This window comes from Dama dama, chromosome 30 (assembly GCF_033118175.1).
Source record: "Dama dama isolate Ldn47 chromosome 30, ASM3311817v1, whole genome shotgun sequence".
Lineage (NCBI taxonomy): Eukaryota > Metazoa > Chordata > Mammalia > Artiodactyla > Cervidae > Dama > Dama dama.
Window position 1 is genome coordinate 33,715,700 of NC_083710.1, and position 72,089 is coordinate 33,787,788.

The 72,089-nt window shown below is 42.6% G+C and overlaps 1 protein-coding gene, 1 long non-coding RNA gene and 1 other non-coding gene across 3 annotated transcripts; all 3 read left to right on the forward strand.

Moving 5' to 3' along the window:
* The first annotated feature begins 20,116 nt into the window (after nucleotides 1-20,116).
* Nucleotides 20,117-46,728, forward strand: LOC133049467 (uncharacterized). Its single transcript, XR_009691328.1, has 3 exons — nucleotides 20,117-20,198; nucleotides 44,062-44,119; nucleotides 46,550-46,728. It is a non-coding gene; the product is annotated as an uncharacterized LOC133049467 (long non-coding RNA).
* Nucleotides 24,067-24,139, forward strand: TRNAG-CCC (transfer RNA glycine (anticodon CCC)). The gene has a single exon. It is a non-coding gene; the product is annotated as a tRNA-Gly (tRNA).
* Nucleotides 46,729-47,111: 383 nt separating the features above from the next.
* HMGB1 (high mobility group box 1) lies at nucleotides 47,112-52,512 on the forward strand. Its single transcript, XM_061133871.1, has 5 exons — nucleotides 47,112-47,268; nucleotides 49,480-49,643; nucleotides 49,865-50,010; nucleotides 50,478-50,652; nucleotides 51,693-52,512. The coding sequence occupies exons 2-5, from the start codon at nucleotides 49,494-49,496 to the stop codon at nucleotides 51,858-51,860; spliced, it is 639 nt and encodes a 212-aa protein (XP_060989854.1). The 5' UTR covers nucleotides 47,112-47,268; nucleotides 49,480-49,493; the 3' UTR covers nucleotides 51,861-52,512.
* Nucleotides 52,513-72,089: the final 19,577 nt, after the last annotated feature.

Sequence of the window (72,089 nt, forward strand, 5' to 3'; positions counted from 1 at the left end):
GGATCTTAGTTACCTAATCAGGGATTGAACGCATGTTGCCTGCATTGGAAGTGCAGAGTCTTAACCACTGGACCACCAGGAAAGATCAGTTATCTCTATTTTATAGATGAGGAATCTGATACATGCAAATTGGATGTCCATAGGTAGAACTAGTATCACTGTTCTCTAATCCACCTTCTCTCAACCTTCGCTTCTTGCCAAAAGTCCCCCAAGCCATCACAGACTTTAGCAGGACCTGCTAAATGGGAATTTAATAGAGTGGGAGAAATAATGAATAATTCACATCAAATGTGTGGTGTACAGTGGGTGTTCAGTAACTGTAAATTTTTCTCCATGAGAATGACTCCTAATAAAATAATTAAAAAAAAAAAAAAGGGGAGCAAAAGGCATTATGTACAAGGATATAACCTGGAAGCCAACTTCATGTCCAACAATAGGAAAAGGTTTAGCACTTTATGACTGAATATCATACAGCAGATAAAACATTTATGAAAACAATATAAAGTAGAAAGTTTTATAAAGTTATATTAGATTAATAAAGAGATACAAAATAGTATATGCATGTTGATTAAAACAATATAAAAAACAGACTACATAAAGTAAAATAAAGGGTTTAGAAGAAAAATATAATAATTAAAAGTTGTTAGACATAGGCTATTTGGAGTTGTTATGTTGTTGTTCAGTCACTAAGTCAAGTCTGATTCTTTGCAGCCCCATGAACTGCAGAACACCAGGCTTCTCTGTCATTCACTATTTCTCGGAACTTGCTCAAACTCAAATCCATTGAATCGATGATGCCATCCAACCATCTCGTCCTCTGTCATCCCCTTCTCCTCCTACCTTCAGTCTTTCCCAGCATCAAGGTCTTTTCCAGTGAATCAGCTCTTCACATCAGGTGGCCAAAGGATTCGAACTTATGTACGGCCTTCCTATTGAAAAAACAACAGAAACAGAGGAGTGCCAGGAGCTACGAGTACCAGCCACCGTCAGCGTGGTCAGGATAACCTCGGTGATGTGCAAAGGACACCAGTCCTCTTTTTAAAAATTAATTAATTTTTGGCTTCATTGCCTCTCAGGCTTTCTCTTGTTGCAGCGAGTGGGGCCCACTCTTCACTGCCCTGTGTGGGCTTCTCGTTGCGGTGTGCAGACTTCAGTAGTTGCAGTGTGTGGGGTCAGTAGTTGTGGCACTTGGGCTTAGCTGTTCCAAAGCATGTGGTATCTTCCAAGACCAGGGTTCGAACCTGTGTCCCCTGCGTTGGCAGGCAGACTCTTAACCATGGACCACCAGGGAAGTTCTACACCAGTCCTTTTCAACACTCCAGCATCTGCAGAGTGGGCCCTGTCAATAGCATCATTTTGTTGTTGTTATACTAAAAATGTGACACATCTTTGGGAAGAATTGTGAAAAAAAAAACCTTGGCTTCAGTAGACACACCACATGCCAGTCAACCTGCTGCACAGTGTAACTCCAGTAATGTTTCGTGGTCCAGTGACTGGAAGTAGACTCCTAGTGAGGAAGGAAAGCTTCGTTTAAAGGCCTTTTCTCTTCAGTAACGTGCAGATTTTCTCTAACTGGAAAAGAGCGCTGTTGTAGCACTTAACCTCCAAGGAGATTATTTCATAAAATATTGATTTTTTTTTTACACATAAAGGAGATAGTTCATGAATAGAAAATGTAAGCATAAGCAAAAATTCTTCTAGTCTCTCAGTTTTATGAACACTAAAAATTATGTATCCACCTTACCAACCAAAGCTGCCATCTACTATACCTATTGGGAGGCAGACAAACCTAGAATATTATTCTTCCTTAGTGTTACAATTCCAAAAACAGATGTGCTGAGAAGCAACTAACCAGGACTGCACAGCCTTTTACTATAAGCAGTGAAGGCAAATCTATAGACTTCATTGCAAATTATAGACTATTTTTTTTTTTTTTTTTTGCCTCTGTACTTCCCAAGCTGCAACTGGGCCTTTTCCCAAAATCAGACTCATTTTACTGAGCTGTCTCAGGTCAATAAGTTTCCCTAGCTATTACTGTTTTATGAAAACCAGTAATGTCACATCACCAAAAAGGATATGGCAGTACTACATGCTATACCAGACTCCTCCCACCCTCTGTATTTTACCAGTAATCTACCATCATTCTTGACCTTACTCTGTAGCAGATAGCTATGTTGAAGTTAGACTAGCCTGGTGTGTAGAAGAGCCATGGTCCCAGAATCTAAAATAGAAGCATATTAGTTCACCTGCCTGTCCTCTGCATTGACAGTGGATTCTCAACCACTGGACCACCAGGGGGATCCTAGAATTCTGTACTAAATGAGTAAATACAATATGTAATTTTGTCTCAAGTTATTATGGGGGGAAAATAGGTGCAATGCAAAGGCTATTAGTAATAATACTACTATGTTTTCTACAAATGAAACCAAACCGAGCTAAACTCTAGCAAGGGCCAGCTCAGACCTTAGCTGACTTATTACCAACATCTACGAAATCAAGATGCTTCTTATAAAATGAAGGTTCTCACAGTCTGTTGGCCAGGCTACAGTTGTCATTGCATACTTATCCACGAACATCAAAAACACCAGTGTCCAGACTTGAAAAATGGGTGTCAGTTGCTGGCAATAAAATCCCCGAAGGAAGAGTGAAGCACTCTTTTAATCCCTCGGAACCAAATGTTTATGGGAAAGGGAGTGGGGGGAAATGATAAATCACCACGTGCTTGGCAGTATTCTTGAAGTAGAAATCAAAAATAGGCAAGCCAAGAGTCCAGCCCCAAGAGCTTTCAGTACTCTCAGATTCTGTTAAGAAATGCCACATTGCCAGTGTCCTTGATGGTACAAAGGATGACATTGAGTGAATAGGCAGTGACAGGACTCTGAGTCAAGCAAGCATTCAGAAGCCTGGGACGCTGAATGTGGCGATGACTTAGGAATGTTAGAAATCAGTTTGTTTGGCCAGTATTCTTCCTTTCTGTGTCTGCAAGAGAATGATAGATATTTTAAAAATCTAAGTCTAAGGACAGCTTCATAAAGTAGAAAATAAAAATTGTAAATGATAAGAAAGCATCATATCATAATAGTTTAGTTGGTAGCCTTTTTTTCTTTCTGAGTGCTGTATAATACAATGTTGCATCTTAGAATCAGAGGTCTTATACTTGGTACTATTTGGTACTTACTAAAGGCAGTTCTTGGGAATTCCCTAACAGGCCAACAGTCAGTGGTTTGTACTCTGCATGCTCACTGCTGAGGGCCCAGGTTCAGTCCCTGGTTGAGGAATTAAGAGCCCACAAGCTGTATGGCTCAGCCAAAACAAAAAAAAAAAGGTAGTTCCTGAGAGTGGCAGGAAGTTCTATGTAGAAAGTGACATATCTGTTTCAGTGAAAAATATTACGGTGATTCCAGCCATGTGGGACCAGGGCCCAGCCCTGCCGACCTTGTCATCCATCAGAAAAAGGAAAGGAGGGGAAAGGAGGAAGGAAGGAAAATATTCAATATAATTCTTGTTTCTCAAGATTGAAACTGATACGTGTTCTAGGACTCTCATAGGATTTTTGCTAGTAATAGGAGTTGTGTGCTCTCGCCCCCTTACTCTGTGCCAGGCACTGGCTAAGTGCTTATCATGCATTTTCCCATTGGCTTCTAATAACAATAATGTGAAAGATTTCCTGTTTTATAGAAAAAGAAACTAAGGTTAGGAAATCTTAAATAACTCTTCCAGAATCCTTCAGCAACTAACCGACAGAGCCTGGATTCCAGGACTGGAATCCAGCTGACTCTTGATCGCTCTACTGGAATACCTTTATCTAAATTGTCTTAAAATCACAGACAAACAAATGCAAAGCGAAATAGGAAAAGGAAGATGGATGTAGAGGTTACACGGTAGTTGCAGACTTCTAGGCGTTCTCTGATTACACTAATGGTCAGCTCGGTCAGCCCTACATTTTCCAGATTATGGGTAGGAGGTCAGAGCAAAGAGAAGTAAGAATTCATAGTTATGTGTTCTGACTTTCTCCTCCCGTAAATTCTGCCGATCAACTGTAAAACTAATGATGTCTCTGTCTTCCACCTTTACTCTCCAAGCATTCTGCCTTTACTTCTGTGTGCTGAAATACCCATGGAGAGACTACAGAGAATTTGAAGTGCAGAACCAGAATATGGATATCCTAAACCGAAATCCCCAGACACCAGGACTTCAGAGCTAAAAAGGATCTCTCAGATGAGCATACACCAAAACCACGCAGGAAGCTTTTTCCAGATCTTTTGAGTGGAATCTCAAGGGAGTGGGTACAAGAACTAGATTCTCAGTGGTTCTCAAAATAGGCCTCCTGGACCAGCAGCATCAGCATCACCTGCATCACTTGTTAGGCATGCAAATTCTTGGGCTCCCCCCTACACACCTCTGGACCAGGGACTCTGAGGATGGGCCCAGTGGTCTGTGCTGGACAGAGCCTTCTGTATGTAGTTCCTGAAGCCTGATAAAGTCTGAGAACCCCTGAACTAGAGCAAAAATGTGGGTAGAATGCTAAGCTTATTCCTCTTTTTTGGAGGTCCATCACAACTCTATTTCAAATTCAATAAAAAAAATATTTTCGTATTTTGTACTTGAAATCTCTTTTAGCATTTATAGTATTTCAAAGCGTGAGAATCCTAGCTCCAAAATCTGAACGTATGCCGGCGGGGAAGGATGAGGGGAAGGGCTAGTTAGGGAGTTTGAGATGGACATATATATTTATATGACATATACACAGCTATGTTTAAAATGGATAACTAACAAGGTCCTATTGTAGAACACAGGGAACTCTGCTCAATGTTATGTGGCAGCCTGGATGGGAGGGGAGTTTGAGGAAGAATGGATGCATGTATATGTATGGCTGAGTCCCTTGACTGTCCACCTGAAACTGTCACAGCATTGTTAATTGGCTGTGCTCCAATATAAAATAAAAAAGTCTTAAAAAAAAATCTGAACCTATTCTACTCTCCTCCTTAGCAATGAACATTGACTAAACATTGACTGAAAACAGCTTTTGTTAAGGTATTTGTCAGTAGCGTTGTCTGCATTAAATTGTAGGGTATTTGATGACAGAAACCACCTTGTTTCAATTACTTCTGGAATATATCCACTTTGGTAATGCACAAATAGATAAAGGATATCACTTAAACTATTCTAGAAAATTCACTGGCACATTTCTTTTGCTGAATAGGTATTTTGTTAATAGAGTTGTTAAGAGTCACTTTTCCAGTGTATTAACTCTAGGAAAAAAGTGACAAGTTGCTATAGCCAATAGGGAAAGAGGGAAGACACCTTTCTGGCTCCTGAATATCTTTTATAAATTCAATCTCTGAAACATTTCTTCCCCTATTAATATTTTGATATGATGTTTTGTCTGGGGAAGTGAAAATTTTGTTTAGGTCAGCATTTCCCAAATGGGGTTCCTGAAAAATGTCAGGTTATTTCTCAAAGCAAAGGTTCTGTGGTAAATACATCTGGAGGATGGTGTATTTTTTTTTTTTTTAGTTAGGAGAGCTTCCCTGGCAGTCCAGTGCTTAAGACTCCGTGTTTGCATTGCAGGGCATACAGGTTTGATTGATCCTCAGTTGGAGAACTAAGATCCCGCAAGTCGCAAGGAAAAAAAATTAAATAGGTAGATTCCCTTCATGACTTCTTTAAGTTTTTAGTATGGTAATACATACTGTGAATCTCCAGGGGGTATGCATTTGCCAGATTTTTTAATAAAAACTGGGGAGAAACAAATCCATAAAGCATTGTTTCCAAGGACCTTCCACATTGACATGGAAATATTTGTTATATAGAATTCTTTAAAATGGTAATTTATGCAGAGAAATTTTGCCTGTGCCTTCTTTCGATGATTACCTTAGTTTGCAAAATAATCCTACCAGCTGATTTTTGAGGTCCTCAAGCCACAGTGTAATCTATGGGTATATGCACTGTGTCTCTGGGTGCATCTCTGCTTTAAGTAATTCTTTTCAGGTTTTATAAAAACACTGCTTCTGGAATATAATGTGTTTTAAGCAATTTAATAAATATAAAATGAACATGACAAATATTCAAATTAAGATGTTTGTTAAAATTTTTTTTATGTTGATAAAAGAGAAATCCTGTTGACATTTTGACCTTGTAATAGTTATTTCAATTATTAATGTTTTCTCAATGAATATTTATTGAATATAATGTTAAATAATGTTTTGCTCAATAATTAAGGCATTTAAAAGAAGTATTCACTTTCTATTGCTGCATAATAAACATTCAAACACATTCAAACACACCCAGCTCATAGTTCTATAACAACACCCAACGTATCAACTCATAGTTCTATAGATCCAAAGTCTAGCTAGGCACAGCTGAGTTCTCTGCTCAGGGTTTCACAAAGCTGAAATCCAGGTATTGGCCAACGTGAGTGCTTGTCTGGAGGCTCTGAGATTTCACTTTCAGACTTATTCAGGTCATTGGCAGAATCCAGTTTCTTGAGGCTGGATGACAAAGGTCCTTTTTTCTTGCCGATTGTTAGTAGGGTGTTGCTCTGTGGACCCCAAGGCTGGTTCCAGGTCTACGTGGCCCCCTCCACCTTCAAGCCAGTAAGGACATGTCCAGTCCTTCCTTGTGCTTTGAATCTCTGCCTCTTCTGCCTCTAGCCAGAGAAAACTCTCTGCTTTTTGTGATTCGATAGGATTAAATCAGGCCCACCAGGTAAGCTTCCTTTGTTAAAGGCAGCAACTGTTATCTGACATAACTCATCATGGTGGTAACCCCACATTCATGGATTCCACCCACATCTGTAGGGGAGAGGGTCCCACAGAGATGAGAGTCACATGGAATCATCTTAGAATTCTACCTACACAAAGTATAAAGACATATTCCAGTTTTCCCCAAAGCTTAACAATTAGCCAGGAGCTAGATATACAAATATGAGCAGAATATAAACGTTAAAATGACTGCGCCAATTAATGTCACAGCAGTTTATAGAAGTGTGACATCAGGACTTCCCTGGCAGTCCAGCGATTAAGACTTCACTCTCCCAATGCAAGGAGCTCAGTTTCAATCCCTGATCGGGGAAGATCCTATATGCCTTGTGGTGAGATTTAAAAAAAAAAAAAAAAGACATCAGCGGAATCAACTGGTTAGAAAAGTCACTTTGAGGGCTTCTCCCATGGCTCAGTGGTGCAGAATCCTCCTGCCAGTACAAGAGACATGAGTTCAATCCCTTATCTGGGAAGATCCCACATGCCTTGGAGCAGCTAAGCCCATGCATCACAACTACTGAGCCTGTGCTCTGGAGCCTGGGAGCCACAACTGCTGAGCCCACGTGCCACTATTACTGAAGGCCAGCACCCTAGAGCCCGAGCTCCACAGTAAACAGCACCGAGATGGGAGACCTGTGCACTATGAGAGAGTAGCCGCCATTTGCCACAACTCGAGAAAGCCTGTAGGCAGCAGTGAAGACCCAGCACAACCAAAAATGAAACTAAGTAATAATAAAAAAATAATGAATAAATGAATAAAAGGTCACTTAGAGGTTTGTTTGTTTTTTAAATTGTACTAGCCCCTGAGGGGTACTAAGAGCAATGGCTAACATTTATTGAGTTATGAGCCCAAGTTCTGTGCTGTTTACCTGTACTATATTATTCCATCTTTACAAAAATCCTGTAATTATTTCCATTTTACAGTTGAGGAAACAGAATTTAGAGAGGAGAACTCACTGGCCAGAGACACCAGGACCAGTGTCAAGCCAGTGGACCCCTCAGTATTCAGTGTAACAGATTTTTGTTAGCTGTGCCGGGCACTTTGCTAGGTCCTTCTGAAACAAAGTGAAAGTGAAAGTCACTCATTCGTGTCTGACTCTGTGTGACCCCATGGACTATACAGTCCATGGAATTCTCCAGGCCAGAATACTGGAGAGGTAGCCTTTCCCTTCTCCAGGGGATCTTCCCAACCCAGGATCGAACCCAGGTCTCCCACATTGCAGGCGGATTCTTTACCAGCTGAGCCACAAGGGAAGCTCAGGAATACTGGAGTGGGTAACCTATCCCTTCTCCAGCAGATCTTTCCGACACAGGAAGCGAACCAGGGTCCCCTGAATTGCAGGCAAATTCTTTACCAACTGAGCTTCAGGGAAACCAAAAGTAAGATACAATCCCTGCCCTCAGGACTTCACAATAAGAGGGAGCAGAGAGGAAATAAATCATTGCCGTAGGGTAGGAAAGGGCTTCCCAGGCGGCTGAGTTAGTAAAAGAATCCGCCTGCAATACGTGAAACCCCGGTTCGATTCTTGGGTTGAAAAGATTCCCTGGAGAAGGGAACGGCTCCCACTCCAGTGTTCTGGCCTGGAGAATTTCATGGACAGAATAGTCCATGGGGTCACAAAGAGTCGGACACAACTGAGCAACTTTCACTTTCACTTTGGATTTATCCCATATGTAGGGAATCTATTGACTCTTCTTCATTTTAAAATTTCCTTATTTATTATTATCTTTTAAATATTTATTTATTTGGCCATGCCAGGCCTTAGTTGCATCATGTGGAATCTGGTTCCCTGACCAGGATCAAAAATGGGCCCCTGCATTGGCAGTGCTGAGTCTTAGCCATGGGACCACCAAGGAAGTCCCCATTGACTATTTTAAGCTGGAGAATAATATGGACAGAGCTGTACTCCCAAAAAAGATAACTTTAACATTCAAGTGGAAGATGAGAAGACCAAGAAGAGAGCAGGGGTACCAGTTGTTCATAGAAGACCACATCACAGCCTAGATGAGTGATGTCAAGGGCCTGGGGTGAGAGGCAGAGCAGACAGCGTGAAGGCACAGTGGATGGAGGAGACCTGCTGACCGATGAGACCTAGAGCATGAACAAGAGGAGATTTTGAATGACTTCTGGGTCTGGTTCAGTTTGTTGGGATGATGTTACCACTGATTGCCATCGGGAGGGAAGGAAAATTCAGTATTGTCCAAATCAAGGTTGAATTGTGTATTACATCCACATATGGAGAGACATCCAAACACATGCGCAGACCTAGCGATGTTGTGATGGACACATGTGTGAGGTACCCCTGGGGCGACTCCCTCAGCAGATGATTCTAGGGAGTTGGGAGTAAAACCAGGAAGGAATAGTGAAAGAGATCATCTGTAGAGCAAATGACAAATGCCTAGAGAGCCAACAGGTGGGATAGCTAGAGAGAAAATGGAATCCAGATGAAGACAGTATCATATTTGGCCATGTGGTTTTCCAGTGGTGCACTCAGCACGGAGCAATGAGGGGACTGTGCCCACAAGGGGAGCAGAGTGACCGCCACAAGGCCTTCCCAGGGCACATTTACCTTGGTCACTTCCATGTGGTCCTGACATGCTTCCTCAGCCTCAGAAATCTGCTTTATGTTGCTCACTGTTGTTGTTGTTGTTTAGTCGCTAAGTTGTGTCCGACTCTGTGACCCCATGGACTGTAGCCCACCAGGCTTCTCTGTCCATGGGATTCTCCAGGCAGGAATACTGGAGTGGGTTGCCATTCTCTTCTCCAGGGGTTCTTCCCCACCCAGGGACTGAACCTGCATATCTTGCGTCTCCTGCATTGGCAGGTGGATTCTTTACCACTGAGCCACTTTGAAAGCTCAAATAAATATTATTATTATTTTTAAAAAGTGGCTGCTGCTCAACAAGCAGGAGCAAACAGTAAGCCTGATTTAGAAACAGAGTGTGATCAGAGGTACGAGCAAGGGGGCCTGGGGAGCAAGAAGCAGACAACATCCACCCGCTCAGCCCACCAGAATGATCTCCTGCGTCCACATGCAAAACCCAACAAGTTTGAGGTTTGCAAAAAACAGCAAAATTCCGTAAAGCAATTATCTTTCAATTAAAAAAAAAAAAGCAATGATTCCAGCACAATGAACAGCCTGTCAGAGTCTGGCACTCCCACCCTGGTTCACTGCGTACATTTAACAAAGTAAAGAGTGAGCAACTTCCTTAAAATTCCAACCTCTAGGCTCATCTAGACTCTTTTCCTTTCTTGGATCTCTTAGGAAGAAATGTTCCTGATAGAGGCAGGGAGTTTTGAAGATTAAAGAATAGAATGCTGAGAGAAACTCTGGATAGTGGGAAGGAGGGAAGGGTGTGGAGGAGAGCAACTCTCTGCATCAACAAGCATTTATTAAGCACTTCCTTAGGGCTTCCCAGGTGGCGCTAGTGCTGGAGAACCCTGGGTTGGGAAGATCCCCTGGAGGAGGAAATGGCAACCAACCCACTGCAGTATCCTTGCCTGGAGTATCCCATGGACAAAGGAGCTTGGTGGGCTATAGTCCATGGGATTGCAGAGTTGGACACAACTGAAGTGACATAGCAGTTAGCACGTATGCCTGAGGTTGTGTGAGGAGTAGAGGGTACAAAAGCTATGGAATGAGGAGCCAGATTTTACTGTAAGAAATAACCAGAAGCAAGTAACATAGAAGAGTGTATGGCTGAGCTGCTAAGCCCGTGTGTAGAGATCAGCAGTATTTAGGTTACAGACTGAGCAGTGGGCCTGTGGAAGCCGCAGCAAAGAAAACAACGGGGTCAGGAGGGCAGAAAAAGCTTAGCTTGAAAGGAATAGGCAAACTGGAGCCAGTAAGTTTAGTAACAGCTTCCAGAAGGATTTATCCTTCCCCACCCCCACCCCCCAGAGGTTTATTCTTTGCAAAACACTTTCATGTGTATTAATCTCATTTTCGCCCTGACACAATCCAGCAGGGGAGGCAAGGTGGGGATTCTAAAGGGGGAAAGAATTTGAGAGAGATTTATGATGTAGAAATGGCAGGATTTGATGACCAATTAATCTTCTGGTTGAGGGTGAGGGAAGAGCCACGATGACCCACCCTCCCCGCTCACTCATTCACTCACAGAAGCGTGCAGACAACAAATCCTCCTTGGGGATTGGTGGTGCGCCCCGTCCAGGCACTGATGCTGGGTTTCCAGCTTCCTACTGGGGCTGCCACATAGATTCTGGTGCCTCAGCCTACGTAGGAAGAGCGCCCGATGCTGGTTGTGAATTCAGGTTGCCTGTGGATACCTGGGTGCAACTGACAAGTAGGCAATTTTGCAGAGAAGTTTGGCTCTTTCGGGGGAAAGTCCTGGGATATGAAACCCATTTGGAATCATTAGCTATAGGTTATAGGTTAATAATTAGCTGCTGCTGCGTTGCTTCAGTCGTGTCCGACTGTGCGATCCCGTAGACGGCAGCCCACCAGGCTCCCCTGTCCCTGGGATTCTCCAAGCAAGAACACTGGAGTGGGCTGCCATTTCCTTCTCCAATGCATGAAAGTGAAAAGTGAAAGTGAAGTCGCTCAGTCGTGTCCGACTCTGTGCGACCCCACGGACCACAGCCTACCAGGCTCCTCCATCCATGGGATTTTCCAGGCAAGAGTACTGGAGTGGGGTGCCATTGCCTTCTCCGAATAATTAGCTATAGGTTAATAATTATTATTATAGGTGAGAGTTAAAATTGAGAGCAGATTAGATGACCGGAGAGACCTTGGTTAAGACATTTAGCAAAGATGAGCTTCCGTTTCTATGGGAAATGAGGAAGAGCGTGTCTACCGCGCAGTCTTATAGATCAAATGAACATGGAGACAGCAAAGCATTACATAAACTGAAAATATTATTGGGACTTGCCTGGTAGTCCAACGGTTAGGACTCGGCACTCTCATCTAAGAGGTCAATCCTTGGCTAGGGAGCTAAGATCCCGCAAGCTGAGAGGTGTGTGGCCAAAAACAAAAAGAACATATTATTACTGATGTCTCATTACTCTAGCATCAGCATCTTCTCTAACAAATTCTTCAGAGAAGACCAGACTTTTGCACTAATATTCCTCTATTATCTCATCATCATCACACACACACACACCCCACCCCAGGCAGAGGTCAAGAGCTAAATAAGAATAGGTCTTGATATCCGGACTTTGAATAGAAACTAAGAATATTAGACTAATTCATAAGTGTATCTTAGGTATGAAAAGCGCATCTGATCAGGAACCGAGAAGCAGGAAGATAATGCAGAGCAGAATGGTTGTGCTGCTGCTCAGCCTGATTTCTGAAAAACAGAACTAATGAATCATTCATGAGCAAAAAATACTTTCAGATATTCTGACCATTGAAAAGTGAGGGGGAGGGGAAATTTAGAGAAATTTGAGAGGAAAATTCAAGTTCTGACCCCTGATTGTTAAAATGAAAGATCGAGGGAAAGTCAGGATCCCTTTAGAAAATATTCAGAGCAAAATTGGAGGAGCACTGTTAGCACTCCTAAAATTTAGGAGCACTGTTTTGACTGAGTACAAGGATGTAATAGGTGTCAAAGAGGTTCTTTTTTTTTTTCTAAAGAAAAAATACCTTTTGGTCATTTGCAGCTCCGTGAGACTATGGATTAAAAACAACTTTCACAGATTAACCTTTATTTTTGTGGATGACGTTAGTATAACTAACTCCATGGGTTAGGAGCTGACTGGGAATAGGAAGGGGACACATTTAGATTCAATTTAAAATTTTTCGTACTGTAGGATATGGGAAGAGTGGCTCAGTGCCACATCCAATGAGTCATTGAGTTTTCTGGCTCATGTTAGTTGTTGTGTGGGTACATCCACTGTGCCGATACCCCCATGTCTCAGAGGTTAAACAAGGGGAGAAAGATGGATCACCTTCTGCTAGAAATTTGCTTAATCTACTCTTTACAAAGCAAGGTGGGGTTGTTTCCTGAAATTTTAATTCTTAAAGCCTCAAAAATTCAAACTGCAATAGTAGTCTTCCCCAGTCCACAGTCATTGGTGTGAAGAGTCAATTTGTGTTTCTGCAATGACAGAAACTGAAGGAATCAGCTCCTTTTTCCCCTCTTTCAGTCATTCATCAAACGTTTATTGAGGCCTCTGGATGTGCCAGACTTTGTGCTCATGACTAGGGAGAGGGCATAGATGAAGAAATAGTCTTTGTTCCCAGGAATCTTCCAGTCCAGTGGTGACACCAGGGTCAGGGCCAGAGCACGCTTCCCACAGGTGGCGACATTGCACCTGAGTCTTCCAGGGTCAGCAGCAAGTGGCCAGTGGGGTTAAGAGTTGAGATCTCAGGCAACAGAGAGAACTGCAAGAGAGAACTCAGCAGGCACTAAGAGAAGTTCATGTTGTAGTGGAAGGTGGCGCCTGTCTGAGCCCTGCTTGAGCGCCGCTGAGGCCAGGACAGCATCGTACATCCTGCTGAAGAATCCGGAGTTTTTGGTGAATGTGACTGGAAGTCTCCTGAAGAACAGGAAGTAGGCAGGCACTCTGACCCCTCACCTTTGGGGAATGGCCTCTGTATAGATGGAACTACCCCAAGAAATCAAACCAGTCAATCCTAAAGGAAATCAATGCTGGATATTCATTGGAAAAACTGATACTGAAGCTCCAATACTTTGGCCACCTGATATGAAGAGCCAACTCATTTGTAAAGATCCTGATGCTGGGAAAGATTGAAGGCAGGAGGAAAAGGAGATGACAGAGGATGAGATGGTTGGATGGCGTCACCGATTCGATGGATATGAGTTTGAGTAAACTCCAGGAGACAGTGAAGGACTGGGGAGCCTGGCATGCTGCAGTCCATGGGGTCGCAAAGAGTTGGACACAGCTGAGCAGCTGAACAACAACCACCCCAAGAGCAGGGATGGATTTGCTCATCTGTGAGTCCCCATTGTCTTCCTGCAAGCACTTCTGAGCATCTTCTGAGTGAGCACCCTGAGAGCCAGAGCTGCAGGATAAAGACCTGGCCTTTGGCCTCAGGCCTCAGCCCCATTGGGAGAGAAATGCACCCCCACACTGCACCCAGTGGGGGGTACACTTGGCACCCAGAGAGGGTGCACACGAATGCTGCCCGGTCCATCCACACAGGGAGGTGTGAACGGGGCAATTCCAGAAGGTTTCCTGAAGATGGTGAGGCTTTGGACAAGTGCGAGCTGGGGAAGCAGTTGAGTGTGGAGGGCGGGAGGAGGACAGCTGGAATGAGAGTGGATGGATGGGTGGCCCTTGGCGGGCCCGCAGAAGATGTGCCTGTTGAGAGGCAGAATGGCCCCTGGGCGAGCCTGGAGGATGTGGCAGGAGGGCGAAGGGTAAAAGGAGACACGCTGACCAGAAGCCAAAAGGACTCAGCCTCCTGCCAGATGAGAGGAAAGGAGTCAGGGTGGATGAGCCGGCAGGTTGGTGGAAGGAGGGGTGGGGATAGACAGGGTTTCACGAGAGGTTGGTTCGGTCAGTCGGCTCCTAGTACTGTGTGTCCTGCAGGACACTTGGGTGGCTCTGGGAATGCAGCTGACCTGTCCTCGGGCAGTGCTGGCTTCCTCTCCTTCTAAAGCCCTCCATGATGAGCAGTGTGTGCTTTTCAGTCCAGAGGCCAGAGTGGAAGTCAGCAGACCTTGGGCTTCCGTGGTGGCTCAGCTGGTAAAGAATCCGCCTGCCAGTGCAGGAGACACGTGTTCAATCCCTGGTCCAGGAAGACCCCACATACCTCAGAGCAACTGAGCCACAACTATCAAGTTCTGCGCTCCAGAGCCTGGGAGCTGCAACTACTGAAGCCCATGCGCCCTGGAGCCTGTGCTCTGCAAGAGAACTCACTGCAATGAGAAGCCCGTGCACCACAACTCGAGAGTAGCCCCTGCTCGCCACAACTAGAGAAAACCCTCGCATCAACGAAGACCCAGCATAGCCAAAAATAAAACAAATAAATAAATAATTTAAAAAAGGAAAGTCAGCAGATCTTCGAGGCTCTGCCTTTCAAAGGCCCCGCTCCAGCTCCTGGAGGCCCCACGCCCCCACCTGGGAAGGCGCCAGGGAAGGGCCTGGCTCCATCTCCTTCTGATCTCTTCCTGATTCAGAGCTCTTTCTCCCTCTCTCCCTTTGGGACAGTTGGGTATTTCTATGGGGACTTTTCTTCTCTCCTCAAATCAGTCCCCTTGTCCTCAGATTACTGCCTAGAGTAGACAGGAGTGAGTGAAGAGAAAGGTAGGATTGAAAAGCAGGCTTGACTGTAAAATGACAGGGACTTCCCTGGTGGTCCAGTGGTTAGGACTCCATGCTTTCACTGCCCGGGGGCACAGGTTCGATCCCTGGTTGGGGATCTAAGATCCTGCATGCCACGTGATGTGCAGCCTTTTTTTTTTTTTTAAAAAAAAAAAGCAAACAACCAAATCCAAAACAGACTATGAAATGATTGTGCTCACTGAGGGAATTACAGATGAAATGATGGCTTGAAAATAATCCAGTAGAACAGAGTGTAGATGAAAACAGGATCAGCCGTGTGTTAGTTAAAGCTGGACAGTGGGTACACTATGTTTTATTACACTCTCCTTGCTCTTTTTGCATGGTTGCAACTTTCCATAATAAAAAGTTGAGTTATACTAAATATAATAAAATACTTGGTACTTGGAAATATTGTGAATTTATAACAATACTTCATTTTTGCCAGTTCATGTGAATAAGCTTATATTATTTACCAATGTAAAAAAAAAAAAATGCAGGAACTCTCTTAAGAGAACATTGCTGGTTTGTATGTCTCATTTGGGCTTCCCTAGTGGCTCAGAGGTTAAAGCATCTGCCTGCAGTGTGGGAGACCTGGGTTCGATCCCTGGGTCAGGAAGATCCCCTGGAGAAGGAAATGGCAACCCACTCCAGTATTCTTGCCTAGAGAATCCCATGGACGGAGGAGCCTGGTGGGCTACAGTCCACGGGGTCTCCAAGAGTCAGACACGACTGCGCGACAGACACGACTGCGCGACAGACACGACTGCGCGACTTAACTTCCCTCTCTCATTGTAAGCTCTGGCCTTTGACTGTGTGTTAAGCTGCTATTTTCCCTCCTTGGTTTTAATCAGAATTCAATCCTTCTGTTTGTGCATACTTGCAAAAGGGCATCTTCCTTTATCTCTGTTGTGTTTTGAAAGGCTTACCCTGATAGTAAGGAAGTTGCCTATAAACCTAACCCAGATCTTCCCCTGGACTAAGCTCTTCTTTCCACCCAGGTCTGACTTTGATGTGACAGGGCGTTGCTGGTTGTCATACTTGTTTTTAAATTACTCCCTTGGGTGTCTCTAAAGTCCATTTTTTGTCCAGCTTTCTCACAGGTCTCTGATGTTTTTAAAAGGGAAGTTCTCCAGCATGACAAGATGCTTCAATAGTAAGCACAAACCCAAGATAGAAGAGATTATTTTCAGCAGTGACCACAGTGTGATTGAGAAACTCAAAGACAAGTAACTTTATGAGTCAAAAAGATAAGGAGCCCCCTGGAAATGGCAGCAGATGTTTTGGGTGGAGCCTGCATCCCGGCTGGAGGCGGAGTCATTCACATCCAGCCTCCAAAGCAGCCCCTCCAGGCCCCACTGCTCCCTTCCATCTTCAGCAACTCTGCATTTTCTTCAGGATAAAACCAAGTTTCTTCAGTTCAGTTCGGTTGCTCAGTCATGTCTGATTCTTTGCAACACCATGGACTGCAGCGCACCAGGCCTCCCTGTCTATCACCGACTCCCGGCGTTTACTCAAACACATGCCTATCGAGTTGGTGATGCCATCTAACCATCTCATCCTCTATAGTCCCCTTCTCCTCCTCCTTTCAGTCTTTCCCAACATCAGGGTCTTTTCAAATGAGTCAGTTCTTCCCATCAGGTGGCCAAAGTATTGGAGTTTCAGCTTCACCATCAGTCCTTCCAATGAATATTCAGGACTGATCTCCTTTAGGATGGACTGATTGGATATCCTTGCAGTCCAAGGGACTCTCAAGAGTCTTCTCCAACCCCATAGTTCAAAGACATCAATTCTTCAGCGCTCAGCTTTCTTTATAGTCCAACTCTCACATGCATACATGACTACTGGAAAAACCATAGCTTTGACTAGATGGACCTTTGTTGGCAAAGGAATGTCTCTGCTTTTTAATATGCTATCTAGGTTGATCATAACTTTTCTTCCAAGGAGCAAGCATTTTTTAATTTCATGGCTGCAGTCACCATCCACAGTGATTTTGGAGCCCCAAAAAATAAAGTCTGTCACTGTTTCCATTGTTTCCTCATCTATTTGCCATGAAGGGATGGGACCAGATGCCATGACCTTAGTTTTCTGAATTTTGAGTTTTAAGCCAACTTTTTCACTCTCTGCTTTTTCACTTTCATCCGACCCACCTCTCGCTCTTATCTCAAGGCTTCCTTACTGCCTCAGTCATTCCGATTTCTCCATTGGTGGCTCCCACAGCATCAGTCTCCAGAGCACCTCAACTGTTGTTTTCCCTCCTACAAGCTCCCTGGGCTCAGCTTCTTTAGCTTCACAGTACCTGTGCATCATACCTGGGGGGGCTCCCCAAGAAAGCCTGAGTCATCCGTCACCCTGCAGAATGGTAGCAGCTCGAGATGTTGACTAAGTCGTATCCGACCCTTTGCAACCCCATGGACTGTAGCCCACCAGGCTCCTCTGTACACAGGATTCTCCAGGCAAGAATACTGCAGTGGATTGCTATTTATTTTTCCAGGGGATCTTCCCGACGCAGGGATTGAACCTGTATCTCCCACATTGCAGGCAGATTCTTTACCACTGAGCCACCAGGCAGCTAATTAAGCAAACCCTTACACTGGTTATAGAAAGGTTACTTTTCTAATTGTGGAGGAACAGTCTCCCCAACAGAGCACAGAATATAATAGTTATTTTTAAAATTTTATTTTGTCTGTTCTTATTGTGTGCTCAGTAGGAGTCCTTTAAAGAGGAAATAGCAACCCACTCCTGTATTCCTGCCTGGAAAACCCCATGGACAGAGGAGCCTGGCAGGCTACAGTTCATGGGGTCACAAAAGAGTCAGACAGGACTTAGCAGCTGAGCCCTAGGAACCAGCCCCTCTGCTAAACCTTTTTCCTGCCTATCTCACTTTTATCCTAAACCACTCCCTGTCCTACACTAACCACCCCCCTCCCCTACATTCCATCAAATCAGTTAAGAGTATGGACTCTGAATCCAGTCTGTCTGGATGTGAAGCCCTAGGCAGCCTATTTTCAGCTTGCTTAGTGGAGAGATGATCTCTTGTGCATTAGTCTCCACATCTGTAAAGTGGGTATCATAACAGTACCTACTTCATGGAATTGTGAGGACTTAAAGAGTGTGTGTGTTAGCTATTAATGTTGTTATTACTTGAAGATACTCAAAATAGCCAGCTTTTTGTGTGTTTTATGTTATTTTCTATACCTTTTTTTTCCAGTTCATTTTTGGACTCTCAAGACATTCTGTGTATTGGCTAACTTCTCTCCATCTGTTGAAATCATAGGGTTACCATTCTCAGTTATACCTAATTGCCATTGTCAGCAGCCTTTTTCTAAGAAATCTGACAAGGGAGATGGAGAGAGGACACATTCCTCTCTTTGCAGAAAATAATCGCAAAATTTGTCTATGCCGATATTGAGAGAACACCTTCAAGGTTTAGTCCTAGGTGAAAAATTGTTGCTGTTCAGTTTCTAAGTCGTGTCTGACTCTTTGCAGCCCCATGGACTGCAGCACGCCAGACTTCCCTGTCCTTCACCATCTCTTGGAGCTTGCTCAAACTCATGTCCATTGAGTCGGTGATGCCATCCAGCCATCTCATCCTCTGTTGCTGTCTTCTCCTCCTGCCCTCAGTATTTCCCAGCATCAGGGCCTTTTCCAATGAGTCAGCTCTTCCCATCAGGTGGCCAAGGTATTGGAGCTTCAACTTCAGCATCAATCCTTCCGATGAATATTCAGGGTTGATTTCCTTTAGGATTGACTGGCTTGATCTCCTTGCTCATATACATTTATACCTGTATGACACCGTAATCTAGGTAAGTGGATTTTAAATTAAATTATAATACAATTCATGTATTTATAATTTTAAAATCCACTTACCTAGATTATTGATGATGGTTCCACAAAACTACAAATATACTCAAAATCATTGAATTGTACACTTTACACAAGTGGTCTTTTTGTTTGTTTTTGCTGCACCGCACAGCTTGCTGGCTCTTAGGGATCTTAGTTCCCCAAGCAGGAATCAAACCCTGAAAGCACCAAGTCCTAACTCCTAGAGCACCAGGGAATTCCCACTGTGTGTGTACATATATACAGTCTGTACAGTAAAGCTGTTCTACCACCTAAGATATTCTATGTAAATAAAAAGTCTGGAGAAAGTACTGTTAGTAGTAGTTATTGCAGAAGAAGAACTGAGATGGAGCGGGCCTCCAGGAGGACAATTTTGATTTTTTTAATCCTATGAGCTTATGTATCTGAATGTTTTCTAATGAAGCTATGTTTATGTATTATTATATATTTTTGGACTGGGTCGTTCACTGCTATAACTCTGTCACCTTGAGCAGTACCTGCATATAGCAGAGGTTCAATAAATATTTGTTGAATGACTGGATAAATAAGTTACATTTCAAATGTATAAAAAACAATGTATACAATAACTTGATAGGTTTGCTCTTGCAAACGTGCTAATTTTAAAAATCCATTTCCAAGATACATTTATGAAATTGATGCTTTTCAGTAGTTGAAGAATTACTCTTGGAATACTTTGAATGGGACCTGGGTTAAAAAATTGGGGCTCCGAATTTGGGTTTTGGCTGCAGAAATTGACTATGAAAGGAGTTTCCACAGTGTATCTTTTAATCAATCTTTTATAAAGCAGGTACAATAATTTATCTTTCTTATCCAGTGTAAGAAAATAGGTGCTGTAACTGAGGAACTATTTAAATTCTGATTTTATTTGTATTTATATTGCCTTTAAATTACCTGATTAAAGTTTTTTTAAACAATAGTGGAAATAAGTCTATTGGTAGTTTTCAATCTAGGTTAAAATCTGTATATGAACTTCCCTCTTCCTGATAAACTTGTTTTATGTATATTCAGGTAAATACTTGTCGACAGATAAAATGCTAGAATAATATTGTCTATATTAGTGTTTAAACATAGTTACTAATCATATTGTGATTATTTACAATATTAACTTTTTTTTGCTGTTTGCTGAAAAGGAAGTTATTTGCTATTTTTATGTATTACATTTAGAAATACATGAAATATTAATATTGTGATTTTAATCTTATCTTTCCCCTAACTTAGAGGTTCCTAAACCTTTTGGAGGCCACAAACCCTTTAAGGAGCTGATGAAAGTGATGAACCTTTGCACTAGAAAAATGTACACATTCGAAGAGGATTTCAAACCTCAGGTTAATAACTCTAAGTCATTAAAATGCATGGAGATTTTCATAGATATTTTCACATCCATATGTTTAACTTAAAACCATGTAATTTGACCAAGGCTTTTGACAAAGCTTTTGTACTGATGGAGACTTTCACGTTTAACCTATGGCTCTTTAAGTCATCAAATTCCTTTATTAGAGTATCATTCTTGCTTCTCAAGGTATAAGGTACTCAGGTGATGCTAGCATGATTGGCACATGGACTGCAGGTTCACATTAACCAAACCCCAGTGGCTTGGGGCAGAATTCTGAGTTCTTCGGATAAACTCACTACAGAATTATTTAAAGGTGATATAACTAAAGGATTGGGCATCCCTAGTGGCACAGTGGTAAAGAATCCGCCTGCCAATGCAAGAGACCCAGCTCGATTCCTGGGTCGGGAAGATTCCCTGGAGAAGGAAATGGCTACCCACTCCAGTGTTCTTGCCTGGGAAGTCCTGTGGACAAAGGAGCCTGGCAGGCTGTAGTCCATGGGATCACATGGACTGAGCAACTGAACAAGAACTAAAGGACTGACTTCTCAAAATTCCATTCCACTGAGAAGTTCAAGATTAGCAATGATGGCTTTTAAAGAAGAGGGAGTCTCCAATTAATTAAGGCTGATTTCTCTACTTAGTGCCTCTGTGAGGGCAAGAGAAGGGAATTGTGGTTTCTGAGTGTGGTTTGGGGGATGCTCCTTGTAATGGAAAGGTCAGTCCCAGGACAGACCGTGAGGCTGCGTGAAAGACAGCGATACTGAGAGAAACTCAGTGTGAAACAAGAAAAGAGAACGGGAGAAGATACTGAATTAAGGATTGAGGATGGGTGAGAGCTGCAATTCTTGCACACGAGAGACCTCCTGGTGAAGAGCCACCCAGAGTGGAGATCAGAGACTCGATGGGCCCCTCTCAGACCTAAGCACCTGCCATCCAGTTATAATTAGTGGGAAGAGGTTGGGGTGATTTTTGGCCCCAAGTTCAGGGCAAAGAATTTGCTGGTTTCCTACACTAAGAAATTGTCCCTAAGGAGATAGAGTGAGCAATGACAGTCTCACAGAGGAAACCACACCAGCAACCTCCACAGTTCCCCCAACAGGTACAACTCCTCTCCAGTCTCTCCCACCCCTGCTGGATCCCAATACCATAAGGAAGAGTACGATGATGCGTGCTCAGTCCTGTCCAACTCTTTGTCACCCCAGGGACTGTAGCCCACCAGGCTCCTCTGCCCATGGGATTCTCCAGGAAGAATACTGGAGTGGGTTGCCATTTCCTCCTCCAGAAGATCTTCCTGACCCAAAGATTACACCCATGTCTCCTGCATTGGCAGGCAGATTCGTTACCACTGAGCCACCTGGGAAGCCCCAAGGAGCAGTATACGAGAAGATAAATTCCCAATGAAGATGATTAAATCTGTTCAACTTAGAAGTCATTATTGACCTTAGGAGGATATAATTTTTCAGATTAATAAAAACAGCATTAAGAGGTGAATCCAAGGAAGGAAAAAATGTTGAATAATCATTTGAGGTGTTCAGATGGGAGTGAAAAAAGAGATGGATTGTTAGAGTGGTATTGAACAAATATATTTTCCATATTGGAGGGTCCTGGTTGTATGTAAAGGAGGAGAGGGAAAAGCCAATGGAAACAGCCTGAGGATAATTTTGGAAAAAGAAGAGGTGACTGAGGACCTCATAGGCCCTGTCTAGGATTGAAGGGAGATAAGGCTGAATGACACAGAGGGGATGATTTTCCCATGTGGAGGAATATTAGCTCTGAATTACTAAGAGGAGGCTCTGAGAATGACAAGAGTGCTGGTGATGTGTATGTTAAGAGGGTGAGGGTCTCTGATCTGATGGAAGGAATGTCTATGTGGAGGAGTGTTCAATGACCATCAGCCTGAAGTTGACTATAGAAGAAAAAAGTACTAAAACTTGTTCAGCTGTCTTTCCTTTTAAATGACTTGAAGTTTTAAGGAAATTGCCTGGAAAAACAATCCTTGTCCTCACCCACTGAATATATTGTACTTTACTTTAGAAAATCTAACAACAAACATGCAACGTTTCTTGTATGAAGAATCTACATGGAAAAAGGCAAGATAAGAAACTGGTTTGTTTTTTCTTTCTCTTTTTTTTTTTGGCCACACTGCACAGAGTACAGAATCTTAGTTCCCTGACCAGGGATGGAACCCATGCCCCCTGCAGTGGAAGCCCAGAGTTTTAACCACTGAACTACCAGGGAAGTCCCCAAGAGACTGGTTTCTTGATCCATTTCCCTGCATATTTTTTGGCAAAACTTTTACTTGATGTCAGCATCTGAACTGCCAGGAACTTTAACATAAATGCATTTCCTGGATATATGTGTTCTACAGCAATTGCCAAAATGCCCTGCTTCTAATCACTCACCACAAGTGCCCAGTAGTTATCAGGGGTAGAACTGATGGGAGGAGGAGGAGACCGGGTGTCAGATTGTGTGTCAAGGCAGATTGTTGAACAGGCGGTTACTCATCAGGGAATGGAGTTGGTAGGTAGCTGATAGGAAGCCTTGAAGGGAGGAGTGGGTGCGGAGATGGCCTCTATTTGCTATCAGGGGCAGTAAACACTTAATAACTTGGCAGAATCTACAAGGACTTAATTCTCTCCTATCTTCCTCTCTCACCCTCCTCCTTCTTTTAGCCACCCCTTCAGATGCCTGATGGTGTCATTAGAATTTGTTGTTGTCATTCAGCCACTCAGTCATGTCGAGCTCTTTGCATGGACTGCAGCACGCCAGGCTTCCCTGTCCATCACCAACTCCCGGAGCTTGCTCAAACCCATGTCCATCGAGTCGGTGATGCCATCCAACCGTCTCATCCTCTCTCATTCCCTTCGCCTCCTGCCTTCTATCTTTCCCAGCATCAGGGTCTTTTCCAGTGAGTCCTTAGAATTTACATGGGGACAAAACCTCTAAATATTTGAATATACTACAAGTTAATATACATCAGCTTTGGAGCTAAAAAGGTTAGTGGCACATCAGGTTACATTACAGTAGTAGAGGCATAGAAGAAAGGAGCCAGTAGCTGATCTTCCATCTATATGGAAGACCATATACTGTCCTAGGCATCCCATTTTAAGAGGGACAATGACCACTTTTGGATCACAAGCAGAAAAGAATAGCTAGGACCACCATATTTTTGAAAATATTTTATTTATTTATTTGGCTGTGCCGGGTCTTAGTTGGAACACGTGGGGAATCTTCGGTCTTCACTGCAGCATTTGGTATCTTCAGTTGAGGCATGTGGGCTCTAGTTCCCTGACCAGGGATCAACCCCAGGGCCCCCTACATTGAGATCATGGAGTCATTGCCACTGGACCTCCAGCGAAGTCCCAGTATAATGATTTTGAGACCCACTCACATTATCTCATGGGCTTCCCTGGTAAAGAATCCACCTGCAATGCAGGAGACCTGGGTTCGATCCCTGGGTTGGGAAGATTCCCTGGAGAAGGGAATGACTGGAGAATCCCATGGACTGTATTATCCATGGGGTCACAAACAGCTGGACGTGACTGCGACTTTCACTTCATGTGTTATATCATACAGATACAGACCCTCTCGTGTCTGTATCAGTAGTTATTCCTTTTTATTACTAACGGATCCTCCACTGTATAGATATTTCACAACTTGTTTATCCATTTATTAGTTATTCGACATTTGGGTTGTTTCTATTTTTTGGCTATTACAAATAAAGCTACTGTGAATATATCAGTGAAGTCTTTGTGTAGATACAGATTTTTGTTTCTTTTGGGAATTTACCTAGGAATGGAATAACAAGGTTGAATGGTAGGTGTGCATTTACTGTTTTAAGAAACTATTATTTGGGTACTTCCCTGGTGGTCCAGTGGCTAAGACTCTGCACTCCCAATGCAGGGGGCCCAGGTTCGTTCCCTGGTCAGGGAACTAGATCCCACATGCCACAACTAAGAGTTCACATGCCACAACTAAAGATCTTGCATGCCGCAACTAAGACCCAGCATAGCCAAAGAAATAAATAAAAATAAAAATATTAAAAAAAAAAAAAAAAAGAAACTCTTAGTTTTCCAAAGTGATGTACCAGCAGTTGTTCCATATCTTCATCAACACTTGGTATTGTCAGTTTTTCAACATTAGCCATTCTAATTGCATGTAGTGGTATCTCACTGTGGTTTTAATTTGTACTTACCTGATGACTCAAGATGTGAACCACCTTTTCACATGCTTTTGAGACATTCAGATAATTTCTTTTGTGACATGTCTTTTCAAATCTTTGCCCACTTTAAAAATTGCCTTGGTTGTCTTCTTACTGAGCTGTAATAGTTTTTTGTATATTTTGGACACCGGTCCTTTATCAAATGTATGTATTATAAATATTTTCCCAATCTGTGCCTTATCTTTTTATTTTTCTCAACAGTATCTTTCTAAGAGCAAATTTTAAAGTTTTGATGAAGTTCAACTTATCGTATGAATGTTTTTGCATCCTCTCTAAGACACTGTTGCCTCCTTCAATAAGGGATAGATTTTTTTTCCCTCTGATTAAGCTTTTTCTAGTTTTGTTGTTATTTAGTCACTAAGTCATATCAGACTCTTCTGTGACCCCATGAGTTTTGCATTTAGGTTTATCATTCATTTTGAGTTAATTCTTATGTATTACGTGACATAAGGGTCAGTGTCCATTTCCACCCCAATGGGTTTGGAGTTGTTCCAGCAGAATCTGTTGAAAAGATTTTCCTTTCTCCCTTTGAATTCTCTCACTGCCCTTGTTGGAAATCAGTTAACCATATACAAACATGTGGGTCTGTTTCTGGAGTCTGTTCTGTTCAAGGTGGAGGTATCTAATGAGATGTTTGAAATAGAAAATCGAAGCTATTTTATTGTTTTTTTTTCTTTTTTTTCTTTTTTTTTCTTTTTGCTGAATATCAGCAATGTATCTTTCCCCTGCACGTGGAGAAAATCATTTCTCGTCAGGAAAGCCTACCTGCCACCGTCTAGTTTGCTCATCCATTCTTAAATTCTGGATTGAAATACATATTTCTCATAGACATAGGGCTAGAATCATAGACAAGTCCTACAGTCATAAAGCAAAGGAAAATATGAAAACTTGGGTTTAAACTTGGACAAATGCACAGTGGCACCAAGTATTTGGGTTCCCTAATTGTATGCTAAACTTATTCATGTATTATTTCTGTGGAAAAAAAAAATTACAGGAGAAAGAACTGAAAATTCTAGAAGGCAGTTTAAGAGTCTGGGAGCTGTCTCTGCAAAGACAACAGGAAATCTGGATGTCAGCAGACCACTCAGCTTTTTCTTGCTCTTATTCATGCCTTATTGGAGAAGGAACTGGCAACCCACTCCAGTATTCTTGCCTGGAGAATCCCATGGGCGGAGGAGCCTGGTGGGCTATAGTCCACAGGGTCGCAAAGAGTCGGACACGACTGAGCAACTTCACTTCACGTCATTCATGCCTTATAGAGTCACCTTCCAGGGAGCCAGTGTCACTGGCCATGTGTTCCTGGCATTAGCCCAAGTGTGTGGGCCTTTCTGTCTGTAGAGTCCAAGAAAAGCAAATTCTTCACAGAGATGGAATCAACCACCATCTGAGAATGGTGCTCATCCCACCTCCTAGAGGTTCAAGAAATACTTTTTGTTATCCAGAGGTTCTGTCTTATTTCCTTCTGTTTATCTAGGCATCAAGACCTGAGCAAAGAAGGAAATGGTCCAAAATATTAACTTCATTGTAAACAAGAATTTTAAATAAATATGAGGGCAATAGTGAAGACAGAAGAGACTATGAAATTCAGTGTTACTGGCTCATTTACAAGGAGAGAAGGATTTGTTGAAGAACATGGATCCAGAAGTGAGTGAGCCAGTGGATGCTGGGGATGTAAGTTCATATTCTGATTTTGACACACACCTTAGAAATGTTCACCTCTGTCCCTTAATGAGAGCTACAGGTGCTGTTATGAGAATGACATAATATCTGCTTCAGTTCAGTCGCTCAGTCGTGTCTGACTCTTTCCTACCCCATGGACTGCAGCATGCCAGGCTTTCCTGTCCATCACTAACTCCCGGAGCTTGCTCAAACTCATGTCCATCAAGTCGGTGATCCTATAGAACCATCTCATCCTCTGTTGTCGCCTTCTCCTCCTGCCCTTGATCTTTCCCAGCATCAGGGTCTTTTCCACTGGGTCAATTCTTCGCATCCAGTGGCCAAAGTATTGGAGCTTCAGCTTTGGCATCAGTCCTTCCAATGAATATTTAGGACTGATTTCCTTTAGGATTGACTGGTTTGATCTCCTTGCAGTCCAAGGGACTCTCAAGAGTCTTCTCTGACACCACAGTTCAAAAGCATCAATTCTTCGTCACTCAGCTTTCTTTATGGTCCAACTCTCACATCTACTCATGACTACTAGAAAAATTATAGCTTTTACTATATGGACCTTTGTCAGCAAAGTAATGTCTCTGCTTTTTAATATGCTGTCTATGTTGGTCATATCTTTTCTTCCAAGGAGCAAGCGTCTTTTAATTTCATTGCTGCAGTCACCTCCTGCAGTGATTTTTGGAGCCCAGGAAAATAAAGCCTCTCACTGTTTCCATTGTTTCCCCACCTATATGCCATGAAGTGATGGGACCAGATGCCATGATCTTCATTTTTTTAATATTGAGTTTTAAGCCAGCTTTTTCACTCTTCTCTTTCACTTTCATCTTTAGTTCCTCTTCGCTTTCTGCCATAAGGGTGCTGTCATCTGCATATCTAAGGTTATTGATATTTCTCTCTGCAGTCTTGATTCTAACTTATGCTTCATCTAGTCCGGCATTTCGCATCATGTACTCTGCCTAAAAGTTAAATAATCAGGGTGACAATATACAGCCTTGATGTACTCCTTTCCTGATTTGGAACCAGTCTGTTGTTCTATGTCAAGTTCTAACTGTTGCTTCTTGACCTGCATACAGATTTCTCAGGAGGCAGGTCAGGTGGTCTGGTATTCCCATCTCTTGAAGAATTTTCCACAGTTTGTTGTGATTCACACAGTCAAAGGCTTTGGCATAGTCAATAAAGCAGAAGTAGATGTTTTCCTGGAACTCTTGCTTTTTGTTGATCCAACGGATGTTGGCAATTTGATCTCTGGTTCCTCTGCCTTTTCTAATCCAGCTTGAACATCTGGAAGCTCTCGGTTCACATACTATCGAAGCCTGGCTTGGAGAATTTTGAGCATTACTTTACTAGAGTGTGAGATGAGTGCACTTTACGGCAGATGGCATTGTCTTTCTTTGGGATTGGAATGAAAACTGACCTTTTCCAGTCCTGTGGCCACTGCTGAGTTTTCCAAATTTGCTGGCATAGTGAGTGCAGCACTTTCACAGCATCATCTTTTAGGATTTGAAATAGCTCAACTGGAATTCCATCTCCTACACTAGCTTCGTTTGTAGTGATGCTTGCCAAGGCCCATTTGACTTCGCACTCCAGTATGTCTGGCTCTAGGTAAGTGATCACACGATCGTGGTTATCTGGGTCATTAAGATATTTTTTGTATAGTTCTTCTGTGTATTCTTGCCACCGCTTCTTAATATCTTCTGCTTCTATTAGGTCCATACCATTTCTGTCCTTTATTGTGCCCATATTTGCATGAAATGTTCCCTTGGTATCTCTAATTTTCTTGAAGAGATCTCTAGTCTTTCCCACTCTGTTGTTTTCCTCTATTTCTTTGCATTGACCACTTAGGAAGGCTTTCTTATCTCTCCTTGCTGTTCTTTGGAACTCTGTGTTCAGATGGATATATCTTTCCTTTTCTCCTTTGCCTTCCACTTCTCTTCTTTTTTCAGCAATTTGTAAGGCCTCCTCAGACAACCAGTTAGCCTTTTTGCATTTCTTTTACTTGGGGATGGTTTTGATCATGGCCTCCTGTACAATGTCACCAACCTCCAACCATAGTTCTTCAGGCACTCTGTCAGATCTAATTCCGTGAATCTATTTGTCACTTCCACTGTATAATCCTAAGGGATTTGATTTAGGGCATACCTGAATGGTCTGAGAAGAAGGGGACGACAGAAGATGAGATGGTTGGATGGCATCACCCACTCAACGGACATGAGTTTGAGTAAACTCCAGGAGTTGGTGATGGGCAGGGAGGCCTGGTGTGCTGCAGTCCATGGGGTTGCAAAGAGTTGGACAGGACTGAGCAACTGAACTGAACTGAACTGAACTGAATAGTCTAGTGGTTTCCCTACTTTCTTCAATTTAAGTCTGAATTTGGCAATAAGGAGTTCATAATCTGAGCCACAGTCAGCTCCCGGTTTTGTTTTTCGCTGACTACTTAATATCTGCTTAACTATGTTTATAATAATAAGTAAATTTAAAAACATATTCCAAGGGCTTCCCTAGTGGCTCAGTGGTAAAGAATCCCCTTGCCAATGCAGGAGACATGGGTTCAATCCCTGATCTGGAACAGTCACACATGCGGTGGAGCAACTTAAGCCCATATGCCACAACTACTGAGCCTGTGTGCTCTGGAGCCAGGAAGCCACATCTGCTGAGCCCACGTGCCGCAACTACTGAAGCCGGAGCACCCTAAAGCCCGTGCTCCACAACAAGAGAAGCCACCGCAATGAGAAGCCCACACACCTCAAGTAGAGAGCAGCCTCCACTCACCACAACTAGAGAAAAACCTGCGCAGCAATGAAGACCCAGCACAGCAAAAATAAATACATAAAATTAATATATATTCTAGACAAATCCTTTTCCACTTATACATGCAGTGTTTTTTGCTTTTACAACTTAAAATTTTGACCCTGTTTCCACCAGTACAAACCACACCTTCTTGGTAAGAAAAATAAAGTCAATTACCTCAAGAACTAATCTTACGTTCTTCAACAGGAGTTTTTGAAAGTGCCTGAAATTTAAGTTACAGGGTTTTGAACTGCTGAGTTAATGATCTTGTTGAAGGAAGAGTGTCAAATGCACCAGTCGCTAAGCCTGCTCCCTAAGGTCTCTCAGAAATGTATTCAAACTCCACGGCAATAAACAGAAAGAAAAACAAGATTTTCCCGCAAATTTTGTGTTTTTAAGTACTTGCTGTGGCAAATATTTGCTCTGAATATTCATGTTTAACCTCCAGTATAATTATTTGAATTCAGGTTCTCAGGCTATTTATTTATCTATAGATGTGTGTTTGTGTGTGTGTGTGTGTGTGTGTGTGTGTGTATGCATGTGTAAGATGGCACAAGTCAGGTTTAAATTTTCTATAACTAAGAAAGTTGTTGGCTGTCTGAAATCATGTTAAGCCAGTGGATGCCTTTTAAACACTGTCTACTCACTATTAGTTCTTGATTTTACTACTTAAGTAGGTCCTTTTGAGTCTGAAACTTTTTATAGTCTTCACCAGAGCAGCAATTCTGATCCATTTCTTAGTGATGTTGCAATAATTAGCTTAGCATGGCAACCCACTCTAGTATTCTTGCCTGGAAATCCCACGGACAGACGAGCCTGGTGGACTACAATCCGTGGGGTCACAAAAGAGTTGGATATGACTTAGTGACTGAACAACTAAATTAGAAAATAAAAATAATGCGTTAAACGTTTGTCTTTGTTTTGTTTAGAGTGATATTTTCCATTTTTATTGCGTTTTTATTAGTTTAAGTTTACCAGCAGTCGATGTAATTGCTTCTATCTTGGACACCAACTAATATATAAATACAAAGTTTGTATGACCACCTGGTATATTTGTTTGGGTCCAAGGTCTGGGTCCAACAATGCTGTAGCTCTTTAAAGACTTTGGCAAACTGCTTTTCCTCTTGATTTTAAATCATTATTTTGTAAGGAAAATTTAATTAGAAAAAAATGTTTCTTTTTTAAGTGCAGGCCAGTCTATTGAGCCAATAAAGAATTTGTTTGAAAATAATTCCCTGCTTCTAGAACTAAGAGAATAATTTTTTTCCTTTAATTAGTATTTTAGAATTTTTTTTTAACGAATGCCAAATGCAATGTGAGCTCAAGTGTTTTTAGTTCAGTTCTAAACTTAGAACCCGTGATTTTCAAGTGGGTTCTAAATTTGGCAAAAATGTCTTCTCTCTGCCATAGTAGCTGGTGTTTTCCCATTCTTAACGGTTCATACATCTTATTTTCTAAGCAAGCAGTGCTGTCTTTCTTCACTATTTAATAATTTTTTCTATTTCCTCTTTGTGGAATACCAAATGTGATGCAACCTTTTTAGACCATTAAATAAAATAGATATGGCAACTTTTGGAAAGAAAAACAGAGCGGGAGAGGGAATGCTAAGGAGGGAAAAGGTAATTTAACTTCTTTCTTACAATGAAAAGATAAATACCTTATGTCTCAGATATTGCATTACACAAAGTTTATATATAGGTTGTTAGAAATCACCAAGTCAGAATTCAATTGGAATACTTATTTTTTTTCTGCAAATGTCTGCATAAATCCACGTGAGTCTCTGCCCCTCCCAGAGAAAAATGTGGGATGAAAGAGCATTCCTATTTGGTCATCACCCCCAGAAGCGTGTCCAGAAAGCCAACTCCTGTGGTCTGCTCTTTGCTGATTATTTAATCCCACTCCTTGCAGGTTAAGACACAGAGGTAAAATGCTAAACTCAAATCTCACTGTGGGCCTGGCAAGCCAGTAGTTCTGGCCTCTGGGAGGCAGAGGTTATTAGTGGACAGGTACATTGTTGAAAAGGGCTTACCCTGTGGCTCAGTGGTAAAAAAAATCCACCTGCAATGCAGGAGACATAGGAGATGAGGTTTCGATTCCTGGGTCAGGAAGATCCCCTGGAGGAGGGCATGGCAACCCACTCCAGTATTCTTGCCTGGAGAATCCATGGACAGAAAGAGTCTGGCGGGCTACAGTCCACAGGGTCTCAGGGTTGGACACGACTAAGCACGCATACATGCACATGGTTGAAAACCGTTACTTCCTCGTCCTGCAAGGTGTTAGAGGGAAGAATGCCATGATCTCTCCCCCAACACAGGCGCCCACATATCTCTCACTCACCTGCATTTATCTGTCCTCCAGCTTCATGCTCAGATCTTTCTCTTTCATCATTCCTGGTATGCCTTACTTCTCCCATTAGAACTTCTTTTCGTTAACATAAGATGGACTAGGAGAGGAAGGCCAGCTTGAATAAAAAGGTGAAACGTTTGGGGTTCTTTTTTTCTCTGCTGAGACAAACTTTTGGAAACATCCCTCAGCTGCATACCTCTGCCAAAGAAATATGTATCTGTTCAAGCAGCTTCCTTTTCTTCCCACAAGCATGTTGTTTGCGCACTTGTACACATCACCTCAGGCTTCCCTGGTGGCTCAGTGGTAAAGAATCCTCCTGCCAATGCAGGAGACATGAATTCGATTCCTGGGTCAGGAAGATCCTCTGGAAGAGGAAACGGCAACCCATTCCAGTGTTCTTGCCTGGGAAAATCCCATGGACAGAGGAGCCTGGCAGGCAACCGTCCATGGGGTTGCAAAGAATCAGACATGACCTAGCGACTAAGCAACAACAAAGGCGTCACCTCAGCCCGGAAGGACTAGGTTGAAGCTTGCTCCTTCACACCTCCCAGGTCTTCCCTACACATCTTGGCAAACAGGCATCTCGCTCTCTCAGATCCCTCTGGTCCTCACGTCTTCTCTGCTCAGAAGGAAAAACCATCAGATCCCTTCTAGCAGGAGGCAGCCGCCAACTTCAGGACAGCAGCCCTGATGGTCTAGTCCAACAGGTTTCCCCGCTTTATTTTCTCTTGCTTCCGCAGTGCCAAGAGTGGAGGACTGGAATACCTGAGATACTTCCCGCTCCCAGCCTTCCTGGGTTCCAAGCATTCTGACCACCAGGCTCCCGGCAGACGCAGCAGCCGGATTTCCTGGGATGTTTGGCCCTCGTATCCTCCATACCACTTCCACTGGCACCTGTCTCTCCTCCCCACCCGGCAAGTGCTGGTAGAATTCCACTGACCTCAGCATTCCTGGAGGGGGCTGCAGTTGGCCTGGACGTCCAACCTTGACGGGAATGCAGCAGTGGGAAGCAGCCTGGGCGCTTCCCCGGTGGACTGTGTCGTCGTTCAAGTTCAGAGGATAGGTGCTCTGAGCGAGGCAGCCAGATGCGTTTAGCTCAGCAGGTCACCCAGGCCAGTCTCCTGCCTCCAACAGTGGCACAAAGGGCTATTTTGTGAGAAAACATTGTTGCACTCTACCATGTCAGCCTCCAAGGTTGAGGGTTACTGCACCCACGATTCTGGTTTTCCTTAACAGTGCATTATTTACCAGGCCTTGTCTCCAACTTCTCTAATACTTTGTGTCTCAATCATCCGTCACAGTCTTTTTGTATTAAATCAAGAAAAGAGCATGAACTAGGCTGAGAGTCAGGAGGCGTGGGTTCTTTCTGTTGCTCTGCCATAATGGAATGTTAAGACCTCGGCCTTCTCTGAACCTTCATTTAAAACACTGGGGGCTGGTTACAACCATGTCCTCAAACTCCATGACTCTTCTTTAAACTACTACTTAATAGTATAGTAAGTAGAAAATAGCACTTAAAATAATATCGTATGACACTTTCCACCCACAATTGTCCCTCCCTCTCACTTTGATTCAACCTTAAGGCAATACCGCTGTTTCTAGGTGTGGAGGGTTACCCTACGGTGCGTTTTTGACTGAATTTCCTACATCGTACTCCCCCTTTACTCTTTAGCTCTACTAATTACACATCTGCTGTCTTTTCTTCTCTTTATAAGTCCACCTTTATAAATTTGAAGTGCTCTTGATTATTTTTGTTACCCATCTCCAGACAGACCTCAGCCCTGAAGGAAGTAGTGTATACTCAAGGCAGGGTAACAGTGTTTTCTCTTTACCTTTCAGTCTGGTGGCTTTGTGATGGCCACAGCACACTGAGTTTGTGTCTTTGGGGGGCTGCCCACAGTACCCCAAGATTCCTTTCCTGTATTATAAATAGGAGTTCAGAGCCCATCACCTTATAAATACATTTGAAACCTTGCCCCCTGATATTTTCCTCTTTGCCACATGAATACATATCTCCCACTTTTTGCACAGTTGTGAGGTTCATGAGATCTTTTGGCTATTTAATCCTCTTGGATCTTTATCACCTGGAAGAAGAGTCTTCTACAGAATCAAAGGTCATATCATATATTTCCACCTCCATGTCAGTTTTTTAAATATTGAAAAAAAAAAACACCTTTTCATATTTATCCTGATCCCTGGGAGAGGGTTGTAGGGCTGGGGATGGAGAGTGAGGGGTGAGATGCAGATCCCACCTGAAGGATGGGAAAACTTAGTATTTCGTGTGTATGTGTGTGTGTGTGTGTGAGAGAGAGAGACAGAGAGAGATTAAAAGTTTTAATAGATTGTACTCCATTTATAGTGATTATAAAGTATTGGCTGCATTCTCTGTGCTATACAATAGATTCTTGTAGCTTACTATTATACAGAGTAGTTTGTGTCATTAGCATTTTGTTTTCATGTGAGTTTTGTTATTGTTTAGTCTCTAAGTTGTGTTCTACTCTTTGTGACCCATGGACTGTAGCCCATCAGGCTTCTTTGTCCATGGGATCTCCAAGGCAAAAATACTGGAGTGGGTTGCCATTTTCTCCTCCAGGGGATCTTCCCAACTCAGGGATACGAACACAAGTCTTCTGTGTCTCCTGCACTGGCAGGCAGATTCTTTACCCACTGAGCCACCAGGGAAGCCTGAATGATACAGGAATTAGTAGCAAAGTCATGATTAGACCCATGGCTCTTCATTACTTTCCCCACTCTGTTTAAGCATTTACTCATGGATTGAGTGGCTCCTCTAGGCCAAGCGCTCAGCTTGATGCCAAGAAACGGTGAATAAAGCTCACCCTGTGCTTGAGGGGTTTGTAGACTAGAAGGCCACACGTGTGGGCAGTTACAGGCCTGGTGAGGATGCCAGAAGTGGCGTGGGCTCAGCGTGGGTGCTAAGGGGAGGCTTCTGAGAGCAAGAGACGCCTAAGCTGAAAGTCAGGCAGGAGGTGGGCAGGTGGAGGTCATCCTGATTGAGGGAGTGGTGAGTGCCCGGGGACCAGTGGGAGCTTGGAGCATCCGGCAGGAGGGAGCAGCAGACGCTGACTGTGACACTCTGCTAAGACGTTTGAAGGCTCTCTTGAAGGGCAGTGGGAAGTCATAGAAGGATTTTTTTTTTTTTAAGTCAGGGAATACCATGATTGTATTATCGTAATTACTTTAGAAAAATCACTTGGAGTTTTCTGAGGCTGAGGCCCAGAGACGTTAGGTAGTTAGAAACTGTTGGAATAAGCCCAAGCAGGAGACCACAGCTTGAACTAAGATGGTGGTCTTCCAAAAGAGGGAAGGGGGTAGACCAGAGACATAGATGAAAGAGGTGGAGACCATGGGACTTGATGAATTGTTGATTGTTGGGAGTTAAGGAGAGGGAAGAACCAAGGAGGAAATGGGTCTTTTTTGAGATTGTTGGGTTTGGGGTGCCAAAGCAGAGACTGTAAGGAGACATCCATGCAGGACGTCGTGTACAAGACTTGGACTTTGGAGCCAGAGGGGCTAACTGGATCAGCCTAGGAGACCTTACCTCCTCCTTTGTAAAATAAGGAAGTAGCAACCACTCCAAGGAGCAGAGAATTATAAGGAGATAAACCCATGGACAGAGGAGCCTGGAGGGCTACAGTCCACGGGGTTGCAAAGAGTCAGACATGACTGAACCACTTTCACATGCTACATAGAAAGCATTTATGGTGCCTAGCAGATGTAAACGCCCAATAAATATTAGTTTCTGCCCCCTTCGCCCCCCTACCATCCACAGACACTTTCAGCTGAATAACATGCCTTCTCACTCTGGTGGAAGAAGCTCCATGCTGCCCTTCCCTTTATTCTCTCACTAACGAATGGATGGGTCCTTTTTTTTTTTTTTTAATTTCTTAGACAACAGAGAGTAAAGGAGAGATCAGAGGAAGGAGAAGGGATCTAATTAAACTTGGAAACTTTTCTAAGTGAAAGTTTTGCCTAAAAGAGCTCTTTCAAGTGTTTCACGTGGATTCTTTCTCAGCTACAAATGTTAACCTATCACTGTGACAATCGTATGTCTTTGGTAGCACATTTAAGACTAAGAATACTTGAACTGAGCTGGAACAGAGTAAGACAGGGGTTTCCTTTCCTTCACAGGCTCTCTTGGCTCCACTTGTCTGGTCTGTCCTTGAATCTTAAGAGTTCCAAGCAATGATGTGGTCGGCATCTCAGTTTAGAAGAATGCAGGTCTTCTGCCTTGGGTCCTCTTCCAATCTTTTTGCTTTGGGAGATAGGCATGTACATTCTTTCTTATTGCTCTGTGTGGATTTAGATAGCATCTAACCCATACATTTAGGGCTCACAACCTGCCTTGGGCCACGTTTCTTAGATGTTGGATAGATTCAGAAACATTTTAGAGTGGAACACTCTGGCACTGGCTTCTGCTCTGGTAGGCTTCTCCCTTCCCCTCTTTGGCATTCTTCTGTTGCTCTGGCAGTTCTTCCTCTAATTTCATTTGTGTTCTTTTGCTCCATTAAAAAAAAAAAAAAAACTTAAAAAAAAATAAGAGGCTCACTTTTAAACATCAAGGAATATATAGCCACGTAAAGATATTCTTTGAGTCTTCTAATTATCTTTAAGAAACATATAGCTTTTGAAGACACCTTATTACCACATAATATTTAGGTCAGAATGTATGTTTCTGAGCTTCCCTGGTGGCTCAGACGGTAAAGAATCTGCCTGCAATGAGGGAGACCCAGGGTCGATCCCTGGGTTGGGAAGATCTGCTGGAGGAGGAAATAGCTCTCCACTCCAGTATTCTGGCCTAGGAAATCACATGGACAGAGGAGCATGGTGGGGTACAGTCTATGGGGTCACAAAGAGTCAGACAGGACTGAGCGATTAACAGTTCACATAATGTTTCTACCTGTAAAAAGTTTACATTTCTTTAGGTAAGAAAACACAAGAGGAAAAAAGATTCAAGAGACTAATATTACACTTTTTTTAAAAGATGGGCAGGAAACCATAGAGATGGCCTCACAAAAATCCATTCTCCTGCTTGGGATGAGATTATTGATTTTCTTAGTTACTATTTTTCCCTCAAGTGTTGAAATAAGTGCCTTTTGATTCCTGGGCTTGAGAAAAACTTGTTCCCCACAGCACTTGGCAAGTATAAATCCCAGGAACTAGGTGCTTTAAGCACTGTGTTTGTGAAGCAGGAGCCATTGTTGAGAAAGAACAGGGTGGGAGGAGTGAGGTGGGGGGAGGGAGGAGGTGGAGGGAGGGGGAGCAGAGCCCGGTACCAGGAGCCCTAGCAGTGTGGGAGGGACCAAGAGACGGAGGGGAGTGTCGGTCCTTGCTGGGGCCTTGCAGATCTGGTCCACCTTGCTCCATTTCTGTTCTACCACTGCTGGGTCCACACAGGGAACCCTCATCACCCACACTGCTCCCAATAACTCTGGAGTCGTTTCATGCAAATGTAACCTGGTTTTACCCAAATCTAAAACCTGGATTGAATTTGTTGAACTATTCAGTGGCACACATTTTGGTGCCCAAATGAATTTGCTACACAGGAAGGACTTATTTTGGGGGAGCTTATGAATTTTTGTGATAACTGGCAATATGCAGGAAAAAAAAAAACTGCATTAACCTCAAAATTTACTGCATGCATACAATCCATTGGGTTCCCCTGGTGGCTCAGTGGTGAAAAATCCAAGTGACAATGCAGGAGACACAGGTTCAATCCCTAAGTTAGGGAGATCCCTTGAAGGAGGAAATGGCAACTGGCTCCAGTAATCTTGCCTGGGAAATCCCATGGATAGAGTAGACTGGCGGGCTACCATCTGTAGTGTCACAAAAGAGTTGGACACAACTGAGCATGCACACACACATATACAATCAATTAGTATTAGTTATTGTTTTGACTTTGAGGACTTTTAATAAGATCCGGGAATTAAAAAAAATAAATATATCTGCAAGCTTCTCAACTATAACAACACCTCCCACAGTAAAAACCAAACAAAAAAAATCTATTAAAACACTAGTTCATAAAAACCATTGCCCCAAACCATCAGAATAGGGACCAATCTGAATAGAATTTAACCATATAAAACTGCCAGTATCCACAGATTTTGAACAACCAAGATGACAACACAACACTAGGTTTTGCTCCACATACCTTGAGTCAGCATACTAGAGTATAATTTATTCTACAAAGGGAAGGAAATTGTAGGCACAGTTTATTAAATTTGAGTATCAGCATTATGATAGATGTGGACAGAAAATTGAACCTCACCTGACATTCAGCTATCATTTACTAAATACCTGTGATGGGCAAAGAGTGCTGAGAAACAAAGATGAGTAAGGCAACATAATGTGTAATATATTTATATAGGTTATAAAATATGTAATAATCTATGGTCATTCTATTTATAACACTGTAAAAGCCATTAGAAACGTACAACCAAAAGTGACAAGAGTTCACAAATGAAAAAGCTCAAGTTGAGGACTGTAAACAGTTGGGGAAGTTTTAAAGGACAGGTTGGATTTATCAGTGGAGGCTGGGGGAAGGACACTCCAAAGCAAAAGAAACAGTGTGACCAGAAGCTCGAAGGTGGGAGAGTACAAGTCCAATTTGATTGGAAATTAGGAGAGCTGTGGCAGAGAGAAGGGGGCAAGTTTTGCCTGATTCCGGAAGGCCTTGAAGGCCCAGTGAGGATTTGGCAGTTAATTGGGAAGAAAATGTAATTAAATGGAAAGTTTTTAAGCAGTGGAGTTTTATGCGTTAGGAAAATATTAATAATACCAGTTTTTTAAATAATCTAAAATAAACAGCCAACATCTGGTGCTCATTTACAGAATTCTAAGAAATTTGCATACTAGGCTCAGCTCTTTATGTATATGAGCTAATTTAAACTCACAACTTCCCTTTGAAAGGGGCATTATCATTTTACCAAAGCAACTGAAGTTCAGAGAGGTTAATTCACTGTGTCCAAAGTAACACAGCTGGTTAGTGCCAAGGCTGGGATTTTAACCTTTGGAGTGTCTGGTTCCAAAGCCTCCATGCTTATCCACAAAATAATAAAGGCCAGAACTACAGTTGGGGGCAACAGAAATGGAAAAAAAAAAAAAAATTGGGATGGGGATGATTCAAAAGTACTGTGACATGAATGTTACAGAATTTGATGTGAGGGAAGCAGAAGGGAGGAATGAGACTCTTAGAATTGGAGCTGGTGTAGGGAGTTGGCAAATAGAGAAATGAGACTGGAGTGTGGCTTTGGGAGCAGACCTATAGGCTTGAGACACTGGGACCCAGTGCAATCCTGGACAGAACCAAAGGCTGAAAGGGAAACGGGGTCATGTACATAGAATTGGAGGTTAAAACTCCACGTGGAGTTGGTCCCTGGGGTCTCTAAGAGAGCAGAGAAGCAAAGAGAAGATGACTTAGGACTGAATTATGGGAAACAAACAAATAGTCATAAAAAAAAAAATAGTCATTAAAGAAGACACATCAGTGGTGAGGCAAAAGTTTTTCCATGTAAACACTGATAGTTTTCCTTCTAGCAGATACCTGATTCTGATCTGTGTTAACAGGCTGGTCAGATTTAGATGACAGTGGAGACACCTTAACTTTTATTTATTTTTTTAGTTAGAGTATATTTGCTTTACAATGCTGGTGTGCAACAATGTGAATCAGCTATATGCATACATAATCCCTTCCCTCTAACCTCCCTCCCATCCACCCCCTGCCAAGACAGCTTAACTTTAGAGCTATGATAAATGTACATGATTTTTATATATTATAGATTGTATATTTGTTTTGGGGGAAGAATTTCTAGAGTAATGAGGTCTAACTCTTTTTTAATGATTTAAATCTTTGAGTCTTCTTTAGCACATTTCTTCTCTTAAGAAATTAGAGGTTTTTTGCTCCTAATTTTTTTTGTGGGGTGAAGGGGGTGCACTACATGGCATGTGGAACTTCCCCAACCAGGAATTGAACCTGTGCCCCTTGCAGTGAAAGTGTAACAGGGCACAACTTTTGAAAGAATAACATAGCCCAAGGACACAACCGCATAAACCAATTAGAATCAACCCTGCTTGGGACTTGAACCCAGCCAAAACCCTCTGGTACCTGGTTTCAGAATCTAATGAAGCTCAGATTCTTGATGTCTCATCCCAGAAAGAATTCACTGAGAGACAAAGTGATAGGTAAGATGTAGATTTGTTCAGATTCGGAGAGAGGCACACTCCACAGATAGAGTGTGGGCCATTGCAGAGGGCAAGTGTGGCTCCAAAATGTGGCCCAGTTAGTTTTGTATAGGTTGGGTAATTTCATATGCTAGTGAGTGGGAGGATTATTCCAACTACTTTGGGGAAGGGGTGGAGATTTTCAGGATTTGGGCTCCCTCCCACTCCTTGGTGTTTTGACAGTGCCTTGGAACTGTCATGGCACCTCTGGGTGTGTCATTTCACTTGCTGATTGAGGATCAAGGTCTAGTCTTGTCTGCCATCTTGGTCTCATTTGATTCTAATTGGTTTATGTGGTTTATGTTGTGTCCTTGGGCTATATTATTCTTTCAAAAGTTGTGCCCTGCCCCTTTCCCTCATATTATGTAAGAATGTGATTGTAGCCTAGTAATAAACTGTCTTGAGGATGGCCCACAGTTTACCAAGTCAAGCCACTCATTGAACGCCTAGGTTGTTGACATATTATGGGTAATTCTGCAATTAATATTCAAATTTTCATGCTTTTTACTTGTTTCTGATTACTTTCTGAGTATTTTTGGAAGCAAAATCACTGGTCAAATGCCATGAATTTTTTCAGGCAGAGTTCTGTTTCAGAATGTGACTATCAATTTGCTGGTAGTATGTATGTTAGAATATATTAAATCATGCTATCTCCTTCCTACTTGCTTATTTCTGTTCTTGGAAATCAAAAGGATGCCTTAGAAGAAGGATCTACAGCAACCTTTGGGGGAAAAAAAGCACACAGGTTTTCTGTTGTTGATTTTTTTTTAACACCTTCATGAACAACAGGTATGGATTGGTGGTCACCTTCTATTTAGCCCCACAAGCCATTTTGGGTGCTGTTTTTTTTCCAACAAAAAAGCTGTCCTGTGGGGAGGTGAGGCTATCTTCTGCTCGAAGAGAGACTCTGCCTGGCCTCTAACAAAGACAGATCCAAGGTGATGAACCCCATATTTATCGGCTCTGCTAGGATTTCTCTCCTAGGCCTCGAGGATGTTCAAGCATCTTTGCTTCTCCCAAAGGCCTGGAACGCCTGCTTTTGTCTTGATCTTCCAGGGAGAGCAAGGCACTCTTCCTTCTTGTCTCCTATCTTTCTCGGCCCCACAGATTTGGCAGCAGCCTCCTTGGCTGTGTGGGGGTCTCTGGCTGCAGGTACCTGGATGCAGCAGCTGCCGTGGAGTTTCTTCCCTTCAGTCCCATCCCATCAGTAGGCAGCATCCACACTTGCCTCTTAGAGCTGTTGTTACCCTTGACGGAAGACGGACTTCTTGACTCCCACCTTTATTACAGCGTTCTGCAAACTGTAGGGCCTATTTGTGGGTTGCAAAGTAAATTTAGAATTTTAAGGGAAAAGAAGTCAGACTCCATCACAACGGTAGGTATTGTTTCATGAAACTTTTTTCAAGATTTATATATGCAGAATGTATGGGCCCTATTCAAAAACCTTGAAAGTCAAGGCTGTAAACACATCAAATCCCCATGAGGATATGGGGTATATTTAGGTGGGAAAATGTGATTGTCTTTAAATTTTTATTAGCTGGGCTAGTAACTGAAAGGCCATGAGGCTCAGTGGAGAAAACTTCAGCTTTGGAGTCAGAACTGGGTCAATATTGTTACTTTCTCACTAGCTGTGTGACCTTGGATAACTGAAGGGATCTCTCTAACCCTCCTTCGAATTATTTGTACAATTATTTTCATCCTGTGCGGATAAGATGAAATCATCTCTGTATAGCCCAGCACACAGGAGAGATTCAGTGTATAAAGCTCAATTTCTAGTCTTTTGTCCCGGCTGTAGGACAGCCTCTGACAAATAGCCAGCCAGACTCCCTGTTTCTCATCAGGAGTACCTGCTACTTGTGATAGTGCCAAACATGGTTCTGTTCCTCACCCAAGGGACCTCTCTGGCTCAGTTTCCCACTCTCTGTTCTGTGTGACAATAGTGTTTCTCAGGAGAAGAACCTCTGAGCAAAGAACATTTCAGAATCACAGGTTGTAGTCCTGAAATCCTAAGGACCCAACTCAGGACTTGCCAACCCAGGAGTCCACAGGGGCCAGCCAGGTGAGAAGGCAGCTCAGGTGCTTTGGAACCGTGGGGCTGCGGCAGACGACAGAACAACCACCTCCTTCGAGGGGGTCGACCACAGGATCATCACCTGCCTACATGTGGAGCCAAGCTGATCAGATCTCAGATTGTTCAAAATCTAGATTTTTTTTTTTAATATGAAAAAAATCCACCTTTTTAGAAACACTGTGCTGACCAGATGGAACATCTGCGTGTCATGGAAGCCAGAGAGTCCTGCCAGTTTGCACAGTCTGACGCTATGCTTTGTGGCTCAGCTGACAGTACAGTCATCTCAGGAGCTCAAGGAAAACCTCCCAAGGCATCCCAGAAGAGTGCTCTTTTAACATTATTTTGTAGCAAAAATACACTGTAACCGCAGAATATATAATGCCACCAATAGAAGAAATTTCCACTGAATGAAGAGGAAAGTACTGGACAGAATTGACAAGTGGGTTGTGATCCGTCGTCTCTTTCTGTGTTTGTTTCATAAAATATAAATTCTGTTTTTAAAAATCCACTTTATTGAGACAGAATTCACATACATACAATTTGATGACTTTTGGTATCATCAGAGTCGCACAAACATTGTTATAATAAAATTTTCATCTTCTTAAAAGAAAACCTATTAGCCATCACCCCCCTTCCCCACAGGCCCCCACACCTGGTTACCCCTAATCTACTTCCTGTCTTTATAAATTTCCTATTCTAGACATTTTATATAAATGGAATTGTACAATAGGTGGGGTTTTATGTGTGTGGTTTCTTTCACTTAGCATAATGTATTCCAGGTTCATCCATGTTGTGACGTTTGTCAGTACTCTATTCTCTATCAATTAATAATATTCAATCATAAAGATATACTACGTTTTATTTATCCTCTCATCAGTTGATGGACCTTTGGACTGTTCTTTGATTATTACAAATAATGTGCTATGAACAATCATATGCAGTTTTTTGTGTGGATGTTTTTGTTTCTCTTGGGTACATACCTAGGAGTGGAATTGCTGGGTCATATGGTAACTCTAGGTATATTATTGGGAGGAACTGTCAGACTGTTTTGCAAAGCAGCTGCACTGTTTTACATTCCCACCACCAGTATATGATGGTGCCAGTTTCTCCACATTTTCACTCACACTTACCATGTCTGTCTTTTTTATTATAAGCCATCCTAGCAGGTGTGCCAAGACATTTGTTCTCAAGGTTTATGGCACTTCTAATAGGGCAGGTGAATTTGGCCTGTTGACATGGTTCTTGAGATCAAGACCTAAAGGAGTGATCTTTTCTGGATTTAGATCACCATTTTATAGAAACTTACTAATGAGTTTCCCCTCTTCATGTATACCATTCTTTGGCTAACCAGAAAAGAGGCACCTTATTTTTAAATAGGTGTAATTTTTCTTCCTTATTCACCAGTGAAATATTCCAATTCTAGAAATATTGTAGGTATAAATTTGTGTCCAGGACTTCCCTGGCAGCCCAGTGGTTAGGACTCCATTGCTTTCACTGCTGAAGGCCTGGGTTCAATCCTGGTTGGGGAACTAGGATCCTGCAAGCTGCCCAGCATGCCCCCCTAACACACAAAAATTTGCTTACATACCGTTTTGTTTTGTTGTTGTTGGGTTTTTTTTCTTTGCGTAGCCACCTATCTGCCCACAGCTGAAACCACTAATTTCCCCACCTATAAGCCACATTGGGACAGAAGACTTGGGCCAAGGCAGAAGTAGTTAAGCAGCCGAAGTTTCCCTTCTATGCTCGCCAACAGATAGAGTAACACCGCTCCTCTGCCTTCCCTGGGTCTTTCTCGTGGCCCATGTGTTTAATCCTGTAACATCCCCACATGTGAAATAAGGCATCACCGTCCCTCAGCAAGGGTTGGGGAAATAAGCACACCTTCCTGGCTGCCAGGCGCCACATGGGGTGGGACTCAGTGTCCTAGTGCACGGTCTGTGCTGTTTTCTCTTCCTGAATTCTCCCCTTTATTGTCAGCATCCAAAAAAAAAAAAAGGTTTTAAGTGTACAGGATCCTTAGTATGGTTGACCTCCTCAGACATTTTGGTTTACTGTTTCTCCTCCTTTTCAGAAACCAGCCCTTTTTGAGAAGGACAGACAACAGGAGAATTCATATAGCTTGACTTTAGGATTCATTGTATGGGGAGGAATCAATATCCTGCAGCCAAACACCCAGAGCCCCCGTCTGCTTTTTGTATTTTTTTTTTTTTACGTTAGAGTTAAGTTTCAAATGCCCATTGGAAGCAACCTTTGGGCAGACATTCTTGCAGTTTTCTGTGATAAATTCTTATTTGGCTTGCCATAGTTCATTGTATCCAACTAGGAATAACCTTGGCCTAGTTGGGAGCGGATAAATAGTACAAATACATGTGTCTGTCTATATTTGCAATTCCCTCCAGCCCCCAACTCTATCTTCCTCTTTTTAAGTTATAAGAACGAGGTGCCATTGACATCTATCCTCAATATTAGTATCCTAACATGTGCTTATTACTGATTATTCTATTTTCCTGCCTTCTGATTTAGAAATACCCCAATGTTTATCTCCAATGATGGAAGAGGAAGATTAAAACAATAATCTGCAGTAAGTACTCTTTCAGGTATTAATTCATTTCTTCAGTAGATGTTATTTAGTGCCTGCTATATGGCAGGCACCCTGCTAGGTGCTTGGGATGCAAAAATAAAATTCCTGCCTATAAGGGGTGCTGTGCAGTGGGACAAACAGACACATAACTGGATAATTACAATTGTGAGCATAGTAGTTAATGTACAGAATATTATGGGATCCCCAAAGAGAGGCACTTCACCTATCTTAGAGGCCGACTCCAGGAAGGGCATAAATTACGTTAATGAAGATATGAAATTCAGTTGCCTAAATTGGGCATGGAGAGAGTGATCAAGCTTTTTAAATTAGGTAACTCTGTAAGTTAGGATAAAACACTCAATAACCCTAAAGTAAAATATATGCCAGTTTGTAACTGATGATTCACATTGAAGGAGAGGGTCTAATATCATAAATAAGTGAACGTTAAAGTTGCAGGGCTAGAGCTGGAAGTTGTAGGGTTTACTCGAAAGTTTTTCTCCTTTTTATGTTCCTCCCTTTGTATCACAGAAAGCAAATATGAGAAATGTGCCTGTAAGTGGAGGTCTTAATATCCTTCTTTGTGACATGGCCCCTGATATACTTGGGAGTAAATGAAGCAACCATCACTAGACTGAATGAGGAATAATACTGTTTGAGGATAGAATTTTTTTTAAAGCTTAATTTGCAACCATTGTCTTCATATAAAATTAAAATATGAAGAAAACTCAAGGCTAATTGCACTTGAGTTTTCCTGTCATGAATTTAAAGAGGTCAGCATAATCTTAAATCTTTGAAAAATAAGTTTAATCTTTACAACCACTTAGTGATAACTTCCATTTTATGGCTGAAAGATTTGAAGCACAAAGTTTAAAAAAGAAAAACAAAAAACTTGTCTGAGATTATAGAGCTAGTAAGTAGCAGAGCAAGGATTTGAACCCAGGTCTATTGATATTTAAATCCAGTGCCTGTTACTTACCATAGCATCCTGCTGAAATAGAAACCTGTGTTGGGCCCATTGTTCTCTTGTTGTTTTGTGACCATAAACTGACCCTGGAAGGAGTAAGCTATTAGAAATAACTGGTAAAAGTATCTAAAAAAGTGGTTGATCCAGAGCAAACCCAACATTGCTCCTGGAAAATACTGATAGTACAATCTTCAAGTAATAGTCAAATTTTGATATCATGGATGCCATTTAAAGGGTAATCATTCTCATGAATATTTTGTAATATAGTCACTGAGAAGATAAAACAGAATTAAAATAACCTAGATTTAAATAAAGCATAAAATTAGATTAATAGAGGGAAGTGAAGAGCATATATGTATGAAAACAGTATAAAAGTTAACTTTAGATGTTTGCTTTTTTAAACACCAATGACTTTAAGAACATTATATTAGTTTATATATTTTTAATATTATTTCTTTTCATGTTCATATAGCATGCATTGTCCACTCACCAAGACTATAAACCCTGATACCAATTATGTATTTTTTTTTTTTTTTTAAGGAGTAAGCATTAAAATCATAGTCAGGAGAGGTTATCTCTCTGTCTGTTCTCATGTAGCTTAATAAATTTGAGAAAACATGTTGTGGATGTTTACATGGGATATATGAAAAAAATTAACAATAAATTGATTTAACTTTGGTCTGTTAAATTTGGAGGAATTGGCTGGTGGGTTTAGAAGTGTATAAACATACCACTAGAGAGTGAAAAAAAGGGAAGTCTGTTGTAACTGAATAGGGGTGTGGTCTGCTCAGGCTAGAGAGCAATAGATAATAGTTTCATAAAGGGCTGATATAACCGTATGGTCTCCAGAACTGGCTATTAGAGCCCGCACATTTTCCTCACAGACATAATATAAGTTTGTCTGTTAAAACCAGGCAACTTGGTGGGTTAGGGAAGCCACAGCCTATGGATTTGGGCATGGGCACTCTCTGCCTCCATCTAATCCTCCGGGTAACAATATACCTACAACTCCTGTAACCCTAGAGCAGTTACATGGATGCACTAAGTGGTTCGATGGGAAGGAAAGATAGCATCACAAGGATTCGTTTGATTATCACAGTAATCCACACCAAGTCAAATAAAACAGCCCAACAGTTAAAAATGTGGTCTCTAATGAATTTGCTAATTCTAGCAGGCCCTCCCAAACATTTCCTGCTCGAGTCCCCTGTATCGAAATGAAGTGGCTGTACTTTAATTTCATGGAAGAATCGTTTGATTTCCAGGAAGTTAAGACAGGGCTTTGTATTTAAATAAAAAGTTCCAGACAAGCTGTGAAATTCGAGCAAACCAAGAAAAAGGATGAAACTAAATGCCTGTTGGGTTACTCAAGATTTCAGCTGCTCTGCAAACCTGACAGTACGGGCTTAAGAGCCCAGAAAAGGGGTGTTTTAAAAGTGGCTGACTGGATCATTGTCACTTTCTTATAGGAAAAACCCTGACTTTCCAGAGATCTAAAGTGTAATGCAACCGTATGTGGTTGAGAAGTTCGAATCTTGGCTGCCTTCGCCCCTCTGCACAAACAGAAACCCCGGTTTCGGGGACCGTGATCTCATCGTGTCGCTCTCACTTTTGAAGGTCTGTTAAAAGTCTGGGGCCTCTTATCTCAACGGCTGTGGAAGTGAGTTTGGGGTGAGAAAGGGGGGGGAGGTCTGTGGGTGTCTCTTTTGCCTGAGGAGTTGGAGACACTTGTGGAAAAGTCAGGCCCTTTTCGCTCCGGCGGCCGCTCGGGTGTGGGGCTGGCTTGGGTTAGACACATGCACACATACACCATAGAGCTCTGCTTTCCCGTAGCAGCTGCTGCCTCTGCCTCTGCCTCTCCCGCCTCAGCCTCTCTGCCCGGCACACACACACATTCAGATTTGCGCGCTGTTTCAATCCTTGATGACGTGTCCCCGGAGACAGCCAATAGCAGGCGGGCTCTGGTCAGGACAATGGGAGGTATCGGGCCAATGAGCGAGCCCCGTGAGTTGGCGGTAGCCAATAGGCGCGGCGCTGGCTGGAGAGTAATGTTACAGAGCGGAGAGAGTGAGGAGGCTGCGTCTGGCTCCCGCTCTCACAGCCATTGCAGTACATTGAGCTCCATAGAGACAGCGCCGGGGCAAGTGAGAGCCGGACGGGCACTGGGCGACTCTGTGCCTCGCGGAGGGTGAGTCCGGGGCAGCGCCGCGGCGGGGAGAGCGCCTCCGGCAGCTCCTCAGCCCGCGCGGCGGCCGGATCCCCGCGGCCGGGAGCCGGCGGGTCAGGATCCACACAAAGGCAAATGAGGGGGGACCGTGGGGGGAAACTGCGCACGGAGCGAGCCTCCCCTCGGGCGCCGGGAGCCCTGCCCCGCGCCGAAGCCCCGGCCCCCGGGGCCGCCTGAGGCGCCGCGAGCCCCGAGCCCCGCGAGTTTCCACCCCCGGCGGCGTCCGCGCTGACTGGCGCAAAAAAAAAAAAAAAAATTTTTTTTTTTTCATTAAAAAAATTTTTTTAACGTGTTTTCGAACCCCCGGGGCCGAGCGTTCGGGCGGCCGGCGTGCGCGGGGGGCGGCGGGCCGCCGGGCGGGCGGGCGGCGCTTCACGGCTGCATTGGCCGCCGCAGAGCCGGGCGCCGGCGGCGAGCGAGCGAGCGAGCGAGCGCGGGCGGGCCGGCGCTGCGGGCGGGCGGCGGCGCGGGGCCGGGGCCGGGGGCGGCGGCGCGGGGCCGGGCCCGCTGGCCTGAGCCCGAGCCCGGGGCCGGGCGCGGCGGCCGGGCGGCCGGGCGGCGGGGGGGAGCGGCGCCGCGGCGCTCGCTGGATAACATGGCTGACTCGGCCCGGCGCTGCTGGCTGGAGAGAAAACAAGGCGGGCGGGCGGGCGGGGGGGAAGCTGGGCGCAGCAGTTCCGAGGCAACTTTTTTTTTTTCTCTTCTGCCAGCCCCGCGTCCCCCCGTGTGCGGGGGCGGCGGGCCGCGCGGAGGGAGACGGGGAGCAGCGGGCCGGGGGCGCCTCCCGAGGCGGAGGGCCCCCCTCACACACAGACACCGCGGTCGGGGGAGGGGGAGGGTCCGGCCGCGCGCCCCCCGCCCCTCCCCCCGGCCGTCATGGCCGAGTGTGTGCGCCAGAGCGCGCCGCGCACCCCGCCCGCCGGCGCTCGCACTCACACTCTCGCACACTCACTCTCGCGCACACACTCACACACATACACACACAAAGGGAAGGAGCCATATTCTCTCGCTCGCCCTCGCGGCGGCGGCGGCGCAGGCGGGGAAGACGCGCAGCGGCCATTCCGTGCGCGCCGGCCCCGGCGGCCGCGGGCGGAGCCAGCCCCCATTTCGAGCGGGGCTGCTCCCTCCGCCGAGCCGACAAAATGGGGGAGGCCGGCGGGCCTGCGCGGGGCGCGGGCGCACGTGGCGGGCCCCGCGCGCGGGGAGCCGGGCCTGGAGGCCCGGTCGCCGCCCCCATCCCCCTCGGGGGGGGGGGGGCGGCCTCCCCGCGCGCGGCCCCGAAGTTGGCTGGCGGGCGGGCGGGAGTAGGGGGGCCCCGGTGGCGGGAAGGGGTGCGGAACCCGCCCCGCGCGGCGCCCCAACTTTTAAGGGCTTAAAATATATATATATATATATATATATATATACACACTCTCCGAGTGGGGGCGGGGGGCAGCCCGAGCCACGAGCAGGAGTGGCTTTTGTCCCTCATCCTTGTTTACTCGAAGAAACTTCAGACCGGACGTGTTTAGTCAGAACCGAAATACATCTCGGGGCCAAAACGATAGGAAGCGAGGCTGCCTGGCGGTGGCAGCCGCGCAAATAGCACCGCCACCCCCCACCCCACCCCACCCCCAGCCTGTGTCCGAGCTGCCGCTTCCACGGCTCCCTCCTCCCGGCAAAGTTTTGTGCCGAGAAGAGAATATTTTAAAGCAATCATGGGGAAAACTTTAGACGTGTGGGGAATCTGGCCCGTAATCCGGAAAGGTCTACTCAACTTTGGCTCTTACCTACTCCTTACGTAGCTGCATGAATCGGCAGCGTTCCTTTCTGACCTTTGGGTTTGTTGATTAATAATGGTTTTTTACATGAAAAAAAAATTTTTTAATGACCGCTTGGGTATTACGTTCAAAACAGATGCAGGGAGATAAGTGACAAATACGGTATGAGTGTACCATTGTGTCCACACTTTTTTTGAGATCCCACTGAAGGACCATTTATTGGGTTGGTGCAGACTCTTCTAGGAATTTGTCGATCCCTGATATTTTCTTTGATATTGTGAGGGGTTAATGCCAATGCCGTGTTTAATAACCAGTGCCATGCTGTTCATTGACTCCCCAAGAAGTTAGAGTGCACTTCGGTGCCATAAATTTCACTGTTAACATTAAACTTGTGTTTTTTTTATTTTTTTAGATAAATAATTAAACATGGGCAAAGGAGATCCTAAGAAGCCGAGAGGCAAAATGTCATCATATGCATTCTTTGTGCAAACTTGCCGGGAGGAGCACAAGAAGAAGCACCCGGATGCTTCAGTCAACTTCTCAGAGTTTTCTAAGAAGTGCTCAGAGAGGTGGAAGGTAAGAGGGCTGAAAACCTACTGAGTAGGTAATAAAGGCTGAATTCCAAATTGGGATTTTTTTTTTTTTTTAAGCCTCGGTACAATTTGCATAATGTGGGTGTTGATATTGGAACAGGTTACTAAATATTTTGCAAAGAATACTGATTTTATTTATTTCCATACTTCACAACTGGTTAAAATTTTGTTAACTGATTTAAGTTTACAAATTTTTTTTTATAGACCATGTCTGCTAAAGAGAAAGGAAAATTTGAAGACATGGCAAAGGCGGACAAGGCCCGTTATGAAAGAGAAATGAAAACTTATATCCCTCCTAAAGGGGAAACAAAAAAGAAGTTCAAGGATCCCAATGCACCCAAGAGGCCTCCGTAAGTATCTTGCCTGTTTTGATTTTTCAAGAAGTATTTTATAGTAGGCAAATTTAGCAAGCCACCCTGTGGATCTCCATTCTGTAATCAAAGTTTCTTAGCTAACTGGTATTGGTATATTTAAATTGTTTTCTGTTGGGTGGCAGTTTTAGTTAGAGCAATGGAATTAGAGATACTGACCTCACCCAATATGTCTCCTAAATGTCGTTTTGATTCTTTTTTGTTTCTTGAGAAATCATAAGAGTAATTGCAGAATGTTCATTTGGAACACTAATAAATAGTATATGTTCAACTAGTAATGTTGTAAGTTAAAATAATTGTGTAAATTAAGTTTAGTGAGGGATATTTGGCATTTTTTAACATGATACTCTGTCAAATATGTGGTAGAAATTAGAAGCTGCTTTTATATAGCAGTACAACACAGTTGTTGGTAAACTTGCAATTCTAAACTTAATCTCTCCTTTTAGTTCGGCCTTTTTCTTGTTTTGTTCTGAGTATCGTCCAAAAATCAAAGGCGAACATCCTGGCCTGTCCATTGGTGATGTTGCAAAGAAACTGGGAGAGATGTGGAATAACACTGCTGCGGATGACAAGCAGCCTTATGAGAAGAAGGCTGCTAAGCTGAAGGAAAAGTATGAAAAGGTAAGCAGTGCGGGTTTGGTGTAGTGGTGAAAGAGTACGTTAGATGAACAACTATACTTGGTACTGTATCTTAATTTACTATTTTATGATTTCCAATAGGTGTGATGCAGTTTTGAGTATAGCAACTATTCAGTGCACCATTAGCTGTAGTCTGCAAGTCCCTTTCCATCTTTCAAAGAATGTAGATCAAATAAAGTTGTTAAAGTTGTTTGACTTAACATAATTTGTCTTGGGCAAGGGCCATATACACTTAAGCTGGTTTTGTTATTCTCCAACATGTGAATTTATGAAAATTCTGGTAGTCACTTCAGATAATGTCATTATTTTAAATGATCAGGCACACAGCATAAAAATAGGCTGGCCCAAGTAATACAGATCTATATTGTTCATAAACACCCTGAAACACTTATGTTCTCTCCCTTATATTAAAAAAAAAAACTTGACTAAGTTAGAAAGTTTAAAATATTTTAATCTGTACAGTAAATTGATACAAGAAAAAGCTATAACCCCCCCCTTATACTTTTAATTGAAATATTAAGTAAAGTTAGATTTTAGGTTATTTAGTCATTCTGGAGAAATATATCCATTTCTAGATGTTTCTGAACCTAATTGCATGCTTGGTGGCAGATAACTTTTTTTTTTTTTTTAAGGAAAGATTTCCTGTTATGGATTAGGGTCTGTCAGTATAAACCTGTAGAATGCTTTTTTGCATTCAGAAGGTGGCAGTGTCTACCCTTTAATCAGTCTCTACATTCTAGTTTTAATAAACTAAAGTTTGGATATGGTACATAGTTGTACTTCAGTGAGGCATAGCAATGCAAATATTAGTGTCATACCATGAGCTCTGGATTATTTATAGTTATAATATTTTTATGACTGTTTGTGAAAGTCCAAGTTGGTGTGAATCTGCAGGTATATGGTATTTTAGTGTATCTGAGTCCTTGTTTTTTCCATAAAGCTTTGCCATGTTACTTTTATTTCTCCTGTTACTTAACTGTTTTGTCTTTCGTCCCATTTTCTTCCTGCCTTTATTTTGGAAGGATATTGCTGCATACCGAGCTAAAGGGAAGCCTGATGCAGCAAAAAAGGGAGTTGTTAAGGCCGAAAAAAGCAAGAAAAAGAAGGAAGAGGAGGAAGATGAAGAGGATGAGGAGGAGGAAGAAGATGAAGAGGATGAGGAGGAGGAAGAAGATGATGATGATGAATAAGTTGGTTCTAGCGCAGTTTTTTTTTTTTCTTGTCTATAAAGCATTTAACCCCCCTGTACACAACTCACTCCTTTTAAAGAAAAAAAATTGAAATGTAAGGCTGTGTAAGATTTGTTTTTAAACTGTACAGTGTCTTTTTTTGTATAGTTAACACACTACCGAATGTGTCTTTAGATAGCCCTGTCCTGGTGGTATTTTCAATAGCCACTAACCTTGCCTGGTACAGTATGGGGGTTGTAAATTGGCATGGAAATTTAAAGCAGGTTCTTGTTGGTGCACAGCACAAATTAGTTATATATGGGGATGGTAGTTTTTTCATCTTCAGTTGTCTCTGATGCAGCTTATACGAATAATTGTTGTTCTGTTAACTGAATACCACTCTGTAATTGCAAAAGAAAAAGAAAAAAAGTTGCAGCTGTTTTGTTGACATTCTGAATGCTTCTAAGTAAATACAATTTTTTTTATTAGTATTGTTGTCCTTTTCATAGGTCTGAAAATTTTTCTTAAGGGGAAGCTAGTCTTTTGCTTTTGCCCATTTTGGATCACACGAATTATTACACTGTTTATCTTTCATATAGTTAGCTGATAATAAAAAGCTTTTGTCTGCGCACCCTGCATACCCATGATGAGGGTAATAAAAGTTGAATTGAGACAGTTTTCATCCATAACTGAAACTTAAATCTTGACCAGTTGATAGCGGATTTCACATAGCCCAGTTACATTTACCAAGTGAAGAGTAACCAATCTACTCACAGCACGGGATTATTAGAATCAAACATTTTGAAAGTCTGTCCTTGAAGGACTAATAGAAAAGTATGTTCTAATCTTTACATGAGGACTCTACACTCTTTAACTCCCATTACCATGTAATGGCAGTTATATTTGCAGTTCCCACGTTAAAGACCCGAGAATGTATCCCCAAAAGCGTGAGCATAAAATACAAGACTGCCATATTGTTTTTTTGTCTACGATTGTCCCAGCAAAGGCTCTGGGAAAAAAGTGCTGGCTGTAAATGTCTTCTCCTGTTTATCCAAGTAGAGATTGTTTAGGAAACTTGAGACCCTTGGTTAAAGGTATTTTTAATTAATTGGGCCAACTTTTAAAGTTATATACCACATTTTAAATCAGGTATATATCTTCCTGTATTATGGTTTGCCCCTTTATAAATTAAGTAGACGAGGGAGGAAGACGCTTTGTATCTCAGTATGAATTAACTGATTTATTTGAATTTGACTTTTACAAAACTCCAGCTCATTCATTAGGGTCATATGTTTATCTGCTTAGCAGTTATAGGGAACAATTTGGCAATTTTGTGGTTTTTGAGATTATTGTTCTCTTAAAGTGCCAGTGTTTTAAAATAGCGTTCTTGTAATTTTACACGCTTTTGTGATGGAGTGCTGTTTTGTTATATAATTTTGACTTGGATTCTTTCCATTTGCATTTGTTTATGTAATTTCAGGAGGAATACTGAACATCTGAGTCCTGGATGATACTAATAAACTAATAATTGCAGAGGTTTTAAATATTAGTTAAATGGCTTTCACTTAAGATTTTTGTTACATACATATTTTATCTTAATACCTCTTAGCAACATCCTTTAAGTGTAAGGGCTGCCAAAGTTTATCCCTTTAAAAATACTCACTTCACCCTTATAAATAGGTTAATGGGCTGATAAAAAAAGATTTTCATGAGACATTCCATGTGTTCTCAGGCTGCTGTATCTATACATTAGGAAAAAACTAATTTTGCTTTCAGACTACTGAATTAATAGTTTTAGAAAGCAAGGCACATGTAAGTAAAAAGCAGAATAGTGATTATAAATTTACCCTTTTCCAAGCTAAAGGAGAGGACAACAAAGGAAGACTGAAATTGTCGAAATTTATCAAATTTTTGGTCAAGAGGAACAAGGCATTATCTCTGATTTACATGCAAGTTTCCTATAGCTATAGAAATTGTTGCTACTGGTGATCCTAAATGCATAAATTCTGCCCTGAGGAACTTCAGTGGGTGTTAGGTGGCAGAAGATGTTGAGAATGGGAACACAGATTTTTTCAGGTTAACTAACGATTCAGGTCTTGACAGGAAGACATGGACAAAAACCCTCTTCAATCTTCAGACATACTAACTCTTCAGTATTCAAAAGTACACCCTGAAGCTTGGGTATCCAAAACTCAAGTAAATGAAGGTAGGAAGCAATTTAGATAATTTAGTGGAAAACCCTTGTTTAACTGGAGATGGTTTTTAAGTTAATGCAGAGGAACTATTTCAGTGTTTAGAAATAGAGCACTATGAGCTATAAAGATTTTCTTCACATCAGATTATAGTATTTTCTGCATTTTAAAAATCGATAACAATTGGCATACTGATTTAAAAAGTAATTGTTTTCCTGAAGGTTGGGAGCTGTTGGCTGGTTAGTTACTATAATTGTCCTCATGGTCTTGCTATCAGTTACTGATAACTGCTGTATTAATTTTCTTAATCTGGAAATTGTGTCCTGTGCACCACAGGGGTAAGACTCAAATGATAAAGATGAAAAGTGCCTGAGTGACATGTTCAGCAAATACTTCATGGCCTGGGGGATTTTCTCAGTATTGTTAGACCTTAGGGTAATATCCAGCTATATTGAAGATGCACTGGAAATACAAGATGGAAATCTCTGAATGGAAAGTGTGGGCAACTCCCTTGCTTGGCATCATATAAACCATGACAGAAGTTCAAATTTAGGTCTGTTCAGTCTAACGCCTTCTGAAAGGGCCTGAAATACCTCTTTCAATACCTGCCAGGTACTTTTTGCATAGGATGGTATCACTATAAATTAGCACAAATCCATTACAGTTGAAATTTTGGGATTAACTGCTGCTCAACTGTGAACCATTGGCTACTAACTAGCCTGGTAAGTGATAAGTTATTTAAAAATTTTTTTCACATTGATGCACTGTCATTTTCTATAAATTGACTCTTGAAATGCTTTTAAAACAAAAGCTAGGAAACTCTGGATACCTATGCAACAAGAGATGCAAGCTAGTTCACTTGCCCGCTTGTTACAGTGAAGACATGAACAGTGCTAACACTTGCCAGAACTTGGGAAGTTCCCTGGGTCTAAGCCAAGTTGCTCCCTGGAGTAACAAGGCAAAACGTGGCTCTGCTCTAGGAACACTGCTATTTAACAATACACCCTGGCGCAGGACATGGGATGACAGGCATAATTTAATGGGCCATACTCGAGAATATGCCCCCACCTTCTAGTAGGTTTTGGTCTGGAATCAAAGCTACCAGTAAAAGTGAACGTCACTCAGTGTCTGACTCTTTGCGACCCCATGAACTGTAGCCCACTAGGCTCCTCTGTCCATAGGTTTCTCCAGGCAAGAAGACTGGAGTGAGTAGCCATTCCCTTTTCCAGGGGAGCTTCCCAACCCAGGGATCAAATCAACAGTGGTGAGAAAATCAGTGAAAAAGGGTTAAAGAGACTCATGTACTTTTTTTTTTTCTCTTCAGGCACACAATTCAAACACACAAGTGACATTCCATGGTATGATGTTTCCATAATACATTTGATAATTACTGATGGTCATTCATGTTGTTCGATATTTTTTGCTATTCCTAACTACCACAGTGAACACCTTGAAGTAGAATTGCTGAGTCAAGATAAGTGCATTGAAAATTTGACAGAAACTGACAAAATGACCCCTTCCCCAAGGCTATCCTTACAGTGAAAGTTTTTAGCAATGATTTCTAAGATAAATCAGGATTTTTTTTACTGATTATTCTTTGGCTCTGTGAAATGACTTTTCTTGTTGCATTATTTTTTTTTTTAATTTATTTTTTAAATTGAAGGATAATTGATTCACAGGCTCTCCATTTTTAAAAGATGAGAAATTAAAATACTGAAATACTGTTGTTTGTTCAGAGCCACCCAAACACAAGGAGGTAGAATCAGACATGAGAGATCCTTGGGTTGACTATTTAGACTGTTTAAACTACTGAACAAATTATCTCTCTATAAAGTTACTGCAATAATGAATTCATTGTGTGAAAATGAGGAGCTTCTATTTTGGCATTTTGGATCGAGGAGCTTTACCTGGGGAGGGATTTTTCTAGCAGAGATTGTGTGTCAATCTTTACAGAAGCTGCAATCAATAGTTTTGGAGAAAAGTATAGTCAAGGATTGTGTGGGCCAGATTCCGGGCATTAGGAGATGACAGGTTATTTGGAAAACAGGAATGGATGTTGAGGATCTGCCTTAATTGGGATAAAATGACCACTGCTTCACCTCCTTGCTGGAGATGGTACTTTAGGAAAACAGCATACTGCAAATGCATTTATAAGTGCAATTGTATTAATAGACTTTAAAGTGGAATTAAACCTAGTTCCTTAGAATTACATAGAATCTCTAATTACAAGCTTTATCATACTTTTCCTTCACTGGGTTTCAACTAGGGATCATCCTATAAAGTGTTCTGAACATAAGCAGGTAAGAAAAGTCCTAAAGCAAATAAGCATGGGCTGGGGGTGAGCTGTACGTAAGAACTTGGGGCTGTTCAGAGCAAGGACATGGCAGTCCCCTCCCTACTCACCGGCCTAAATTTCAGGGAACCTCAAGTCTTGCTCTGCCACTTGGAGCCCACCTGGCTGGGATTTGGGCATGGTGAGTGGACTAGACACACACAGGCTGAGAAGTCTTTTTTTTTTTTTTTCTTTTTTTTTTTACAAGAGGAACAAGAGGTGTCATTGCTTTGGGAATGCAAAGAGATCAAACCAGTCAGTCCTACAGGAAATCAATTCTGAAAATTCATTGGAAGAACTGATGCTGAAGCTCCAATACTTCGGCCACCTGATGTGAAGAACCAACTCATTGGAAAAGACCCTGACGTTGGGAAAGAGTGAAGACAAAAGGAGAAGAGGTCGACAGAGGATGAGATGATTGGATAGCATCACTGACTCAATGGACATGAATCTGAGCAAACTCTGGGAAATGGTGAAGGACAGGGGAGCCTGGTGGGCTACAGTACACGGGGTTGCAGAGTCAGGCACGACTGACGGACTGAATGACAACAAAGAGTAAAGCATAGTGCCAGTGTAGGGTCCTAGCACATTAGAAGTGAAAGGCTCTAGGCTCTCGGAGTCCAGCCGATGCATTTGCACAGAGCAGTGAGTCGGTAGAGGCCCACCAAAATTCAAAGGCTGGCTCAGGGACCAAAAGCAGTATCAAAACAATCTAGCATCACCAGACTAAGAGCAGGTGCAAAAAAACTTACGAGTTTCTTCCCCTTCCCTGTAAGGACAGTAACGGGGCGGGGCGGGGGTGGGAGTTGCCACAGCTGGAAGCCTTCCTCCCTAACTCTCCTTTTTCTGTCTGGGTTCCCCTGTCTTGGCTACGATTGTGGATTGAGGATGTTCCAGCAAGTCAGCATACTGCTGTGATTCCTCTCTGGTCTTCCTCCTTCTGTTTACTTGGACTCAGGAAACTTGCAGGCAAAACAAAACTAAAATACTGTCAGTCATGTAGAAAGTGATAAGCTGCCTGATTCTAAAGGGCTGGGAAGCCCCAGAAGAATGTGTGCTGCTTGTGAGTCCTTAGAACTGCAGCCTGAGCTCCAGAAGAAGGAAGGATTGCAATGCACTGCAATCTCTTTTGAAAAACTGTTATTGTGAATGAAATTTGCATTCATTGAAAGAAAACAACCAAGAAACCAAAAATCTACAATTCCATAAATTCCAGAAAATTCTATAATTCTACAATTCCAGAAAAACAATTAACATATTATTTGCCCTTCTAGTTTTATATATATAACATGATATATACACGTATATTGGTGCTAAGTCACTTCAGTCGTGTCTGACTCTTCTCGACCCTATGGACCATAGCCACCAGGCTCCTCTGTCCGTGGGATTCTCCAGGCAAGAATACTGGAGCCGGTTGCCAATTCCTCCTCCAGGGGATCTTTCTGACCCAGCGTTCAAACCTGCATCTCTTGCATCTCCTGCATTGGCAGGCAGATTCTTTACCACTCGCACCACTTGGGAAATGCAACACATATACATGTGATTAATAAATAAAATATATGTGTATATATTTATTTTTTTAATCTGAGATGAGATTCTCATAAAATTAACAATTCAGTGGCACTTAGTACATTTGCATTGTTGTGCAACACCACCACTAGTTCCAAACATTTTCATCACCCCAAAAGGAAATCCTGTACCATCAATTCCCCCCTCCCCCTTGACAAAAACCAATCTGCATTGTCTCCATGGATTTACCTATTGTGGGTATTTCATATAAATGGAACTGGAACTGTACAATATGTGACCTTTTGTGTCTAGCTTCTTTCACTGAGCATTGCTTCTCAAGGTTCATCCACATAGTGGTATGTATCAGTATTTCATTCCTTTTTGTGGCTGAATAATATTCCATTGCCAGTATATATCACAATTCATTTATTCATTCATCCATTGATGGACACTTGACCAGTGCTGCTATGAACATGCATGTTCATGTATTGTTTTGAATACCTATTTTCAATTTTCCGTGTTCATATGTAAGAGTGGAATTACTGAATCACGTGATAATTCTATGTTTAATCTTTTGAGGGACCACGATGGCTAAGATGACTCTTCTACAGCAGCTGAACCATTTTACATTCCCTCTAGCAAAGGATAAGCATTCCAATTTCTCCATAACCTCACCAACACTTCCTATTTTCCATATATATCTATGATAGCCATCCTAGTGGGTGTATCTCCTTGTGGTATTGATTTGTATTACTTGCCTGGAAAATTCCATGGATAGAGGAGCCTGGTAGGCTACAGTCCATAGGGTTGCAAAGAGCCAGACACGACTGAGCAACTTCACTTTCTTTCTTGATGACTAATGATACTAAGCATCTTTTCATGTTCTTATTGGCCATTTGCATACCTCTTTGGAGAACTAATTTAAGTCCTTTGCCAATTTTTTAAAAAATTACTTATTTTTTGGTTGCCCTGGGTTTTTGTTGCTGTGCTTAGGCTTTTTCTCTAGTCGCAGAGTGGGGACTACTCTTCACTGTGGTGCATGGGCTTTCCATTGCCATGGCTTCTCCTGTTGCAGAGCACAGGCTCAGGAGGTGTGGACGCACAGACTTAATTGCTCCGCAGCATGTGAAATCTTCCTGAGCCAGGGATCGAACCCATGTCCCCTGCATTGGCAGGTGGATGCTTATCCACTATACTACCAGGGAAGTCCCCTTTGCCCACTTTCAAATTGGGTTGTTGTATATATATTTGTTTTACAAAAAAAAAAAAAAAAAAAAAAAAGGCAACATATTTACAAACATTCTATTTGAAAATGACTTTTACTGAAAACAATCTTTCTTAAACTAACTTTGTCATCATATATTCTTATTGTGCTCTGCATTGCATCATTTCTACTGCCTCCATGGTTTTCCACTGAGTAAATGTAAACTATCATACATTCTGGGCCAAATATATTTTAAATTGATGTTGCTAGAGGACTTCCCTGATAGGGTCCAGTGGCCAAGACGCTGAGCTCCCAATGCAGGGGGCCCAGCTTCAATCCCTGATCAGGGAACTAGATCCTATGTACTACAATTAAAGGTTGAAGATTTCATGTGCCACAACTAAAGCCTGGCACAGCCAAATAAATTAATTTTTAAAAATACCATAAATTATCTAGCAATCCCATCTTATTACACATTTGTGTGGTTTCTGATTTTTTAGTTTTATTGAAGTATAGTTGATTTACAATGTTGTATTAATTTCTGCTGTGCAGCAAAGTGATGCATACATACATATAGATTCTTTTTCACATTCTCTTCCATTATGGTTTATCACGAGATATTGAATAAAGTTCCCTGTGCTTCCCTTCTGTAGGAAGGACCTTGTTTATTGATTTTTTAAGTATTTTGAATAAGACTAAGATGACTCATCTTTTCTTATTCCCATACTTTTGTGTCCATGATTATTTTGTTAGGTTATACATATTCCTCAAAGTTAAATGGATAAATTTGAAGTCAGTTTTTGAATGAAGTGAAACGATTAATTTGGTTTTACCAAGCTGCCTTGAGCAAGTTTGCACCCAAATGTAATAACTTTTTAAAAGGCTATTGAGACAATTTTACATATAAGAGATATGTAGGTTCATGATTTCTAAGATTCTATAAAGCAGTGGGGGAAATTGTGAAAGGGGTAAGCCTTCAAAAGCAAGCAGATTAAAAGCCTGAAAAACCTGGAGAGCCGTTGGGTTGAAATGTCCATTCCCCTTTATGCTTCTGTTATTTTACTACTTTTCAGGTTGAAGATTAACAGAAAGTGCTTTTATATTCAAGTAATTGCAGAACTGCAAAAAGAGAACGTGTGGATCAATTGGAATGGGTGAAAAAACTTTGAAATTTTTGTAAAACCAGTAGAGATTCTTGCTTTTCGTTTCATTGGATCTAATTGTATTCTTCATAAAAATCTATATGATTTCCAAAACTTACTAGTCACTTGTATCAGAATTATTTCCTTTAAATACACCTAACTGTGTTTTCACATGTGATTTAACACTGAGACACAGGTCAACAATTCTTCTAGGGAGTACACGTCTTATCAAAGAGTGGTCAACAGGTCAACATAAAATTGGATTAATTATAAAAAAAAGAATTATCTTCTAGTCAGTCCCATAGAAATTTATTTCATACATTGATAAGTATTGGATTTTACACTATATGGATCAAACCTGAAAAGTAATATAAATTTTTCACTTCTTTTAAGGACCAAAACTTCAGAGATCAACATTGCAAGACTTTATATCATGAATTTATATATACTGAGCTTCTACAGATAATTATAATGAACCATTAGAAGTAATATTGATTTTATTTTTAAAAATTAGATAAGAGATAGGTTATTATAAATCTAATATTTGAAGGGTTGTTTTTTTTCAATGTTAAGGTCTTGAGAATTTTTAAAGAATAACAGTTAAGAATCAAGCTGATTTGGAAAAAATAACAGGTATAGTTTTATTATTATTGTTTTTTTGCTATGTATTCATTTTAAGGCCCAATAAAATTTTTTCTCACCTTTAAAACCAAGGAGTCTTAGTAGGCTGTTATTAATAATATTTAAAACCTCACTTTAAAAAAATCATAAAAATGGGACTTCCTTGATGGTCCAGTGGTTGGGACTCTGTGCTCCCTGTGCAGGGGACACAGTTCTTGATCAGTTCTTGATCGGGGAACCAAGATCCCACATGCCTCGTGATGCAGCCAAAAACAACAATAACAACAACAAATTTTAAAACATCATTAAAAACATTTCTCTTTTGTTTTACTATAAATATATTTTCTAAATGGGAAAATTATTTAGAAACCGCTAGAACAAATAGAAGTTAACCTCAAAATATATCTTTATTAGCTTTCATGCCTCCACCATCAAATAGGATGAAAGGATAACCCACAAAATGAATAAATGCTGATGACAGAGTTTAATATGTGCTTTAGTTCTTTTTATGTAAAGCTGTAAACCAAGAGGAAAGCATGCAATAAATAAGTGGACTTGCCCGGGAGCTTGGGATAGTGTTTGGGAGTCTGATGCTGTTCCAGTCACTTGCTGGCGGCAAGTTAGCAGACAACATTTGGGCCAAGGGTGGCAGCCTCCAAGGTAGCAGGGTAACCGGCTGAAAACTTAAACAGGAGCTCCTGTTAATGGGTATGGAGGGCCTATACTCTCCATAGTTCTAGGGAGCTTTGCTTACAACCATTGACATTGCCTTATTGAGGGACCTGCTGAGCACCCAGTCAAAGCACCTTCTTTGCAATGAAACAGCCTCTTTGGAGCCACATTCCAGGGAAAGGAAATCTGGAAACTTTTTTCCTAGAGATACGCAGGCTTTTGTGATTGCACTGCAATCCACTTACAAGGAATAGCTATTACTAATTTTTGGAAACAGAACTGTTATTCTTCCTCCCAAAGGTTTGAGGATGCAGGTCTCCATAAAGTTTCTGGTTTCTTTTAAATCCAGGGAGGGAGTCAGTTAGGTAAGAAATGGAAACTGTCAGATGACAGTCATCTTCTTACATCTACACTAGATTCTTTCCCAGGATCCAATTTTAGCTAAAAACAAAATAAAACCCATCTGGTATCACTTTAGAGAGTGAAGAGGAGAGAGCCTGAGAAAGATTTTTAAGGAATAAACTCACAAAATATATTCAGGATAAAGCTGATCAAAATTAGGTTTGAAATCTAAGTTTTCACCCAGTATAAAGAAGTCTTTCAATTTTTTTATAAAAGAATTTTAAAAGAAATTTTATTCATTGAAATGTAGTTGCTAACAGTATAAGATACTGTACCATTCAACATATGATTTTACTGTGTGTAGGTGGCCCACTACCTAATTAGTTAGCATGACTTCTAACATATGATAAAATGATAAAAATAGGGCAGACACTCAAATGTCCTTTCCTTGAGAAAGAGTCCAAGGTATTGAAGAACCCCTTGGGGATCTTTACCCCTGATCTGTAAAATCTGTGATGAGACATCCCAAGTTTCTCCTTTCCTCCCAGGTGGATTCTGCCCATCCCACTAGTTCCTTCCTCTCCTGACCCAAATCTCCAGTGAAACAGGGTACCTGTGGCCCCTGGAGGGGGCTACTCAGGACCTCCAACACCTCTAGGGTGAGTGCACATCCCCAGTGGGACTATGGCAGCCTCCCCCCAGATCTGCAGGCAGGGGTGCTGGATTCCCAGTTCCCTATGTCTAGACACGTGACCTTCAAGTCAAGTTCTTTTGCACAAGATTTCTATTTCCCACTTTCCATTAAAAAGAGAGGCAGTCAGAATGCAACTCAAATTAAACAATTGTTTGTCACTCCGTTCAAACGATGGGGTGATGGTTTTCTACTAAGGCTGAGGAGGGTGGGGGATGCTCCTTTGACTGCTGGATCACATCTGTAATCTTAAATAAGTGCTTTGGGAGTGAATTCATTTTCTCCCCTGTGGCAAACTACAAATTCTAACATGTAGGTTCTAATACCAAATAGGATACAATTTCTAGAAATTTAGGTTGACATACCCTACCTCCCAGTTGCCTAGAGGGATCTGGGATAAAGCTTGCAAAAAAATGGGGACATTTCACTATAAGTGTAAAAAATAAGTTATGAACTCTGAGACCTTGAGAAGAATGGACACTAATTTGTCCACTGCATAAGGCAATTTTCACAGTATCTCCAGACGTGGATATCATTATCAGATAGAACCTATCACTTTCGACAAGTTTTTTCTCAGCTGATTTTCTTGAGTATCAAATATTTAGGTTTAAAGAACATTCGGTTTTAGAGTTAAGACTCCTTCGCTTCCATTAATACATAAAGGCAATTTCATTAATGTCATTAAATCTTCTTTTATGGGCAGGAATTCTTATTAAATACAACAGACTATGTTGGAGCTGTCACAAAGTAAAATTTGTGCAATGAATTTAACAGTGTCTGTCTCAAATGTATTTTAACCAAATTTTAGGGTGGAAATCTTCCTCTAAATGATAGTGCTTAAATTATATTATTGTCGCTCTCTAGTTACCCTATAATTTAACCTTCTTTAAATGACATAGGTTACATTAAATAAATACTGACAAGTGGTAGACATCACATAAAGACACTAAAGACCACTAACATTTAGCAGTGGGTTGGAAAATATATATAAAGCCAGGGAGAATGAACTTCCTTACCCCCCAAAATCAATCCAGTTTCTCTCTAAAGGTTGATGACAACACCTCCTCGGAATGGAAAGGTGAGAAATCCGGCTCGTTGATGGTTCAGCAGGCCGCCTCTCTTTCCGGATCCCTTCATTCTCTTACAAAGGAGCCAGGCACCCCTCCTTGGCCCTGGAGACCGGCGAGCAGCGGAACAGACAGTCGTCTTCCACAGGACTTTCTAGGAGCCTGCACGTTCCTGGAGGAGGCCAACAATGAACAAGTAAACAAACAACGTAAGAAAGAGCACTTCGGATGCCGCTCAGGATATGCTGATAAAGGTGAGTGATGGAAGTGGGAGAACGGGGCCGGGGCGGGGCCGGGGCGGGGGCGTCTGGAAAGGCCTCTCTGGGGCGTTGCAGCGGGAAGTTCGCTCATTTTCCAGCTGGGTTGGTCACCCACCTGCTGACCCTCATTCTGGGGCTCTGACGAGGCGTGGGGGCGGCTGAGGCTCAGGACTCCCCCGGGCAGCCCCAGCAGAAGCCCCTGCGGACCCTGCAGGTCGCTATTTCCGAACTGCCTGGCCCCCACTCCTGATTCAGGAAGGCCCCGCCTGGCCTCCCACTTCCCAGTCGCCCCGGGGAGCGGCCTGGTCTCGGCTCTCAGGATGTGGAGGCTGCAAATAGCTCGGCAGCTGCAGCCGGGAGCCGCCGGGAAGCGCGCCAGCCGCCGCCTCGCGGGCCCGGAGCCGCCGCGCCGAGCGCCCAGAGCCCACCGAGGCCGCCTTGCCTGCGCGGAGCCCCCTGCACCGTGCGCCCCGGGGCTATGGAGGAGCCCGATCGCTGCCCGCCTCCACGACGGCCAGCACCAGGGATCCCCTGTTCTGCACGAAGTGAGGGGGGACGGGCCCCTTCTCTGCGCAGAGCTGACTCCACCTCTCGGGGGTCTCGGTGCCTGGCCTGACCCCAGAGAGTCGTTCAGCCTTTTGACATCATCGCCTTAAAATATTTTTTCTCTTGAGTTTCCTGCTAGTGACAAGACTCACATTCTCCTCTGGCCACACTCCTAAAACTTGAAAACCTAAGTCTTATTTAGACAGCACCATGGCAAGTTTCTTTTTAATATCTTTTTGTTTGATTGTTTTGTTTTTTTGACCGTGAGTCTTGCAAGATCTTAGTTCCCCGACCAAGGATCGAACGCACGGCCGGAGTGAGAGCTCCAGGTCCTATTAACCACTGGACTTCCAGGGGATTCCCACAAGTTCAGTCTTTTAAGAAGGCCGCCTAGAAGGAAATTTAAACGGACCCCTTGCTCTGCCCACAAGCGGTTGAAACAGGGATGGGTCCTGGTCGCCCCCAGCCCTGGGCTCTTCTCCCCCAAAGGAGAGTGGGAGGTGACACTGGGGGCGCAGAGCGTTGTTGGAGCCCAGGGTCCTCCCGTTTCTCGAAGTTGGGTACAGTTGCCTTCCAAGGGACAGGTCGCTTCCCCCCAGCCCCTCCCTGGTGCCTGCTGCCAGAAGAACTTCCGGTCCCTTCCAAGGTCAAGGTCAAGTTGCCCTGTCTTGGGTGGCAGGAGCCCAGCCGGTCCCACCCAGGCAGTGAGCCTGGGGGCTGCTGGCAGAGCCCGAACCCCACCCAGACGTTGCTGGGGGTGGGCGGGTCCTTGGAAGGAGACAAACTGCTCTCCTGAGGTAAGTGGGCGGAAGAAAAAAAACACAACTGCTCAGATTGGCCCAGATTCTGCTCTGACGATTGGCCTTGGTCCTGGGGGAACTTCTGGGGGTAGTTTCAGCTCCTCTCTCAGCTTTTATGTGCAAAGGACAGAGAAGACACCATTAAGAAATGAGTGTACAGCGCCATAATTGTCACAGGAAACGGCTGCCAATGACCGTGACATTAGATTTTCATCTTTCTTCTTTTTGTTTTTCATTGTGCAACCAAAAACTGTCAACGTTTATCAGCTAAATGTTAAGATTTCAGCTGGTACTGAGTGGATGTTATTTGATGTTATTTAGGAGGCCTCAAAAACAAAACAAACAAAGCTCAAAAAACTTGAAACAAACTCATCCAGGTTGACAGGTCAACAGTGAAGATTTTGTGAAATAACCAGATTTGCAGTGAATGGGAAGCCCCATTATATTGTTAATCATTTTAGATTAAAATTTAAACATGCTTTAGCAAATACGTTCATTTCCTTGAGGTGGAGGTTTTGTTTCAGGTTCCCTTTCTGTGGCCTGAGAGAGCTTTAAGTCTGCTAGAAACTCCCCTGAGAGGAGCTCTAAGGTGGAATATTAACTCCTCTGCCTATTATATGCATAAAGTCAGGCTACCTCCCTCCCCGGGGGCATCAGAAATTGCTTTTGTGCACTGTTTGGAAAGGCCTTTGCATCCAGAAACAAAGAAAAGTGAAAAACACAACAAAATCCCAAAGCAATGACCGCAAAGAAATAAGAATGTGAAGTTCAAAGACCTACAGAGCCCGGAGTTTCAAGTCACCGGTTTTCAAAAATCATTTAAGTACAGGCTTTGAACTCATACTGCTTTGTGCCAGCCCTCACCTGACAACTGGCTAGATGTATGTCTTTCGGCAAGTATTTAACCTCCGGTGCCTCAATTTCTCCATTTGTAAAATGGGTAAAATAATCAGCTTCATAAGGCTTCTCGGTCACGTGTGAGAATTTAATAAAACAATCCATGTAAAATCCGGCACAATGTTTGGCACTCGGTGAGAACTCAGTAAATAGCAATTTTTTACATAACAATTTGCTTGTTATTAATATAATTTCTGTATGTTACTACAAAGTCTTTTCTCCTCCAACTTGGGCTTTCACTTTAAAACATATTATGGTGGCTTCACCCCTAATTATTTGAACTTGATGCCAGTGGTTCCAGTCACCTGGAGAACTTACAAAGGGACTGATGCGCGAGTCTCACCCACAAGGATTCTGATTTAACAGTCTGTGGTGTGGCCTGGGCTTTGGACGTTTTCAAAGCTCCCCAGGTGATTTTAATGTAGATCAGACAAGTTTGGAAACTAGTGCTTTTTGGTGTTGTCCCAATCAAAAAGGCAAACAGATGTCTACAGTTTAAATCAAATTAAAGCAGTCTGTATTCTGAGCTTCTAATCTGACTTATTTTGCTGCATTAGCCATTCAAATCAGCCAATCCCCTGACATATTTTCACTGAATTTATATGTTTTGGCTGATTTGACCAATTAATTCCGTTAAAAAGTTTGATTCATTAAAATCACATGGCCACAGCCTCAAGTAAATTGAATTTATTGGAAATCAGCTAGGATTGTGCATGTATTTGGAAGTTTTTAGGTTACACATTACCATAGAAGTCCATATTATTTAATTTCATTCTGTACATTTACTAAGAATCTGGATATTAAAATGCTGATAGTTTTGAATTGATTTGTCCAATTCATTTAGTAAAAATAAAAAAATGGATTTCTCAAAGTCCTATAACTACAGGTTAAAGAAATTGAATTTGTTGGGGACCAACTAGGATTTTAAGTGTAATTGGGAGTATAAACTATTACAGAAGTACACATTATTGAATTCCATCCTGCACATTTGCTAACCCACCGGATGTTAAATCAAAATGCTGAGTTGGAATGAGGTTAATGTTGGCTCGGCCCTTTGATCTCATCTCGGGTACTTTGGATGGCATGTAGGTTGCTATCAGATTTGACACCACTATCTGTGTATTATTAACCTCTTTAAAAAATTAATGAGCGTGTTGGTCCACTTAGCACTCGGGTCACAGTGATCCATCAGAGGAACCATGAGTGAGGTGGCACGCACAGCCTCTATCAACTTGCTTTCTATCAACATTCTCCATTAGAGGCACACAATACCAGGTTAGAAAAAGCCCCTGAATCTTGTTTTCCAGAAGTTCTGGATCTGGTCATGGATCCAAGGCATCACAAGCTACCTTTTTTTTTTTGAGGGAGGCTGCGCCGTGTGGCTTTTGGGATCTTTGTTCCCTGACTAGGGATTGAACCCAGGCCGCGCAGTGAAAGCACTGAGTCTGAACCACTGGACCGCCAGGATCTCCTATCTCAGGGTACTTTAACTGACTGGGTACAGCAGACCTTCCTGGGATGTATCCGTAATTGGACAAAACAGAATTCAACCACCACTTGTCTCCAAGTGTTTATGTTTAAAATATAGAACAGTTATCAAATTGAAAAACAGGCAATTTTGCATGGGCGGGCTACTTTCCCCACTGCCGTACTCATTATTTGTTTATTTGGGTATTTATATGTAAGGGGCAAAGAAACAACATCATTAGAAAATAGAGGGCATAGAACAGTATTTTAAAATTTCCCTTCTGATAATTTTATGGAAAAATGAATTTTGGCTAAAGATTGGGTAAAAATATTAGCTGATAATCATCTGAAGGGTAGGAAGGGAATGAATATTTAATAAGTGCCTATTCTGTGCTGGACTCTTTCTGTGTATAATGTCCTTTAATCTTTACAATTTCTCCCCAGAATAGAATCAGTTCACAGATAGGGTAGTTGAGGTTCAGAGAGGTTAAGTAACTTACTCAAAGCTACACAGCATAAAGTTGCAGAAGTGGGATTTGACCCCGTCAGTCTGCCCCAGACCCTGTACACTGTTCATTACATGTCAGGGTAGTTGACTGTCCTGGTTTGCCCAGAACAAGGGGCTTAGTTCGAAAACCAAGACAATTCCCAGAAAACCAGGACAAGTTGGTTACTGTCCTTGGTAACTGGAGGTTACTGTTCCCTTAGCCAGCCAACCAGATTCCAGGCCTCAGGTCTACCCCTGGTGAGAAGGAAGGGAGGTGTGAATCTCTCACTTATTTCAGAAAATAATCTATCCAACCATATTACACTCCCACTGGAGAAAGCAAGTTAATGGGACTTCCGATCAAATTACTATATCCTTAGATCACGTAGGTCAAGCACCTGCAAACTTTTCCCCTGAAGGGCCATTTTTTGTTTGTGGATCACAGGGTCTCTGTCACAACTACTCAGCCAGGTCCTTATGGTGGGAACCAGCCATGGACAACACAAAAATGAAGGGGTGCGCTGTGTTCCATTCAGAGGTGGGAGGTGGGCTGGATTTGGCCCATGGAGAGTCTGCCAAACCCTGATGTAGATTATTAATAAAGAATCTTTTGAGGGAATTCCCTGGTGGTCTTGTGGCTAAGATTCCAGGTTCCCAATGAGGGGGCCCTTGATCCCTGGTCAAGGAACTAGATTCCACATGCCACAACTAAGACCCAACACAGTCAGATAAATAAATAAATAATAAATTTTTTAAAAAATCATTTGCACAGATAATTCAGTCTGAGGAAGAATTATTTCTAGAAGTTACTTTAATTGGGGGTAGGGCCGGTGGGCCATTGGGAGCTGTCTTTTGGACTAACCTATTAATCAGTTAGTCGTGCCTCCTCTTTTGGCTTACAGAATCAGGCTTTTCTAATCCTACTCAAAGATCGCATGGTGTGTGGGTGTGTGAAGGCGGCGGTATGGTATCTCCCATCACAAATTTATATCCCCTCCTTGTCTGTTGGGAAATATTAGTCACATTCATTTCTCCACTGTCTTTTCAGCTTCTTCTATTTCCAAACATCATTTAGAGAGCAATTCCTATTGCACTCTACAAAATCTTAAGAAATATTCATTTGCTTCAATACAGCATTTTCTTTATTGCGTGCTGGAAAAATATTGCTTGCTTTTTCTATGCTGAAAAGCAATGTCACTTTAGCACCAGAGCAGCCTCTGCCATTCCAATATTCATTCACGTGTACCTTGATCCACTCACTGGGTGCTTATTCACCCTTCAAGGGGGATGGAGAGGGGCCTCTCAAGACCTCATGCCCCCATCGCAGATATTCCCCCCACTGGAGAGGGTGCAGACCGGCCTAATAAGATGCAAAAGGAACAATGGGCGTGGCTTAAGGACAAGGTGTGTTGGGGGGAGGAAATGCAAATTTTCCTGGATGGGGGAAATAGCAATTGGTAAGACTTGGGCTCAGGATTTATTTATAAGCCAAGCACAGAGGGAGATAATAAATAGATTAGCTCAGGAATAGAAAAGGTGCTCAGCCTTTGGAGACAGCGAGGGGTCAGGCAGAGGGCACAGTTGCTAACGCAAGCAGAAGCCACTGTATATTCTGAACAGGAGGTGGACAGTGATCAAAATGGCCATGCATGCAGGATGTCCTCTTGGTGGTCAGGGAAGGTAGAACTGGGAGGCTGGGTTAGAGAGTGGTAGCTGAAATGGACAGTAAGGGACAGAGTCCAAAAAAATTCCCCAGGCATCAGGAGGATGACATTAGTGTCACTAATTCCAGAAAACATAGGAAGAGGTGATGCTCATTTATAAAGATGGCTGAAAAAACTGAAAAACTTCAGGTATTTTCACACTCCTTGAATCAAGATGGGCTTCCCTTGTGGCTCAGCTGGTAAAGAATCCACCTGCAATGTGGGAGACCTGGGTTCAATTCCTGGGTTGGGAGGACCCCTTGGAGAAGGGAAAGGCTACCCACTCCAGTATTCTGACCTAGAGAATTCCCTGGACTGTATAGTCCATGGGGTTGCAAAGAGTGGTACATGACTGAGCAACTTTCACTTTCTTTGAATCAAGATGTTCTCTGGCCAAGCAGTTGAGAAATCAGGGTTACCTGTGCAGATTTTATGTGGAATGCCCTACAGAAGTGATAGCTGAACCAGGCAACGAATCTCCTATACTCTTTTTGTTGATTCATTTGTCTAATGATCTCTGCCTAAACTCTTTCTTGTTTGGCTGAAAAGAAACATATCAGAACTAGTGTCTTCTGAGTTACTCTGGCTGCCCAGTGGCCTAGCTCCCAGACAACATCCACATCGGACACGTCTCTACTAGCCATAGTTTGGAGGGTTTTTTTTTGGTAAATATATCTTTTAAAAAAACTGTATTACTTTTTAAAATTTTCTTGGCTGCACCATGAAGCATGTGGGATATTAATTCCCTGACCAGGGATTGAACCTGTGCCCCTCGCACAGGAAGCACGGTCTTAACCACTAGACCACCAGGGAAGCCCTTCTACTAACCATACATTTTGAGTTAACCTATAAACTGCCCAGTTTACCAGCTTCAGGCAAGGTGCAGTTCTTACCACTGGTTTTCCATTACTGCGGGGCACTGCTGAATCCTGGCAGTCTTGCCCTCACTACAGTAGTCGCTGAATTCGTGGTGGGCAAGGCTGCACTGATATGCTCTTGCCTGGGAAATCCCATGGACGGTGGAGCCTGGCAGGCTACAGTCCATGGGGTCTCGAAGAGTCAGACACGACTGAGCGACTTCACTTTCACTTTTCCCTTTCATGCACTGGAGAAGGAAATGGCAACCCATTCCAGTGTTCTTGCCTGGAGAATCCCAGGGATGGCGGAGCCTGGTGGGCTGCCGTCTATGGGGTCGCACAGAGTCAGACACGACTGACCTGACTTAGCAGCAGCAGCAGCAAGGCTGAACTGATTCCTAAAATGTTGATGTTCACTCTTGCCATCTCCTGTTTGACCACTTCCAGTTAACCTTGATTCATGGACCTAACATTCCAGGTTCCTATGCAATATTTCTCTTTACGGCATCGGACTTTACTTTCATCACCAGTCACATCCACAGCTGGGTGTTATTTTTGCTTTGGCTCCGTCTCTTCATTCTTTCTGAAGTTATTTCTCCACTGATCTCCAGTAGCATATTGGGCACCTACCGACCTGGGGAGTTCATCTTTCAGTGTCCTGTCTTTTTGCCTTTTCATGCTATTCATGGGGTTTTCAAGGTAAGAATACAGAAGTGATTTGCCATTCCCTTCTCTAGTGGACCACGTTTTGTCAGAAGGATGAGACAGAGGATGAGATGGTTGGATGGCATCACTGACTCGATGGACATGAGTTTGAGTAAGCTCTGGGAGTTGGTGATGGACAGGGAAGCCTGGCATGTTGCGGTCCATGGAGTCATGAAGTCGGACACAACTGAGTGACTGAATTGAACTGAAGCTTGCACTTGATTTAGGAAAACTGAATCATGCTGTGTATAACTCTCAAAGCCAATCATTTAAAGAAGATATTACAATAATTGGGCTTCCCAGGTGGTGCTAATGGTAAAGAACCCGCATGCCAATGCAGGAGACATAAGAAACTCTGGTTTGATCCCTGGGTCGGGAAGATCCTCTGGAGGAGGGAATGGCCACTGACTCCAGTATTCTTGCCTGGAGAATCTCATGGACAGAGGAGCCTGGTGGGCTACAGTCCATGGGGTTGCAAAAGAGTAGGACACTACTGAAGCAACTTAGCATGCATGAATGCACTACAACAGTTAAGAATACATCAATACATGTTAGATAAATATTTAGATAATGAATGCAGGAAACGAGGCAGTCTTTTTGTTTGAGGAAAAAATCAACTATTTACCTGAAAACATTTCATAACTGTTTAATTTATCAATGTAACCCATTGACTTCAATTTCCTAACTATATACTTGTAAGGAAGGCATTACTATTGAAGATTATTACGATGTCCAGGAGAGGAGACAACTGTAATA

Coding starts and splice junctions, on each gene's coding strand:
- HMGB1 (XM_061133871.1), top strand. CDS start 49,494: ATGGGCAAAGGAGATCCTAAGAAGCCGAGAGGCAAAATGTCATCATAT. Junction 49,644..49,864: donor AGTGCTCAGAGAGGTGGAAG/GTAAGAGGGCTG, acceptor TTTTTTTTATAG/ACCATGTCTGCTAAAGAGAA. Junction 50,653..51,692: donor TGAAGGAAAAGTATGAAAAG/GTAAGCAGTGCG, acceptor TTATTTTGGAAG/GATATTGCTGCATACCGAGC.